This window comes from Cucumis melo, chromosome 3, assembly GCF_025177605.1.
Source record: "Cucumis melo cultivar AY chromosome 3, USDA_Cmelo_AY_1.0, whole genome shotgun sequence".
In the NCBI taxonomy this organism is placed as follows: domain Eukaryota; kingdom Viridiplantae; phylum Streptophyta; class Magnoliopsida; order Cucurbitales; family Cucurbitaceae; genus Cucumis; species Cucumis melo.
In genome coordinates, this window is record NC_066859.1 from 4,257,002 (window position 1) to 4,329,090 (window position 72,089).

A 72,089-nucleotide genomic window follows, 5' to 3' on the forward strand; every position below is an offset into this window, starting at 1 on the left:
ATGCAGTAATATTTGATGAACACCCTTAAAAACTGGAGGGTTCTTCGCCAAAATTTGATATGGCTAATATGTGTTGATTGGACAACAAACATCTCTCTCAATTCTCAATTTAATTGCTCCACACATAAAACTTTTACATACCCTGGAAATGAATACCAGCTGTGCGTCAAAGGAAGAAGAAATACTTCCTAATAATAATAAAATGAATGAATGACGACACTGACACTGATAATGTAAAAGAAAACACCTTCCTATAATCTACTCCTAGGATCGGAGATCATCTTAGTTAAAGGATTGACAATATGAATTAGTTCATATGTTGGATTATTGCAGATTCATTTTTACATATGGGCAATTCAAATTCAAATTTACACAACTTCCAACCTAAAAACTTTATGCATATACATAAACAAAAGAGTTATTCCAACTTTTGTAGACATATTTTTTTATATGAACTTTTTGTAGCCATTGATAAAATTCAATACAGAGGAGAGTAAACGAAAATAGTATTTGGTTTATAACAAAAAAAAAAAAAATTATCTCAGCTCTTTTTTTAAAAAGAAACCATTTTTGTAAATATTTTAAAAACATTTTTTTTTAAATATTTTATTTTATTTTTGCTATATTTGAAAATTGCGCTAATAAAAATGAAAAAAAATAAAAAAACCCAATAAAATAAGGGGTTTTTTTCAAAAATATAAAAAAAAGCGGCAAAATATTTACACTCTATAAAAACGAAAAAAGCCCAGAGGCCCAACGTGTAAAATATCAAAATTGCACTGTTAACCACGCCGTCAATAATGCACGATCGTTTATATATGACTACAATTTATACGCGATCGTTATATAATCATTTAGATTTGAGGACCCAAATCTAAATGATTTTTTTTTTTCAAAATTTGGTACTATTTTTTAATTCTTTTGGTACACGATCCTTTATTTACTTTTGACTACTCCAATCTAAATGACTTTTTTTAAAGATTGTATATACACATCTTTTATTTTTTTTTACACGATTGTTTAATTTTTTATTATATTTGGTTAATCCTGATTTTTTTAAGATTCTTTATATACAATCTTTTAGATTTTGCTATTTCTTTTGTACATAACAAAAGGAAAAGAAGAAAAATATGGAAAGAAAACGCAGCGAAAAAAAAGAAAAGGAAAAGTAGAAAGACATGAAAAGCAAAAAAAAAAAAAAAAAAAAGAGGAAAAGAAGAAAAAATGATGAAAAATCGAACGACGTAAACAAAAAATTGAAAAATAAGAAATACGATGGAAAGAAATTGTAGAAAAAAAATAGAAAAGAAGAAAGACGAAATCGGAGAAAAAAAATATGAAAGAAATGGAAGGAAGACGAATAGAGAAAAGAAAGATGGAAAGGAAACTTCAAATATTTAAAAAATATATGACTAACTTTATAAGTTTGTTATACGTGTCGTAAATAGTTTGGTGTTTCGTTAAATTTACTTAAAATAAAATATAACATATAATCGACAAAAATAGCAACTTGAACATCAAATATTTAGATTTCAGGAAGAAAAAAAAAATTATCGTAAAATGTAAATAATGTGTGTTTTTTTTAATATTCTTAAAAAACTCCAATGACTTTCCACTTTTATATTGTGTTGAATTTTAATTTATATATTTTCAATAAATCTTGTATTTAGTTATTATTATTATAAAATTTAAAAACATATTTACATAGGACCTTTTTCTTGTTAATTTTTCATGAAAATTAGTTTTGGATTAAATATAGGATTTATTTACTAAAAATGAGAGAGGTTTAAAATGTAAATTAAAATGGAATCCCAAAAACATAAGAAATAAAATGATATATAATTTAAACCAATAAACTTTATAATCATGATGAATATTCATAACAAAATAATAACATAACATCATAAACAAAGAACAACATTAAAAGCTTAAGGGCTTCATTATTGTTTCTTGCAAGGTTGATATTCCATTATATATAAACAAGTTTCATTTATTTTTGTATACTAAATACACACAATTATTGGCTTGTGATCCCATCTCAAGTTTCAATAATGTGGACAAAATTTAGCCCTTCAAAAATCATAAATAGTACCAAACTTTCTCAATCAATCTTAGCTTGTTCAACTTTTGCAGATCAAGAACATGAAATTATTAGAAAGAAACACAAAAGAAGCTTCAATGTTAATGAGGAATACCTTTGCACATTGAGGACCGAATCCTTCGCTGAATTCTTCCTAAAACCTGAATCCAATGTCCATGAATCGCCGCCGTCCACAACCTCCTCCTCCTCCGCCGCTGATTGCTGCTGGAGATTCTCGGAAACAATCTTGTTGCAGCCTGGTCAGTTAGAAGCCGTTCCTTCAATTCTCGAATCGTCGTTTCTTCTGATGTTACCGGAGCTTAAAGGTCTGTTCGTCGATTATTTCAATCTCAGTGCCCAAGCTTCAGATCTCTGCACTCGTCTTCTCGCGAACTTCAAATTAACTCGATCTACATCCCGCTGCATTCAAGAATCGCTCGATTCGATCGAGAAATGTTTTTCGTCCGAGACAGTTGAATCAATCGCCTCTAACCTTCTCGCATTGAGATCGCCATTTTCCGATCTGGAAAAACGTGATTTCGCGTTAATCCACGACGATTACACGACGATTTCTCATCGACTAAACTGCACGAGGAAGAAGGTAGCGAGAAAAATCAGATCGATGAAAATCATGGATGGAATTACCTGTGGATTGAACGCTATTACAACTCGCACTCTGACTGACTTAGTAAAGGCAGCAGATCGAGGTCCAGGAGTTTTCGGGAGAAAGCTTCTCCGACATGAGATGCTTAGAAATGGCGGTCTTGAGAAAGTAGGAGAAAAACTGGAGGCGGCGGCGAAGGGGAGTTATATACTGAAGAGAGAGTTGGAGACGACGAGTCGACTAGTGGTCAGGCTGGGCGACGCGGTGGATAATGGGAAGGCGATGGTGCGGTTGTTTGGGGGAAGGAAGAAGGAGGATAAATTTGGAGTGGCGGTGGCGATGGATGAGGTGAAGAAGAACAATGCGAACATTAGAAAGCGAGTTGAAGATGTTGAAGAGCATTTGTGTTTGTGCATTGTCGCCATTAATAGAAGCAAAGCTTCTGTGATTAACTAATTGTTAGAAGACTACAAAATTAGGGATTTGTTTGGGATTGGGACATAATTCTGGCGGGAAAAATTTAATCACTTTTTATACAAATTATGTAAATATTTATAAAATGTTGATCTCCATCGATTTCATAATATTTTATATTTTTTATTTTTTATTTTTTTTGTGTTTTATGAATATAAAATTCTAAACTCATTCTTTCCTATGTAGATTTTAAATTTATAAAAATGTAAAATTGTTGGTCAAAAATTTGGTTATGTCTTTTTGTTCATCATCAAAATTAGTGTAATAGATTCTTTTATCAATAATTTAATAACCCACATTCTCTGTCATCTTTTATTACAATATTCAGAATTTAAATAAATCATAAAGGACCGATCAGTAATATTTTAGGCAAAATAATTAGATAAATATTTTGAAAGTGATTCCGAATCAATAGCTAAACAATAGTCGATTTGAAATGATTTTATATTTTTCTAAAATCAATTTCAGTTTAGATCAAACATCATCCTTTGCAAAAATGATTGTGATCATCTCAAAAACATTATCAAACACACTCTTTCGTAAGTTTCTATTTATCTGCTGATCATTATAGATCTCGATAGCAAATACAATTTAGGTTATCTTTTTTTATCATGTTTGTTTAGATAGTAGTTTGCAAGCATAATTTGATTACCCTTTGAGGTTGTTTACTTTGTATTGTCTTGTATCTGTCTTGTTACCTTTAGTGCTATGATTAACGTTTTAGGGTTAATGAATAACAACAACAATAATTGTGACAATTTCTTAATTGGAAATTTACTAAAAAGTATAGCCAGTCTCATGTAATTATCAAATACAATCGTATCGATCACATTTTGCTCCTTGGACCAATAACATTTGTTACTTATAGACATAATGTTGGTTCCATTAGGATTATAAGACACAAATAGTACAACAAAAAATTTAATCAAATTACCATTCATTTAGTACATTTCATGTGGAATTAACACGAAGACGAGTTATAAAACCAATTTTAAATTTAGCAAAGAAAAGAAAAGTTTTTGTTGATACCAAAAAAAATGGATCAACCATAAAATTTGTTTTTGTGGAAGATTCGTCCAAGTGCCTTGCAAAACAAAAGAAGGTACGTGTTGGAGCTTAACTACACACTCAAACGCTCAAGTTAGTCTTATGCTTCTGAGTGACTAGACACTAGAAAAAGTAATGGAAAATTAATGAATGATTTTTAGGCATATGCAGCGAAAATCGAATCAAAATTTTACCCTAATTGCTCTTGATTAATAAGAAACCCTAAATTAAATTGAATTATAGCGCTAAGTGAAATTTTACCTTTGAAGCTCTGTTTAACCAAAATTCTTCACATGAACTCAACCAGACCACAACTAGGATTGACCTGCTATTCTCCAGACTCAGAACCAGGTTGTGGACCCAATGAATGAAGAAAACGGAGAGAGAGAAAGAGATGGAAAACAAGGAGGAAGGATTTTTCTTGTGAAATTGGGCTTTTAGGACTTGAGAGAGGTTTTTTATAAGAATAATTTTAGCAGCCCGAAATTTCTAATGGCAAAAAAAAATGATTCTTGCAACCTTTTACGTACAATTAAGTTCTGGGGCATTTTGGTCTTTTCTTAAAATTAGTCAAAGTCGAACTTTAACAAAAAAAAGTTAAAAAAATTTATGTCTTGACTAATTTTGACCTCCCATATTCGTATTCATTTTCTCAAAAATTCAAATTACAATTGAATATATTGACAGTCAAAGTTTGACTTTTCAAAGTCAGAAGTAAACCCTTTGATCTTTTACAACTTTGACTATTTCCATCAATTTCGACCTTTCGAATATGAACCAACATTCATTGATTCAATATTTAAATCACATTTAAACTTAAAACTCTTTCTCTAAACTGATAACCAATGGCTATATCACATATACTTGTCAGTTTCTCTCTTCTTTCCTAATTTGAACAATTCAAATCATTCCATCATATCGTTCTAAGTTTATTTCATACAAGCTAGTAGGGGAACATAATGGAACTATAGATCATGGGCTCTAAATGATTCGAGATTAATTCACCAAACTCTTTTAGACCAAACTAATAAACATTCGTTAACTAATGGGTCATTTCACTAAAGTCTCGTAGTTGCACTCCTCTTAGTATAAATATATTTGTGTTTATATGGTATAACAATGATTAATAAGTTATTTCTTCACATATTATTCGTAATCTTCGGCTGGGTCAAAACACCATTTTATCCTCGAGATTACATCTTGTTCCTTAAGTCCCGTTGATGCTCTAATGAATAATTGGTTTAAAGTTCAACCTATAAACTAAATCTCTCTCAAGCCAATGAGAGGATGGAGCCCCTTGTTCAAGATCTGAATTCGATGCTTAAGGGATCAACCTATCCACTAACCCTATAACGGATAGAAGTGAATTATGTCTTGTACCCTATGCCCCCAACTATCCACCTAGTCTTACCCCTGAAATGGGAGGCATATTGGGTTAACGCTAATTAGCTACCCTCACCTATGTAGATTTAAGGATAATCTCGTGTGAACATGAGTTCATAGTTAGCTTAGAAATAAGATTAAGTTACCTAAGTCATCAATAAACGAAATAATCAGTTTTATACATTAAATAGTGTTATAGTGTAAAAGTGACTACTTCATGGTTCATTCTTATGTAAATTCACATGAACGATTCAAAATCACATCGTTTGTACTAACTACAAAGTGGGCCGCATCCGTAGTGTCCCCAGAATAAGGTGCCCCAACCTTATTTATTTATATACTATAAACTATTTAGGCTATATACTCGAACTTGATTAACTTTTATGTCTCTACATAAAGTTTAAGTTTACTCAAGATAACCTAAAGGCCTTAGTTTATTGGATTCAATATCATAGTATTCAGTTTCACTAATAATTCCTTAAGAATTATTTTAATGAATAGAAGATAATTGAAATTACAAACTACGAGTTTTAAGACATAAATTTCAACAATTCAGTCGTATATTTGGATGTACCTTTGACCAATGACCTAAGTCGTTTATATAATATAGTGATTGGTAACTAATACCTGAGTCATAATTGTGCCTCTTAAACGTCTTGAACCGTTGAGCTGATAATCAATGGGTAGTTACACACCATTATGATAGACCCTATGAATGCTCTTAACGGCTCTCTTTACGACACTTATCCATTTTGTAATCCAAATGGTTTCACATTCAATGGCTCAAAGGTCTTCCTATGCAGGTCCTCTTAACTCTATTTTGTACTATCCTAAGGGTGCTTTTGTTGGATTTTATGTCCTAAAACTCGTAGATAGTAAATGTAATCTATTGATCGTTATTAATAAAGTGTTTTTATTATAAAATTCAAAAGCATTATTGATTAGGTCTTAATTACCTAAATCCAATAGACTAACATCTTAAGATGTTAGATGAGTCTTGAATATTATGTAAAGACATACATGGATCAATGTTCGAGATACAACTTAAAGGGTCTGTAGTAGGGATAATGTTGAATATCTTATCTTGGCAACACTATGGATACATCTCACTTTGTATTTGATACAAACACAATGATCCAATGCATTCGTGTAGGTGACATGTGAGTGAGGGTATCCTATGCAATGAGTTCGCATAAGATCGGACCACGAAATAGTAGCCACTAGATGTAACTCCATTAACTAGTTAAGTTTCTATTTCATTAGGATACCTAGGTAATTTAGTCTTAATTCTGGGTGTATTATGAACTTTTATTCGCGAGGAATTGTCCTAGATTTGTACGAGTGAAAGTGGCTAGATTATTGACTAAATATGCTTATCATTTTAGGGATAAGACCGAGTGGGGAGCTGGGAACATAATCACACAAGATAGAATTCACTCATTCTCGACTTTAGGGTAAGTAGATTAGTGTTTCCTTAAATGGTATCTCTGAGACTTGAACAAAAGGTTCTACCCTCTCTATGGCACAAAAAGGGTTTTTGTTTAGTGGTTAGACCATAAACATGTTGTTCATTAAAGGAGCATTGATATTTAAGGATTAGAAGTAACTCGAGGAAAAATGATAATTTGATCCAGTTGATGTTAACAACACTTGTGAAGGACTAACTTACTGTATGTCTATATCTGTGGACATAAAAATATATTTGCAGTGAGAAGAGTTTAGACACGAGTCTTTAATGGAGTTTACACATAGTTAACGAATATTGATTAATGTGGTTAATGAGTTTTGTCAATTAATCTCATATCGTTGTAGCTTCTGATTTGTAGGTCCATTAGTCCCCTTCTTATCTTGTAAAGGGTAATGAGGTTTATATATATTTGTTATAATTTGAAATGTTCAAATTTACTTTGGGAATTAATATAATGTATGGTGATACATTATAATATAAAATTGATTTTTTAAATTAAACTTTATTATATAAATTTAATTTTGGATTTGATTTAAAATTAATTTATGAGAATTTAATGTGAATTATATTCATATTAAAATCATAGGTTAGAATTTTGATATAGTCATATTAAAACCATAGGTTAAAATGTGAATTAGATTCATATAAAATTGAAACACATTAAAACTATAGGTTATGAGAGAAATTTATATTTGAATATGATTCAAATTTGGATTAAATTAAATTTAAGATATTTAATTTAGCAATTAATTAATTGAAAAATTAATTAATAGTTTTGCTTAGTTTGATTTAATTAAATTAATTAAATTAAAACTGTAGGTTATGTGAAAGATATTCATTTAAATATGATTTAAATGAAATATTAATTAAATATGATTTAATTAATTATTAATGTAATTTTAATTAATTAATTTTTTAAATATATTAATATAATTTATTTTATTATTTTAAATTAAAGAAATGGGACCGTGGGTGGTTCTCTCCCACGTAACCCAAAAATCTCTCTAACTCCCTTTTCATAACAATGAAGAAGAGGGAGATAAGAGTACGACAAACACAAAGGGCTTCTGGTATTCTGGTACTCTGCTACTGCGTATTCTCTTTTTCTCTCTTTAAAAAAAACTCCTTTCCAACTTTGGTTCCCAATCAACCAAAATCTCAACTCAAAGAATAGAGAGGTCTTCAAGTGGTGGAGCCCCAATACTAGCGATTGACAGATAGAAAGTCTTCAACAAGAGTGAGTGTTCTTCTTAGTAATTTATGTGTTCTTTTATATATATATAGAAAGCATGCTTAGCCTTTTAGCCTTATAAAGAATTAGTTTATGATTCTGTTTAATTTATTCCGTTGCATAGAGCTCTCATTCCTTCAAATTTTTCTTATGCGTCCTCCTTTTAGGAGGTTAGGCTCCCCCGAGTGGACCTTCCTTTTATAAGCTCCTCCTAAGAGGTTAAGTTCTCCCTTGTTGGTCCTCCTCCTATGACTCTTCTAAGGAGGGTGTCTCTAAGGTTTTCTTGAGCTTTCTCCTAGCTATTATGAACTTACTTCTTTTGAGCTTCCTTCATGGGTCCCATGGAGTTGTCTACACTCTCTTCCATAGGTGCTTCTCTAGAGCTCTTATGAGTTTACTTCTCTTGAACTTACCTCTTAGGTCTCATGGAGCTCTTTAAACTCTCTCCATGGGCACTGACGAATTTACTTAAGGGCCAACAGAAGACACGTGCCTCCCTCTCATTATCGATTTTATATTTTAATATTAATTTTGAAGTGTTAGATTACAATATATATTTAACAATGTTTTATTTTAAACAAAGTATATGGTGCTTTTCTTAAGTTCTCTTCTAGGCTCATTTGAGCTTTTAGTCATGTGTTTTGAAAATTTCAATATTTGAATTTCAGGTTTTGCATTTATTATATGGTGCTCTTCTTAAGTTATCTTCTAGGCTCCTTTAAGCTTCTCTTAAGCCTACACTTATGGGTCCCATTGAGCTGCCTAAGCTCTCCCTCGTGGGTGCTCCCATTAAGTTCTCTCCTAGGCTTATTGGAGCTTCTCCTACCTTATGGGTCCCACTGAGTTGTGTAAGCTCTACCCCATGGATGCTCTTAAGCTCTTTTCTAAGCTCGCTTAGGCTCACTTCATGGGTCCATTAAGTTCTCACTAGGCTCGCTTAACCTCACTTCTTATGACCACCGAGCTCTCACTAAAGTCGCTTGGGATCTCTCCTAGGCTTTTCTTGAGCTTACCTTATAGGTTCTATGAAGTTGTTTGAGCTCTTCCCTATAGGTGCCCCTCTTGAACTCTCTCTTAGGCTCATTTGAGCTTTTCTTGTGTAGACTAAAATTCACCCACAATAGTAAAAGTAATAATTCTAGTTTTTTATCTACCTAATTTATTATTTCTAGGTTTAAATATTATTTTGGTGCCTTTACTTTTAATTTCATTTTATTTTGGTCATCTTCTTTCAATTGTCTCAATTTTTTCTCATTACTGGTGTATTTTCCAGAAACAGTGTCTTTCTATATCCAGTGATCTTTTTTCTTGCTTGAATTATTATTTAACCAAATTCTCTATTGGAAACTTACTTTTCGAGTGGTACCAAATAAACGTTACATTTTTTTACAACGAATCGTAAAAAGTAATGGAAGAAAAAAGAAAGTTAAATTTCTCAAATAAAAATAGCTATCAAGTTTTTGAATGGATGTACGTACAGTACAATCCTTTGTAACTTTCTAACTAACAACACAAAAAAGTGAAATAATAAGAGGATACCAACATTAATAGTGAGATACGTATTATTATGATTGAGGACGAAGTTCATCTCTATTTTGGTCAGTTTGGTGGGACAATTTATATTTGATTTTTTCTCATAAGGCATTTAGATTGATGGCTCATCAATGTGTGATGAACAAATCAACCTAATTGTAATAAAGGAAAAACTTTTAAGATATTCTCCTTTCACTTAACAATTGACACGTTGTTAGATTTGTTTTTATTTAGTAGGCCAACCGTTGAATTCTTAAATACGACATAATATACACGTGTAATGTTTTTTTTATTTACTTAATTGTTTCTTTTTTAATAAAGCACCAATGCTTTAAATGATTGTATTGTAATTATTATTATTATTATTATTATTATTATTATTATTATTATTTCTTTCAATAAAATACCAATGCTATCAAAATTAATGATTCTCAACCGTCACAGTTTGCTACCCCATCTTTATGGCTTTATATATCCAAACAAGATAGAATTTATTACCTTAATTGAAAATTCTTTGGTTTCATTTGCTTAAACAAAGTGTTAGATACGTGGTCCATTCATCATTTAAAATGATATTAAAGAAGGTTGTTCTAATTTCACTGTAATAAAATTCACTTTTGATGTATGAAGCCAAAAATATCAATAAAGTAGAGGTTTGTCACTGTAACATTAGTATTTCTGTAATCGAAAGTTTTAGGGTTGAGAAGTATCATTTAGCGACACATGTACGTTTCTAAAAAAGACCAATATTATCACTGTAAAACTTACTATATTTTCAATTGTTAAATGTTGTCATACTTTTTAATTCAATATATTTTCAAAATTTCAAGTTAAAAAAATAACACTTATTTAAGTCCATGAATAAATTTGACGAAGTTAAAAGACTCTCATCTTAAAATAACATGATTAGACAAAATAACAATTTTATATTGATTTTTTTTTTTTTTGTTTATATCAATCTACTTCTAAACTTTAGGGGTTATATTAATTAAAAGAGTTTTTATTTTAAAAAAATAGATAGAAGAAAAAAACTATTTATACTTTATAAAAAAAATTACTAAAAAGCAAAATTAGTTGTACTTGAATATTTTTTAAAAAATATTCTGTCAATTTTTCTATTTTTGAAAATTACCCTTAATTAAAAGCCTAAACTAATAACTGTATTGATCTAAACAATAAATTTTTGTAGGTGTATCAATAAATTTCCACAATATTCAAAAATACAAAAATGGATAGAAAATTACCCTTAGGTCAAAAATTTAAAAGCCTAAACTTTATATACCCTTCTGCCCTTAGTTATATAAAAAATTTCCACAATACTTTTTATTGATGGGTTGTGACTTCTCAAATGTAGGTGTTCGTTTGAAAGAAGTTGGATGTGATTTTTTCAATTTTTAATTTACAAAATAAATTTAAATATTTAATAAATAAAATTTTAGGTCAAATAAGTCCAATAATTGATATAAGTGAGACGCGACTTTTCAAAATATGATACAATAGATACCACTTGAATGTATCTGTTCGTAGTGAAGTAGTTACACAACACACATCAAATGAGTGTGTCAATTCTTTCAATGTATATGCAACATGCACATATAAAAGAACAAAATAAATACTTGTATTTGTATTCTAAGAAAGTAGTTTCTGAAATCTAAATATTAGAAAAAAGAAGAAGAGTAGATTTAGTTGAATAAAAATAATAATTAATAGATTATTTCACGTGATTTTATTATAGACCTAGAATAATTTATGATATTCTAAAAACTTACTGCTTACAAATTTAGAAGTACGAGATTTTAAAGAAAATTTGGTGTAGGGTTCTATAAAAAGTTTAGGGTTAAAAAGAGATATTATGTTAAAAATCTATAAAGGTTAAATCTTAAAATAAAAAGAATATGGATAATGCGAAAAAGAAAAAGAAAAAACAAAAAACAAAAAGAAACAAAAAACAAAAAAGGAACTTTCTATGAAGAAAAAGTCTAACTTAAAAATTACGAGTCCATAGGTTCAAGAGCAAACGATAAAAAAATGAATCTCAATTTTCCATTCCGATTCACTTTCGCCGACATTTGAGTTTTATTTTTTCTCCTTCCAAGTACAGCGCCAACGTTCAACAGTAAACCGATATTATGATTCACGTGATCCATTTCAAAGCTTAATTAGTTGCGTCTCTCAAGTTTATTGGAGCCATAATTTCAGTACCACAGACGACCCACCCGGAACGCCAGATTATCCCCCCATCGGTGCCTTCAATTTCTGTTTCTGTTATCTGTTTAATCCCTTTACCGATTCTGAATGCTGAGTTTTTACGTTCAACTGGGTTACTGTGCTTAATCCCTGTTTTTGTGCTGCTTCTCGCAGTTTGTTTTCTGGGTATCTCTCTAATTCGCTGCTCTTGGGAGTTTTGATTGGCAGTGTATTGGGTTAGTTTTCTTTTCCCTTCTTATTGGTTGTCAATGTTGAAGGGACTCTTTAAATGTATTTGAGCTTTGGTGTACGCTTTAGACGAAGATTGTTTGCTTATGTGCGAATAACCCATGTTATTCTCTTATGGCTCAAACTTTACTCAATTTAATGATTTGGGACTTAGGAATGTCGCTTGAGACTTTTTGGATTGTGGGGTTCTTCTATTTGGGTCGTTCTTAAACCGTATGCTGATATTGAAATTTGAAATTTGAGAATTGACACAATTGGGTGTCATAGAAGTGAAGAAGGGTGTGTTTGTGGCCAATGGTGTACAGGGATTTTTAGTTAGATTTTTACTTTGAGTCTATATGGTAGCAGATGAAACATATCCGATTCAGTTATTATTAACTTTTGTGATCTTTGAGTTCAAGAATGTTGGTTCCTTTACTTGAAGAGGTTAGTGTACAGTAATCTCAAGGTCTACTGTTCTTTATGGTTACATGTATTTTGAGCATTGAAACTAATCACATTGGGTATTGGAACTACTGGTTTTGGAATTTCTTTTGTGTTTATATCTTATTGTTGCTTGCTTTTAGTTGATAACATTTTGATAAGTTTTCTCTTGTAAGTATAACTATAAGAAATAATTTACGTGAATTACTTGATCACTCTTCGATGAAATTAGTTTGTTATTTATACGTTTAAGTCTTAGTGTATAGTAGAAATCCTAGGTCATTAATAGTTTTTCCATTTTTGTTTTCATTTATTATATTTATTATTATTTTTTAATGTACCTATAACTTGTTTCATTTATTTTCACTGTGCTTTGTTAAATTATAATATTCATGTTAGTTTAAATATATCACCATCATATTTATTCATGAAAATAATGATTATTCGGGATTACTTGAAAATTTTTTTTTTGGCATCCAATATTTCAAACATTTTGTATAACATTTTTCTACGGTTGATCTTTTCTCGAGTATCTGTTAACATCTTCAGAAAAATGAGATCATTGACATTTTTATATTTTCGTAGCTACTGTTATTTACATCTTAGGGCACCTGATAGCAGTAGCTGAAATTTTAATTGAACTGGTTTAAATCTCAATGTTGTGCCAAGAATTGGTACTAAATAATTTAGGTTTGTTGTACCTCCAAGAACTTGCTCTGTTTTTTGTCCTATGGCAACATGTTTTAGGGTTATCTCCTTTCCTCTATCTCAATAAAAGCTTGATTTCTTTTTTGAAAAAATGGTTATCTTGATATCGTACTTTGATCATCTGAGATCTTTACTTGCAAATGAGTTCGAAAAATGTTGCATTATTGTTATTTCTATAACTCTTGCAGTTTAGACTACTAATTGCAATAGGTTGAGATGGAACATAAAATGGTCATGTTTTGCAGAGTACTGCAGCACATGGAGAACACGGGCAGTAGAGTAATTTACTATCACATCAGTGATAAAGAGATGCACGATAGGTCATTTACTTGATTCTCCAGAAAAAAGAAATGAATTTTCTCCACATGCAAGGAACTAACTACTTCATTGCTCTTCAATCATATTCAAATGACTGTGTAATGATCAACCACGATGTGAATAACATGTGTTCGGAAATTGGAGGTTAGATTGCTTGGAAAACCATTTCATCATAATTTGAGGGTGCAAGATATCCCGTTCATGGAATTGTGTTCTGGAAATTGTAGGTTAGGAGGAGTGTGCTAGTGATTCTATCAGCAGTGGAAGAAATCTACTACTGGAGGAGGAAAACTCCACTTTTTTCAGATCCATGACAGAGTGGATAGATACACAGAGGCCTGACCTAAAATTTGATGAATTGTCAGGGGACAAACAGGTACTTATTGGAATATCTCGTTATCCTAAAAAACAATTTGGCCCATACATCTACTACTTAATATGTTTGGTTCAACATGCATAATGAAAAATGTTCCCGGATGTTTCTTTGTAACTCATTCCATATGCTTCTTGATTCCTTTTGTAATCATTCTAATTATCTAGGTGGAAGATTCCTTTACCCTAGGATCTAACTTCTTGATTTAGTGTTTCTGAGGCAAAATATTGATAGTCTTGCTCTTTTATTATTCTTTCTTTTTTGTTCCATGTTCCTTACTCTATATATGCTTTGACTCAATGCTTATTATTTTTGGCTGGCAGAAACAATTAGTTGCAGATCTAGTGAAGATACAACGTGATGGGACTGTAAAAGTTGATATAGAGAAGAATGCCCCTGCTGTTTCAGAACTGTTAAAGCTTCATCCTACCTTGGAAGGGTCATCACCCATAGTTGATGACGTCGTTTCTGAGTCCAAAAAATTGATTCCAAGGTTGAAGATTGCAATACTTGTGGTTGGAACAAGAGGAGACGTGCAGCCTTTCTTGGCCATTGCAAGGAGGCTTCAGGCATGTTTGAAATATTTCATTAGTTTTTACTATTGACACTTTATTTTATTGTCTCTCTGTTTCACTTCAGCATTTATTTTTTGAATTCTTGATTTGGCCATCACCCAACTGTGGTTGTACATTGATCTTGGAGATGGGAGCGAGTGAGTGTGCAGATAATTTGTTTCCCTGGATTTTGTTAAAGAATATTTTCCCATTATGAAATTATTACAATAGTGAGTCATCCTGATTGAAAAAATATGTTGTACTGAATTTGACTTCTCTAACATTGCTTCTAGAGTCTATCTCATCCATGTTCAATTTTTCAGGTATTAAATAGATTTGTTTTTAATCCACTTGCCATTACTAAAAGATCAAAATTATTAATAAAAACTCAATGTGGTTGATGTTCTATAGTGATTTTGGTAGATCCCGAACTAATCGAAAGTAATTTCTGAATTTTTTTGATGAAATGAATTCAATTACAATGTAGATTGAATTGAGTAATACTTAGGGTAACAAGCCAACTAAATTCCCAAATTTCATATGAGAAGCTTTTCCTGCCCAAACACTTTATTTATACTAACACACACCGACTTCCCACTAACATAACAGACTTCTAACAAACTTACTATAAACTGTCTTTTATTACAATATTGCCACTCCTACTAAACTTTCTTCTTATTTCTTCCGCTGTACTGAAATATTATTAGAGGTCTATCATTACTCCTCCCTTCCAAATTTACCTTGTTACTCCTCCCTTCCAAATTTACCTTGTTACTCCTCCCTTCCAAATTTACCTTGTCCTCAAGGTGAAGATTTGGATATTTACGCTGCACTTCCTCATACATTTCCCAAGTGGTCTCATGATTCGGCAACCTACTTGAAAAGGCATCATGCCTAAAGCCCTCTGGAAAGTGGTATTATACCAGTATTCGGCCCATGACAACCACTTAATCCAATCTCTTGGCTTTTCACTGCAAAAGCATCGCAAATATACCTCAACCCCTCTATTCACCACTTCAGTTTGACCGTCGGATTGAGGGTGATATCAGAGCTTCTATTCGATCTTGTTCCAGCTAACCGAAACATTTCCCTCCAAAAGTTACTAAGAAACACCTTATCTCTATCTGATGCAATGGATGTGGGAAATCTATGAAGTCGAACTACCTCCTTGACAAACAATTCAGCTACTGACTTTGCAGAATATGGATGTTTCAATGGCAGAAAATGGCCATATTTACTCAGACGGTCTACTACTACAAATATAACTTCAAAACCAGCCGCCTTAGGAAGACCATCCACAAAATCCATGGATATGTTACTCCAAACCTGTGTACGGATCTCCAATGGCAATAATAAGCCTACTGGAGACAAGCACAAGGTCTTATTCCGTTGACATACCAAGCATTCAACACAATATTTTTTAATGACAGATTTCATCCCTTACCAATATAATTCCCCACCTATCCTCTTATAGGTTCGTAGAAAACCTAAGTGACCCCACGGCTGAATCATGATAGCCCTGCAGAATGGCTGGCATTAACTTGGATGATTTGGACACAACCAGCCTATCTTTGTATCTCAACATGCCATTGTGGATTTTAAACTTGCCATCCATTTGCTCTTGTTCCCCTCTCAATTCAGTTAAAATCTTTTGTAGTCTCTCATCTTTTTCCACTTCTTCTTTAACTGTTTTCAAATCAAGAAAGATCGGAGCTGTCATACTACATAATTATAATTGTGCAGTTGGAGGAATCCTTGAGAGAGCGTTGGCTACTTTATTCTCAACTCCGGGTTTATACACCACCTCAAACATATACCCCAAGAGTTTGGCGATCCATCTTTGATATTGTGGTTGTATTACACGCTGCTCTAACAGGAACTTTAATGATTTCTGATCAGGCCTCACAATAAATCTGGTTCCCAACAAGTATGGTCTCCATCTCTGCACTGCCAAGACCACAACCATTAATTCTCTTTCGTATACTGGTCTGCCCCTGTCTCTTATTGCTAATGTGTGGCTGTAAAAAGCAATAGGGCGTTTATCTTGGATTAATACAGCTCCCACTCCATAACCAGAAGCATCTGTTTTGATCTCAAAAGGTTGGCCAAACTTAGGTAATGCTAAAACAGGTAAAGACATCATTGCTTCCTTCAGTCTGTTAAAGGCCTCATTCGCTTCTTTATTCCATTTGAACCCTCCTTTCTTGAGTAACTGAGTAAGAGGAGCAGCAAAGGATCCATACTGGTGGATAAATCTACGATAGTACCTAGTTAATCCAAGAAATCCTCTTGTTTCCCGCACATTTTTCGGTTTAAGCCAATCAGCTATGGATCTAATTTTTTATGGGTCTACTTCAATTCCATTTTCAGATATTATATGCCCCAAGTACTCTACTCTTGCTTTGCCAAAACTACATTTTTTTCGATTAGCAAACAGCTCATGTTTTCTCAGCACCACGAGTACTACCTCTATATGCTTTAAATGATCATCAATGCTCTTACTATAGATCAATATATCATCGAAAAAGACTAAGACAAACCTTCTCAAATAGGGCTTGAATATCGTGTTCATCAATGATTGGAAGGTAGCGGGAGCATTAGTTAGCCCAAAGGACATTACTAAAAACTCATAATGGTCTTTGTGTGTCCGAAAAGCAGTTTTTTCCACATCGTCATCTGCCATTCTAATCTGATGATAGCCAACCTTCAGATCAATCTTAGTAAATAGTGATGCTCCACTCAATTCGTCAAACAATTCTTCCACTACAGGAATTGGAAACATATCCGGAACTATGACATCATTCGAGGATCGGTAGTCTATACAAAACCGCCAACTACCGTCTTTCTTTTTAACCAGTAATACCGGACTTGAGAATGGACTCACACTCGGCCTTATGACTCCCGAAGCTAAGATCTCCCCAACCAACTTTTTCATTCCTTCCTTTTGATGGTATGCATAGTGGTATGACCTTACATTTACAGGGTTAGTATCCCTTTTTAAATGTATATGATGTTCGATGCTCCTTCTAGGTGGAAGTCCCTCCGGCCACTTAAAGACATCACTGTACTGATTCAACACAGGAGCAATTATTCCTTCTGTTTCATCATTTTCTGCTGTCTCTTAAAAAACTATACCATTCAATTCAATCAGCCCAAGCGATCTACATTCAATCAGATAACCGTGATCTTGATCCTCCCAAGTCTTCAACAAATTTTTCAAACTCACTCTTGCTTTAGTGAGGCTCGGATCACCTTTGATACAGATTTGCTTATCATTATTATCATGGAAGGTTAATGTTAAATTCTTCCAGTCTACCACCGTCACCCCTAGCAAATAAAGCCATTGCATTCCAAGGATAATGTCTACTCCTCCCAATTCTAGAGGTAGAAAGTCTTCCTTTACCTTCCATTCATTCATTTTCACCTCCAAAGACTCACAAACTCCTTTTCCTTGAATAGCTGTGCTCGAACCGAGTATTACACCATAATGAGCAGTCTCCTTGATTGGTAATCGTAAAGACTTTACCAATTTTTCAGACACAAAATTATGTGTAGCCCCATAGTCAATCAAAATTACTACCTCCCTGTCCTGCAACAATCCTCTGACTTTCATTGTTTCCGGATCATTCAGGCCAACCACAGAATTTATCGATAACTCCACACAGGCTGCAATGTTATCTTTCACCTCTGCCATCCTCAGTTCTTTACTCTCGGCTTCGACTTCTTCAACAATTTCAAGTTCTTCATTATTACTATTGACCACAAACATTCTAAGTTCCCGATGCTCTTTCATTTTGCACTTATTATTAGCCAAATATTTCTCATTACACTTGAAATAGAGTCCCTTTTCTCTTCTTAATTGAAATTCTGCATCAGGTAATCTTCTAGTATTTCCTTCCTTGTGCACTTCTCCGGTGTTTGGACTCCTCAGTCTAATCATTCTTATTGGAAACGAAGTGTTTCCTTTGTTATTGCTGGTGAATTGATTTGCTGTGGGCTTCGCATTCGCTACGGCTTGCAGAGGATATTTCCCGCTGGCGAATCCATTCAAATTTGCTTTGCCTCTAATAATCTCTCTGTTTTCCACCAATTGAGCTATCAACATCATTTCCGCTAAACTTTTCGGTCTACAAAATGCCACTTCTGCTCGTAGCCATGGAAATAATCCATTCATAAACGTTTCTTCTACAACTCTTTCTTGTAAATTGGACAGAGGAGCTACCAACTTATCAAACAGATTTCTATATTCCTCTACCATAGTTTTCTGCCGAATTCTTAGGAATTGATCACAAATGGATCCCTTTAGTAGATCCAAATCTTACTAGTAGCCTTTCTTTCAAATTGGACCAGCTCACAAACTTCTCCCTCTCCTCTTGTGAACGGTACCAATTTAATGCAGGACCATAAAAACTAATCGTAGAAACTAACATTTTCTTAGATTCGGATAGCTTATGTATTTGAAAATACCTCTCAGCGCAGAAGAGCCAGGAATTGGGATCGTCGCCGGTGAAGACCGGCATTTCCACCTTCTTGAATTTACTTTGATCCACCGATATTTTGTACGTATTGGCGTTTCTTTCGGCATTGGTTTCTCTGATTTCTTGACTTGAAGTCGCTTCATTCCCTTTCGACTTCGCTGCCGATGACTCCTATAGAGCCGACTCTGTCATCCGTTCACTAATCATCGATCGCTCCTTCGCGTTTGCTTCCATATATGACAATATGGCCTGCTGTTGCTTCTCGGACTGTAGACGCATTAGTTTCATATTCTTTGTAAGTTCGATCAGCGTTGCTTCAATTATTGGCATCTTACTCAACTCCTTTTTAATTCCGGCGATTTCTTGATCGAATGATTCCATCCTCTCTTCGATTCTTGTTGCACCATCGTTAACTTTTCTTTTTCGATGAATTCAATTACAATGTAGATTGAATTGAGTGAAACTCAATTCAATACTTAGGGTACTCTTGTCTTCCCCTCTCAAGAAGAACAAGCCAACTAAATTCCCAAATTTCACATGAGGAGCTTTTCCCGCCCAAACACTCTATTTATACTAACTAACACTGACTTCCCACTAACATAACAGACTCCAAACAAACTTACTATAAACTGTCTTTTATTACAATATTGCCACTCCTACTAAACTTTCTTCTTATTTTTTCTGCTATACTGAAATATTATTGGAGGTCTATCAGATTTCTTCTTCTTCTTGCCTTTTCTTTCCAATTTTTTTTTCTGTTAACTCTGTATAATTCTCTGAGCCTGCTTGCAGGAATTTGGCCATCACGTTAGGCTTGCCACTCATACTAATTTCAGAAACTTTGTAAGGTCTGCTGGTGTTAACTTTTATCCTCTGGCTGGCGACTCTCGTGAATTGGCTGAATGTAAGTAGCCCTGACTCTTGAAGACTTTGAGGACACTAACTTTATGGCACAATTTAAACGATTTACACACTTCTTTACCTGTTATTTAGTTGAAGACTCATAGAACAAGGGATAGTTGCATAATTATTATAGAATTATCAGATAAGCGGCTTGCAAAATTTTGGTAAATGTAAAACAAAATTTTGGTCATGTTTATTAATTGAGGGCCTTAATATAAAGTACTTTTATCGACAAATTTATGTCTCCATCTTCTGAAAGCCTGTTGGTTAGCGACACTTTTGAGGTGACCAATTATGTCAGAAGGCAATCATTTAGACATTATTCAGTTTATATAATGAAGTGCAGAATAAGATGGATTTTCGTTCTTTTTATCTGACAGAATAGTTATGATGAAATTCACGAACATCTTAAACTACATCATGGATCACGAGAATCTATTCGTTTAATATTTCACCAACTCTTATTGACCAGAAGTATCTTCCCCATTAAGAAATCTTCTGATCTAGCAATGTGTCAAGACTGATATTGTGGCTACTGCTCGCCAGAAGATCTTTAATTGTTTTAATAATCCATGATCTTCCATTCTTGCTTAATTATGCTTGGATCTTTTTACATTTGAGTTTCATATCGTTGCCTTTGCCTTCTATAGGAAACTGACTTTAATTTCATTGACATGATGAAATTTTCATAGACAAAAGCCAAATGACAGGAACCCTCTGCAGAACTGGTGCAAATAGTAGCAAAACCAAACGACCAACTCATATGAAGAGTCTCCAAGAGGAGAAAATAACATTATTGTTCTAAACTTCCCCATTGATGAACCCAACCTTGAAATAAATATCCGCCCATTTTTCTCTAGTCAACTTCCCAACGGTAACTCTAATTGCATTGAGCCACCAAATTTAGCTATCCACATTAGAGGAAACCCACTTGCAAATGGAAGTGAACAGAAACTTTCTTCTAAATGAATAAGTGAGCAATTGATTTATCTTGTACACTAGGTTGTCTTGGTTGAATCTTGTCTCAAGCATTCAATCTCCCCAGTCCAGACAATTCTTTTCCTAATTTTCTTAGGACAAGGATGTTCCCAAGGCCTCTCTTAATCTATTAGGTAGCTGATCTATCGCCATAATTGGTATAGTCATTCCTATTAACTTTGATATTCTTATGGGGGTTCTTGTTGAAGGAAAAAACTGGTTATACTATTATATTTCTCTAATTATACCCGATATGATTTGGTACACTCATTTGAGCTTTCTCTCTTCTTATCCAAAAAAATTACTGCTTACGCTCTAATTATTTATCTTTTTATTCTTTCTCAGTTGCTTGTCTTGCATTAATGATTCTGTAAAATTCATTTTAGATATGACCAGAAACAGAGGTTTCATTCCATCTGGACCGGGAGAAATATCTGTCCAAAGGAAGCATCTTAAGGTGATTATAGAGTCCACACTTCCTGCTTGCACTGAACCAGATCTAGAAACTGGAATGCCTTTTAGGGCTCAGGCAATTATTGCAAATGCTCCTGCTTATGGTGAGTTATTGTAGGCAAAGTTAAGCATCTCACTTCAATGTCATTCTTCAGGTGTGTTTTCCAACAGCTGCTTATCAACCATTTCAAAATTTTCTTAACGTCTAAAATTTTTTGGTGGAAATTAGGTCCAGGTCATTAGTATCGTTTTGTTAGTTGTTAGTCAACTACACTTTTATTTACTTATTTTTTAAAAAAAACTCTGGCATGCAGATTTAATATGAGACACGCTATGAAAGTTTAGATAAAGTAACTATAAATTATGAGCAAAGCATCTCTCAGTAATATTAAGATTTTAGTGGCTTTAAATGATTAACCTCTTAACTATAATGTCAGTGATATATAATTAAATTTACCTTCAACCATCACCCTAAGCTTTTGGGCGAATTGGTGGTTTAATATAATAATCGTTTATTAATCAATAAAACAAGATAGATAGAAATAAAAAAAGTCAATAAGATAAGCAGACAATTTTCCACAATAAAATTTATTATTGAATATTCTATTCATACAATTGTCTACTAAATTATTAGTTGATAGGAAGGATAAAATTTCTATTTAAGGGTTAGTTTCCAAATTTCACTTTGTGATTGTTTGATTTGGGTTGCAGGACATACACATGTTGCTGAAGCTCTTCATGTACCATTACATATCTTCTTTACGATGCCTTGGACGTAAGTTGATTATAATTGTCATGTCATATTGTGCTGATGTTGCTAGATTCTATTATATATTTGGGGAAAAAGATATCAGTTCTAATTTCTTTTTTAAAAGAGACCACTGACCTTCCATTTAAGATTTCTTTCATAAGGTGTTTGGTTTGAACCATGTTCACTTTTTTTTCTTAAAATAAGAACTCAACACATTTACAAAAACTCCCAATAAAAAACAGGCAAATAAGAATTCTTCCAAGCAGCCATGTAGCTTCAAAATGGCACTGCACTTGACCAGACTGCAAATTAGAACATTGTTATAAATAAATTTGTTTGCAATGCACCAACTAGAGTCTGAGTGTCTAAAAGATCTCAAATCTCAGGGGAGGTCCAAAGATTTTATTTGAAAACTTCTCTAATTTACAATTGGAGATCGTTTCTGTATTCTTCCGTTGGTGGTCTTCATTCAACAATGAAATTCTTGTTTAGTTTTCCCAAAAGATTTATCTGTTCCTCTCATACATGTCTTCCAAAGTATAGCATAATAGCATTTGAGGAAAGGACTTTTGAGTTTGGCTTCTATTCAGCGTTCTGGATTGCATTCTTATGAAGAACAATTGCTGTTTTACACACGTGAATTCTTATTTTTAAAATCTCTCTTTAAGATGCCTCATTATGATAAAAAAAACAAGGCGTTTGTTTTGGCTGCTGATTGTGAGTAATATTTTCTAGCCTGCCACAACCTGCATAATGTAATTGACTAAGTAGTTAATATACGTCGGTCTTAGTTGCATAGATTGGGCATCAATTCAATCTGGGAATGGGCCAAAAGTTTAAAGAAGGAAGACGACCTATAACTTTTTAAGCTTAAGTTTTCGTCTTCTACTTTTCTCAATTAACTTAATATGGATAAAAATTTTTAGATCACACCTTACATTTTTTTGATAGGCAGGCCAACGAACGAGTTTCCTCATCCACTGGCACGTGTACCCCAAAATACAGGCTATTGGGTATGTACTTTTGTTTGGAGTCCAAAGTTTCTTTCTCAAAGTTTCTTTCTCATACTTGCAAAATTTTCTTTTCATGTGTCCGCTGTTTAGCTGATTTCACTAGTAACAATGTTCCGTCACCATTATTGCATTGTTCAGCTTTCTTATATCATTGTGGAACTATTGATATGGTGGGGAATAAGGGGATCCATTAACGAGTTCAGGAGGAAGAAGTTGAATCTTCCACCAATTGCATATTTTAGTACATATCGTGGATCAATTTCTCATTTGCCTACTGCCTATATGTGGAGTCCCTCTGTTGTGCCAAAGCCAAAGGGTACGACGCAATATCTGATTTAGTTAAATATTTTGGAGAATTATTTTCTTATTGATCTTTGCTTTTATATGATTTACTGGATTAGCTAACACTGATATGGTGGTATCGCCAATTGAATATGCATTAATGGTTGTTTAGTTAGTAATTAGATGCAGGGGTGTTCACAGTTCGATTCGATTTGGAATTATACCCAACTGAACCATTTGCTTGGTCCAAACCGAGACACGAATATTTGATTCAGTTTTTGGTTTTATATGTATATGGTTCGTTTTGGTTTGGGGTTATATATATATATATTATATATAAACGGTTTAGTTCAATTTTGGCTTCGGGATTTAAATCCAAAACAAAAATCAACCAAACTGAAGCTTCAGTAAAAAAAAACTGAAATTTCTGTTTGGTTTGGTCATTTTAGTGCGCACCCTAAATTGGATGGATGATCATGTCTCACGGGAAAAGCTATTAGAAGAGAGGTCAATTGTGATTTTGGCAAAGTGGTCATACGTTCTTCTCTAATTGCTGGCTGATGTTTTTTGAACAATTAACTCTCTGGAGTGAGCTATGGATGAAAACCTTGGACTCTGTCGTAGGTGCTTCTACCGGGGTTGATTTCTCTCATTCATTGCACAATGCTGTGGGTTTTACTATTATGATTTGGTATTATTTATGGCAATTAGATGATCAAAGAGATGACCAGCCAGTAAAATTTTCATCCTTTGCTTGCTCTATCCCCATATCATTAGATGGGGACTGATATCGAGATCTTTGTTACTGGGCACTCTGATCCATTTTGAATTGAGATCTAGCTTAATAGAAATTGGAAACTATATTCCACTGATATGCTACTAATCATATTTACATTTGTATTCTGAAGAGAACAGATTGTACTCATATTGATTAGAGCCCAACAGGCAGTATTGAGGAACAGTAAGATTATTAAGAAAGAGACAATTAGAGCTTGGCTAGGAAGGATTATCTGGTCGAGGTGTTCAAAATTAATATTTGCTTTAACTTCTAAACTAGGTTTTTTCTTTTTCTTTGTTTTTCTTTTTTGTATTTTATTTTATGTATTCTACTCTCAATAGTTTAGTAACCATTATTCATGAATTTTTTATTGGTTTTGGAAATTGAACTTCTTCTTTTGCTCACCTTTTATTTTAATAGTTTATGATACCTTTCGTCACTGCCATCTCTGATTTTCTTCCTATATTCTTAATTCGCCTTGCTTGGAGTTTGTGAATTCTTGTAATTCATACATATGGTTTATTGGTGTAACTTATTTGCAGATTGGGGGCCTCTAGTAGATGTTGTTGGCTATTGTTTCCTGGACCGTGGATTCAAGTATCAACCTGAAGAGTTGGTCCTCAAGTGGATTCAAAAAGGAACAAAACCCATATATGTAGGATTCGGGAGTATGGTATGGTGACCTCAGCATAATATGTATTTTGTTACATTTTTGGTCGAATATCAAATGTCATAGATTCCATTTTATCTTCAATCATTGAATAGGATCCTTGGTTGTAATTTTTAATATTCTCTGATAAAAATTTTAGGAGATCCTTAAAAATTAGGAGTTGTTGCAAATATAACAATCCTACCCAAAGTATTAGCAGATAGTACACAAAACAAAAGAATTTGCAAATATAACAACATTTAGATTTAGCTCTTAGAGTCTATCAGTGATAGACTATATTGCTATAGGAGTCTATTAGCCATGGAATATCACTAATAGGAATCTATTTGTCAACAGTAGAGTCTATCACCGATAGATTTTACTATATTTACATTTTTAATGTTGTTAGACCTAATTATTATCCCTAATAAGACTTCCCATTGCAATTACCCTATAAATTATAGTTATCCTAATCCACTAGGTGTTAGCTTAAACTTTTGAGTCTAATAGTGACATGACTTTCTTAATTACTATTCAATGGGCCCATTGACTTTTCTTTTAAATATTTCTAAGTGTGTGAACCTTTGGTATAAAAGCTATTGGACTTTTGTTTTTGCTTGATCAGCCTCTTGCCGAGCCTCAGAGGACAACTCATATCATATTGGAGGCCTTAAAGGATACAGGGCAAAGAGGAATAATTGACCGGGGTTTGGGAGGCCTAGGCAATTGTACGTATACTCTTTCCTTTTGCTTTTTATAAATGTTCCAATCAGTGGTTATATTCTACTATCTTTTCACTGCTTTTAGTTAATACAGACACTCTAGCTATCTTTTTCTTCGACACCACAGGCTATTGATTTCATAATAGTTGTCAGTGGTGTTGTTGGTTTAGACTACTGCTCAAGCGAGAATACATTACCTTACTTGCTGCATCTCTTTCTTTCAAACCCAAACAATTATCCTTGGGACACAGGAGAGACCCATTATTCTTAGTATTGTGATAGACAATAGCATTTATAGCATTGTTGGCTCTTGAAGGAGGAACTGGAAAAGAAGGGGGAGCATGCAGTAGGTCATGAGTACCACTCATGGAGACAAGATAGCTCACTCCCTGGTTCCACTCTCTTGAAGAAATTGAAAATGGCTATTCTAGGCGAATATGCTTGAAGCATGGCAATCTGGTCTTTACAAGGCATGTCATTCACCTTCATTAAAATTTGGGGAGTGGAATGGATAAAAATGCATATCAAATATAGATTGAAACACAAAACTCAGGCAAATGTACTACTCAAGCATACTGTTCGAATAAAATTCTGCTACTATGTTACATGTTGGGTGACCTTTTCTTCTTCACACAAGTGAAAAAAGTTGTAAATTATGTAATACTCTTTTGTTTCTTTTTTCATTTAGTATGAATGAGAAACTTGGATTAAGAGATATTTTGCTGATTGGAAAAGCTGGCATCTTGGTGAATCGGGACTGGAAGTACGGAGGAACAGGATCATCATTTAGACTTGAATTGTAACATAAATGTTAGAAATTAAACAAGTAAATAAACAAGGAAGAATAATTACACAGCTCGCCAACATACTGTAGAATCATGTCAAGTTATTTGAGAAGTGGTGGCATAATATTTAGACAATTTCATGATGAGAAATCTGAAATATTCAAGGTCGTTGATGTTGGTATGCTCAACTAGAAAAATGTTGATTTTGTTCGTCTTGTTTATGTTATACTAAATTTATTTCCTGTACTTATTAATAGCGAGAATATCAACATGCTGTGATGCCCCTACAAAGTTACAATGTGATAATTATCGTTGATGAGTGATGATGCCCTTCCAGATTTGACTGCTGATATTATTCTGATCCTATTAACTTTGTTGAGTTTGGGGGTTGTAGCTATGCAGTTTAGAGAGAGAAGTTCCTGAATAGCACTGTGTTGTACAGGTACAGAACTTCCTGAAGATGTACTCCTTATACAAGACTGCCCTCATGATTGGTTATTTCGTCATTGTTCAGCTGTGGTGAGTACTGCCTTACTTTCTAAAACGCTATCCATGAAGCAGACTCCAAAGGCCTAACCTTTTCACCATTCTGTCATGCTCTGTTCACTTCCCTGAATTTTCACTGTTCACAAACCACCCTCAATTTACATTATTTTTGGAGGATAGGTATCGCTAAATGCTTTAAAATACTGATATCTTAAGGAATTTTGTACTAATGCATTGAGTCATCTGTTTTATGTTATATCTGGGCTGCAGGTTCATCATGGTGGTGCTGGAACTACAAGCACAGGACTTAGAGCTGGGGTAAGAAGTGTCTTGATGATTTAGTTGACTTCTGATGTTTCCACTTTCCTTACTGTCAAAGAATATGGTTGTTTCCACTTTCCTTAATGTCAAAGCATATGGTTTACTAGGTTTATTATTATTTCCTTAACACAAAAATGTTGTAGGATCAGACAGATTGTCTGTCTAGTGAAATTAATCTAAGTGTGCTTAAACTGACCTTGACATCGATGGTTATCCAAAAAAAACTAGGTTTAGTATTAAGAAGGCAGTTGATAGATGTGGAAATTGTTTTATAATTTATATTTTCTTCTGTTCTGGTTTTGAAATTTGAAATTCAGTGCCCAACGACCATAGTACCATTCTTTGGAGATCAATTTTTCTGGGGTGAGACAACTCATCAGAAAGGCCTTGGACCTGCACCGATTCCTATATCTCAACTAAACCCCACGCATCTGTCGAATGCGATTAATTTTATGCTCCAGCCTGAGGTGGGATCATCGATAATGATTATTATTACAATTAAAAGTTGAATGTTGTTGACTTGTTTTCTTTTTGTTAGTGTTGGAATAGAATGTTCAATTTTGTGAAACATATTGAATCTTAATGATAGTCTAATGACTCAGGTTAAATATCGAGCAATTGAAATAGCAAAACTTATTGATAGCGAGGATGGTGTTGTGGCAGCTGTTAATGCATTTCATCATCATTTACCTTCAGAGCTGCCTCTTCCACCTGCATCTGAAGAGGATGAAGACTTTGCAAACCCTCTGCAATGGTTTCTTCTAAAAGTGGAAAAGTGGTGCTGCGTTCCTTGTGGTCTTAGGCTTTGATCTCCACTGCCATTTGAGGTTTAGGTACAACAATGTATTCTTTTCATTCTTAGCCTTTTTTGTATTTCATTCATTCAAATATCTAATTAATAAAACCTGTTTGATGAAAAATAAAACATTATATTCTTGTAGTATTGTCTTCTCAGTGGTAGTTCAGAATAAGCAAAAGGTAGAAAGTTTAGTATTTAGTGAAATAGTATTCTTTGACAAGCACTTGAATTCTCAAAATATAGATGAACATAAACTGATTAGCTAGAAGGCTTATAGTTCTATTGCCAAGATCTCTTTACTTCTCAAGGAGCATGAACTTCAGGCTGAATGGATGGTGGAAGTGAAGTTGATGGTGGTGTTGGATGATTGTTACCAGTAGTATCACAATAGACTGCTAGAACGTTGGCTTCGTCTGCTGTATATCCCAACGAGCCGAGTAATGTCGGCCAACACTTATGCTGGATGATTTTGACCGATTGACAACATTTAGGACTTAAGTTAATCTTTCCGTTGAGAAAGAATGTGATAATTTCACTGCTACATGCTTCGAGTTGAAACAATGAACCCCAACAATCTGATGCATTGCTTTCTAAATTCAACCGTGTCGCTAGGCTTACTTTAGGGTTTGGCCTAGACTCAACCATGTATGATAAGGCAAAAATTAGAAGGCATGTGAGAATTAAGAGCTTTGAAAGGTAAGCCATTTTGTCTTTTCTTTTGAAGAAGCTAAGTAATGGATGACAAGAAGACTAAATTTCTGTGTGTTGCCATGGATTGTATGAAGCTTTTATATAGGGGGATGGGGATTTTGTTTATTTTGTGTAACATATAAATGGAAAAATGAACAGATTTTATTTAATTATGAAGTGAAGTTGATGAGTTTATGTAACTCACCATTAATTGGTGCCCTTAATTAATTAACTTCTAATCAACTCCACCAGTCACAATCATTTTCTTTGCTGTTTTTTTTTTCCTTCCCTTTGAGCTTCCCAACCTTTCAAGTTTCAATTTCTCAACCCAAAGATTTTTTAAAATTTTAAATTAGGACAATTTTTTTCGCTTGTCTATTGGTACATTTTGCATTGAATTGTACCTTTGAATAAAAATTGCATATGGCATTAGAAATGAATAGAAAAAATTCATTATTATTGATATTAGGTGAAAGATCATATTAATTATCGTTAAGTCTATTTTGATAGTATTTTACCATTGGCAAAGAATTAGAACATTTTGAAGAACATGTGATATAATCATATATGCAGAATCAAATTTAGAGGAAGGATTTGTAAGTTTCGGTCTTTAAAAAAAAGTTATGTGAGCATGTTGAACTAAATTTACTTTAATTATATTAAATAATTATGAATTAATTGCATTGCAAAGAAGATACATAACTGCCCTTTGGGATTTAATTTAATCACGATTATTGCTTCACGGTTACCAATATGTTGATTAATTAGATTATTATATGATTGAGATAATTGGGTTGTTTAATTTAAGGCTAATGGAGCTCATATGGCATCACCTTTAATAAATTAAAAACCAAAATCTATGCTAAAGCAACTTTGGATATTTGAAATCTCCATTAAAGTCCTTACAATTTAGAATTGCATTATCGGAAAAATATTTAATTACTTATTTTCTTTAATGTAATTAAACACTAATCATACCAATAATGAAGATTATTCTCTCTAAACCCTAACAGACCACTATCTATTTTAAATTAATCTGATTATGGGAATTTGATATTAGAGAATCTAAACTTTAATTTTTGTGAGATTGGTTGGCTCCTTGGCCAAAATGATTTTATAATGATGCTTATTATTATTTGTTTAGCTAATCAGTGGGTTTTTTTTTAATTTTTTTTTAATATCTGATACCAATAAAAAAATTAGATAAAACACTACTTGGGTGCACTTTAGAATGCATTTATCGTCATACATATATCACTTTTATCGTAAAATATTTAGAGATAAATCTGCGGCATGATAAATTAGGAATGAATTGCAAAAAAATTGATTATAGTCTAGAATTCACCGAGTATTTTTTCAAAATAGGCACATATTAAAAAGAGGAATCAATAGTTTTAATAATAAAAAGAAAAGCATAGAAATTGTTATTACAAAATTAATGTCTAAGATTTGTTTCTATTTGGTTTGTAGGCTTTCAGCCAATTTTGCAAAATTTTAAAAATCTGAATTGGACTAAATTTGAAATTGACACAAAATAATTAATATTAAAAGTTAAGCTAAATATCATCATCGCATTAATAAAATCAGAATCAACCACTTTCACTAATGTATATATATTGTCAACAACTGAATGTGATGGTAATGATATGAATGGAAACTTTTTTTTTCTTTCTTTTTTCTGGGTTCAAAATAATTAATTAATTAATCCAAGCTTTTATTAAATTATTTGTATAAATAAAGATGGCCAAATGATGCAACAAACTCAATATTTGGTGTATAAATTCATTTAGCTTTTAACTATTTTTTGTGGTTCATTATTCATATGGTGGAAGAAACTACAATATTGAAAGAGAAGAGGGAGAATTCACGATGAAAGTTAAAGAGCAAAAAAGAAGAAGAAGTAGAAGAAGAAGCTTTTTGAGGTTTGTTAATGGCAGAAAAATAATTGAATGACGATTTGAATTATGGTGGATATGTATATGTATATGTATATGTATATCATATATGGTGCTCACCTCTCATAAGTCTGTCACACTACTACTACTACTACTCTTGTATTCATATGCATGCTTTCAAACATCATTTTTGTATTTGTATTCATATATATATATATGTATGTATCTTATTATATATTTTTATTTGTACCTTAGAATTCTTTTTAACAATATTGTGGGGTGTGCGAATCGAATATCTAATACTTTGAAATAGATAGTACAAGTTTTGTGTAAATTGAACTATATATATTCATTTTGATATATATTATATATATAAAGTTTTCTATTGTATCTATAAAATTATGTATTGATTTCTTTTTTTAAAACGGTCAATATTAAGAATAAAGGTACGTATTGTGCATGCTAATTATTGTCTAAACTAAGTTTATTTTAACTACTTGAAAATTGATCAATGAGATATAGTTACACTTAAGAATATCATTTCAATTCAAACACACAGATACAAGTTTGAACCATAAGTAATTAATATGTAATTGTAATAAATCTTTTAGAACTATGACAACATGTTTTGAACTTTCTTTGGCTGTGTTTATTTAATCTTTGAAAATTTAAATCTATTTGGTATATATTTTTAAAAATTCACATATGTAATAAACACATAATTAAACGTTTAGAGTTCTAATTCGTATTTTTAATTTCTTTAAAAATATGTTTAGAATAGCTAGCTGAGGAATCTATTTTACATTTCTAGAGTGCAAACACCTATTAGATACGGTATTAATTTTTTTGGTACTAAAATTCTACTCTTAAGAAGGATCTAATGGGGTCATGGCGATTTGAAAGAGAGACCTCACCTTTAATTTGTTTGCTACATAGTAATAACAAAATTAATTACCAATATAGTGTTATTAATAATTACCTCTATTTTATAATATTTAATCTTCTTTATGAGTTGATACGTTAAAATAAACATATAAGTTAGATTGACATAATGTTTATATGATTTATCTTGAATTTAGAAGTTTGATTATCTCATTAATCATATCGTCGAAAAAACAAAACTCAATTATGGACTCCAGTTGTTTTTTTAACTCTAATTATTTGATTATTGATTTTCATACTAACTAGTTTATTTTAATTACTCAAAATATTAAAGATGACATTTTATTAAAATATTTATAAAATTCGAGTAATTGAGAACGATGGACATAACGTATAAGTATCAGAAGTAATATTGTATAATCATTCTTCTCGAAAATCCATAATTTATAACTTATTAAGTGGGGGGTAAGGAAATAGTTGCCATTGGTAAACCATTTTTATTAGAATTCCTTAATTTGAGGTTTGAAAACGATCAACATAAGAGTAGTGATGCACAAGAAAATTATATGGTGAAGGTATTATTTTTTTTCTCAAATTAACTTGAACATACTAATTTTTGGCTTCACTTTCCACCAGACAATTATTACCCATCTAAACACTGAAAATCCAACAATGAGGTCTAAGTCCTATCATTTTTCTTTTTGAGTAGTTACTGTCAACATTTTCAATACAAAATGGATTGGGAATAATACAATTTCTATCAAAATTATCAAGATTCTACCCTTCATGTTCTGGGCTCATCCTTTTAGTACTTCACATTGACATCTTACAAAAATGAAAAAAAAAAAAAAACAATTTATAAATATTTAATATATGTATATTTTTACTTCTTAATTTTGTAATTTTTCTTTACCAATACTTGATATTATTTTATAACATTCTTTCATTTCTTTTTTAAATTTCCACTCTTGTATCAATATTTGTATCTAACAAAAGCACATCCAAAATTTTATTAACTAATGATAACGTGAATTTTTTAAAATTTTCATCGACATCGATATTTTCAAAGTTAAAACTAAAACAATCTATCTATCCATGCACTCTTTTCCTTTAAACATTGGAAATGACAATCAGATAGGGACAAAATGCATTAGAAGAGTTAAAAAAAAAATAATGAAATAAAATTTGAAAGATTAAGAAAAGAGAGAGGGAGAGAGAGAGGAGGTGACCTCTATGAGTGATGAGAGAGAGGTTCAAAGAAATGGTTCTAATTCTTTGGAGTGAGTGAGAGTTTCTAATTTAATACAAACTGCATTCAAACATCACCCTATAAAAAAAAAAAACCACCAAGGAAAACCCCACTAATTCCCAACTCAAATTCTTTTCTTCATTTCTTACCATTATCTCAATTCTTCATTTTCATTTTTCATGTTTCTTCTTTTTTCTTCCTTGTCTATTCACATGCCAATTTCGTGTCAAAGCTGCTTAGACATATAGCAAAAGCCTGGAATGCAGACAACGGGTATCGATAATCCATCGTAAACATGTCCTTACCAACCTTTCCAAACTGAAGAATGATCTTGTCGTGGTCAGAATGGGTAGGTTGGGTGGGCTGGGGAGGCGGCTGCGACGGTACGGGTGCTTCTGCAGCAGGTGAGGTTGCAGCAATCAGCTGAAAGTTCTTTACAGATGCAACCGTCACCCTCCCACGAAAATTGAGACACCAACACTGTAACTGCTCGTGCCATCTAGGTGCCTTGTTCCGGAGAATCAAGGGTCGATCCTTCCCCTCGCCATCTTCATCAACCAGCATTCCCGCAACATCGGAGAAACGGGAACTGCTGAACTCAGTGGAATGGTCGATCGACTTGGAGAATGAGATACTACGAAATGAGTCTTCGAGAGGTCGAGGATTGAGCTCAGGCTGGCCTGGAACTGAGCAACCTGGCTCAAGAGATGAAGTGGGGATTGAGTACATGGTGCAGTTCATTCTCCGGGGTCCCCTCGTACCTAATACATTTAACTCATATGCAATTTGTGCAATGCTGTAGCTTCCAGCTGGGACCTTTGGTGAGACCTTTTTGGAGTAGAATCTTCGGCTTCGCCCGAGGGTTGGAATTTGGTTGCTGTTGTAAGGAGGCTGTGTATCATATATAATGAACTTGGTTCCCAGAAAATTTGATCTGAAAACAGAACCAAGCACAGTTCATTTACATTTTCCAGAATGGAAATTTATCTGTTTCTTTTGTTGCAACAAACTTGTGTGGAGTGATAATGAACATAGTTCAGCAGACGCATACCTTAGCTTTCCAATATATCCGTTGCTCGATCTTGATATATCGTCTGCAGCCAATGATATAACATACTCTGTAGAAGTAGTTCTCCTGGTTCTTTTTGCAGAAAGAAGAAATTTCCCATTTTCAACAAGTAAAGCTGCATGGTTATTGCAATGGTTTAGTGTTCAATTCACTATATTAAGGGCTAGTTCAAGTAATAAAATATATATTTTTTTTCTTTTTGTAAATAAGAAAAGCAGCTAAAGAAAATTGTAACTGAAAGCAAAATTAATGGCAACTTGTGTTAGATACGTTGGTTTTTGTTAAGCCCATGAAACTCACAAAACCGAAGTTCAAATGTTAAAATCTGTCCACTTATTTCTCAAATTAGAGTTTCTCGGTTCGATTTTGATTGTACGTGCAGTCAAAATTTGTCTAAGCATTCAACTTCTCATTGAAAGACAGAAATGCCGCTTCTCACAACTGTGCTACCATCCTTTAAGAAACGCTGGTTTCTTTTCAAAATTACAAGCAAAATTCGTTTTAAATCTTGTCAGAGACTGTCAAGCATTGTTTCAATATTACTATGACCACGTGTTAAGCCAAGGAATAGAGTGTGGAAGGCTGCCCATATTACAATGCTGACTCCCTAATAATATAGAAAATCACGGTTCTGGGATTCAAAAGAAATTGTGAATCGACATATAGTTGAGAAAAGCCCATTACAGGTTTGCAGCAAAGCAACAAGGAACGTTCGTAATTGTAAAAGTTCAAACTTAAAAGAAATATTTGCTTTTATCGTGCTACATTACGTATAAATTTGGCAACATTAAGAACATGAACTTACCAGGACTAAGGCAAAGATAAAGATGATAAGTTAAATTAGATTTGTTCCTCTTGATAAAGCATTGAATAGTGCCATCGCGAGGCCCAGGCTGCAAAAGAAAAGGAGTGCATATCAGCACAGTTAAGCTATATAAAAGTGTACGTCACCACATAGTCAATGAGCAGTTAAGCAGATACGAATAGACCGAACACGACCAAGACAAAGTAAATCCACAATCATGACAAACATTTCCTTGTCCTAGCGTGAAGGCCAAATGGTTTAATAGCTTTAAAAAATTACCCTTCATTTGTACATATAGGTACATCCACACACAAAAGCCAGCTAAAGTGTGCAGTACACAAACAGAAAAGCTATTCTCAACGAAAAATGCATCACAGCCATTAAAGATAAAAGCATGTACCCACCTGCTTCAAGGCGATTGGGAAGGTAATCTTCCCAGATAATTCAGGGCATTTGACCATTTCTTTGCACATGTCCCTCCATGACCTACATACAGCAGCACAAGCAACGACATTTCTCCGAGAAGGCCAAGTATTCTCACTTGCCTCCAGTCTTCGAACCACATCACATAATAATTCGGGTGGAAGGCTAGCCCAACGGCTAGTCTGAATTAGCAGAGGCTCATCATTAAACTCATAAACTGGTCCATGAGATTTACCCCTGGAATTTCCAGACAGCCTCACCTCAAAACTACGTCTTGATAAGCTTCCAAATCCATCCCTCACATCACGAAGTATGCTACGGAATGACATTTAACCAGTTTTACAAAAGCCCTCTCCGTGTTAATGTATCTTTGAGGAGAGAGTACAAACAAAAAGGCGTTTGAAGAATGACCAGAAATCCATCTGCAAAGCCATTAAACATTTACTAGTTTCCATCCACTATACTTAATAAACAAGAAATAAAAGAAAGGAGACATATAGAGTAAAGCAAAAAGCAAGGAAAGAAGATTCTTCAAAAGAACAAAAAAGCAAACCTCACATGGACCTAAAGCACCATAAAATACCACTCTTTTGTTAGAAACATCTTTTCGTTGGCTCTCTATTTTGTTAGAAACTACTTCATATCAAACTTTCTCCACAATAGCATTATATTCAAATAGGGAATCTTATTATAAGTAAGAACCATGCTAATGGTCAAGAATCAACCAAAAAATTCACAAGAGAAAAGTGGATCCAGCACAATATCGCTAAATTTCCCGACCCCATTTGAACTGTCAACATTTCTTCCGGATAAGAACTTTCCCAGAGGTTGAAGACTAAGAAAACTTCAACATCGAGTATTATGTCTTTTACTTTGATTCATTTATTCAATAATTAGACTAAGAAAATAACAAAAAGATAAAGATGAAATTGCAAAAAAAGAAAAAAAAAACTGACAATTAGTGAAGCCGCCGTATATTCTCATGGTCTAAGAATTCATATGATCATTCAAAAGAGAAAATGCAAAACCTGATTCTAATAACTAATCAGAGAAACCATGAAGAAAAGCACAAACCACAGTCCAAAAAGACTAAAGAAACAAGCTTCAATAATGCTCAAAAACATGTAATTTTACCACTAAATCTCCCACGGATCGACAAGCAACACTCGAGAAAAGGGAAAAGATCAAAGCCTCCAAATGAAACCCTGCAACAATGCTAGCTTCTAAACACAAACTAAATCTCTAACAGAGAGAAAACATTGCAGGACACTAAATTGAAAGAAAATGGCCTCAGATTTCAGAAAGCATTTGATGAACTTGGAAAGCCACAAAAAAGCAAAAGCACTAAGGAAATTTTTGGAATCATTGCAACACCAAGAGGATTGAAGCAGGACCCAGTTGAAGATAACCCACTAAGAAGCTCCACAAACCAGAATCACAAAAAAAAAATTGACAGTAAAATCAATTGATAACAACAAACACAAGGACTTGAAATGAAAAATTCAGTGATTAGAACAAAAACAAGAGATGGGGTAAGAGGGTGTGAAGATGTTATGGCAGAGAAAACACAGAATCAAGAAGGGAACAAGAGAAAAATTAAGAACTCCAGTTGAAAAAAACGATGAATTTGCAGAAAAAAATTGGCACCCAGTAGAGGGAGGCCATTGCTTAAAGGGTTAGAAGCGAAAAGGAAGCTACTACTCACCATTTTTTCTATTTTCTTTAGCTTGGAAGGGAACCCAAAGCAGAGCAAAGCCCCAACTTTTTGCGCTTTCTCTCTCTCCAAGACCGAAATTCACCAATTCCTTTCTCTTAAATCGAACCCATGAACTGTGTGTGTCTATAATTAAATAATAAAGTTGCTTCTTTTAATTACTTTATTGTCTTCTTGTTAATTAAACCAACTTTCATTAAGATATCTATAATTTTCTTTCCTTTTCTTTTCTTTTAGTATTGGGTATAGTCATTATTTTTTGTTTTTTCTAAATTTCATTTTTGAAATTTAGGTTTTTTTTAACGGCCGTTCGTAAAAATAGCAAAAAAAATGTATGATAACTTAGTCTATGCCACTATCACTATATTTTTTAAATTACGAAAGTAACAAATTTAAAAGCGAATAGTTTTTTGATATATCTAATAACTTGTCATATTTGCAATATGTAAAAAAAGAGGTGCTATAGATTGCTTTTTTCTAAATTTTTTATCATACAATTTTTCCTTTTTAATACACATTACAATTTTTAGATCCAAAACAACTTATTTTTTCTTTTTCAAAAAATATCAATTTCTACCTTTTAATTTTAGATTGTATTAACTCAACTCTACTATTTTATAAATATATCAATTTTCATCATCCATTTTTTTTAGAAATATTATGTGAAACTTAAAATGATATCAATTAAAGACCTAAACTTTCATAAATCAATAAATTTAGACTTTTAATTATAGTTTTCTTTGAAATTGTTTGTGTATTTACTTAGTTGTTCATTACGTAAATTCAACGTTTGAAAGCCTTACGCACATTTGAGAATCAATGTATGAATTGTTTTCACAAGTAATTGTAATGATGAATGACCTAATTAATGGATTGACTTATGAAAGTTTAGAAGTTTAATCGACTTAAATCATAATTTTCACACAATGTTGTTGGTCTAATGAAATACGGAGAATTGTGTAAATCGATACATTTTCATGTTTAAATCGATATAATTTTTAATTTTTAGTTTATGGTTTTAATTGGTACACCCATCAAAGATTTGAGTATAAATTAATATTTATCTTAGCGATAATTGACTTAATCTCTCCAAAGTTGGAGGATCTCCACCTTGCAATTACATATACATATATTACACACATATACATATACATATATCTATAAATACATATACTCTATGCATACATGTATACATACATATAGATACATGCATATATACATACATATATGTACATTTTCTAAATATGGGGATTTTAACTTTTCTTTTTTAAGAAATGTTTAAATTCTTGATCAAATTTGAAAGATAAAACAATTTTTTTTTAAAATCACTCGTTGCAACTTTCACTTTACTTTATAAATTATTTTTATAGAGTAGATAACAAACTTTATAAAGGAATTCTTATAAATTTATTTGTTAAAAATAAATCTAAAAGTAAATAAATTTACGTTCTGTTTGGTATTCAATTTGTTTTTGTTTTTTCGCTTTTGAAAATTAAAGTTACAAATCATATTCCTCATACTTATAATTTTCGTACCCTTGATTAACTTTCTTCTGTTACTTATTTTAAGGTGAGTTTTTTAAATAGAAAAATGGCATATTTATTTATAAGTTATAATAAAAAAATTCACAATTTTTACAATTAAGTAAACAATGATAGAATTTATCAATGTCTATTAGTAATAGAAACTTATGCAAATTTGTTAGTGGTAGATGATAGATAGAAGTTTATCAGCATCCATCGATAATAGAAATTGATAAAAGTCTCATTGATACTATCATTGATAGAAGTCTCATTGATACTATCACGGATAGAAATTGATATAAGTCTCTTTTGATAAGGTCATGATATCGTTTCTCAAAACTCTTGATGGAAGGGCTTGGAGAGCTGTTGTAGTTGGATGAGAACCACCAATGATCATCGTAGATGGTCATTCTGTTCCTAAATCTGAAGTTGACTGGACTGATTCTAAAGAACAAGCCTCTGTGAAAAATTCTAGAGCCACTAATGTTATCTTTAATGGTGTTGACTTGAATGTGTTTAAATTGATTAACTCTTGTAGCTCTGCCAAAGAAGCTTGAAATATATTGGAGGTTGCATATATATGAAGGCACTACAAAAGTTAAAATATCCAGATTGCAATTGGTAACCTCAAAATTTGAAGCTTTAAAAATGTCCGAGGATGAGACTGTAGTTGAATATAACGAGAGAGTTCTAGAAATAGCCAATGAATCATTTAACCTTGGAGAAAAGATTCCTGAATCTAAGATAGTGCGAAAAGTGTTGCGTTCTCTACCTGGGAAATTTGACATGAAGGTTACAACTATAGAGGAAGCACATGATATAACTAAGCTAAAACTGGATGAATTGTTTGGGTCTCTTCTCACGTTCAAGATGGACATATCAAACAGAGAAAATAAAAAAGGTAAAGATGTTGTTTTTAAATCGGTATATGAAGAAGAGTCAACTGACAATAAATCACCAAGTGAAGTAAATGTAAATTAGTCTATATCTCTTCTGACGAAACAGTTTTCTAAAGTGGTAAAGAAGTTCAGAAATATGAATACAACTGGATCCAACTCTAGGAACTCAATTAACTTCAAAAGAAGAGATGGTGAAAGTTATAATAGAAGGGATAACAAAAATTTTAATGAAAATATGGTGACAACTTTCGAAGAAGAGATGGTGAAGCCAGAATTTTCAAATGTAGGGCGTGTGGAGGAGTTGGCCATTATCAGGCTGAATGTTCTACGTTTCTAAGAAAGCAAAAGAAGAATTTTTGTGCTACATTATCTGATGAAGGCACTGATGATAGTGAATAAGATGATGGTGGTACAAATACATTCATTGTGAATATAACCAAGACTGATTCTATAGTTAAAGATGAAAATGAAGATATTGAAGGAGAAAGTGAAAATGACTTTTCTTCGAACAATTGAAGATTAAATGGAAAGAAGATTTAGAAGCCAGAGCTATGCAAAAAGAAAAAAAATACAAAGTTTCATAGAAGAAAATGAACGTTTATTATCAGTAATATCCTTCTTAAAACATAAATTAAGGGAGGTTTAGACAGAATATGATTAGACTATGAAATCTGTTAAAATGTTAAACTCAAGGTTTGAAAATCTATATCAAATACTGAGTTCAGGACAATCAAATTCCAACTGATGTGGTATTGGGTTCAACTCTTCAGTAAAGAACACTAGTAAAGTAAATTGGATAAAATTTATTGCTGCTACTATGGATATCAAGTCAGACCAACTGGTTGAAACAAAAGTTGTTAGCTTTGTCGCAAAAGAAAATAACTGGATGTGTCATTACTGTGGTAAAAAGGGTCATATTCGACCGTTTCGTTATGCTTTACAAAGATATAAACTTCAATATCAGAAAGCTACTTATCATTCACAGAAGCACAAACCAAACATTTATATCTCAAAAGGCAGGAGAAGTTATAAGGAATGGAGAGTCAAGAGTTTAGAAAAGTGTAGTATTGCCTTTTCAACAGTTCAATCTTCAACTTATGCTTGGTATTTCAATAATGGTTGTTCTAAGCATATGATTGGCAATAGATCTTTCTTTTCCGAATTAAAAGAGTGTACATCGGGACATGTTTCTTTTGGTGAAGGTGCAAAAGGAAGAATCCTTGGAAACGAAAATATTGAGAAATATAATCTACCATATTTAAATGATATAATATATGTTGAATGGCTTAAGACAAACCTAATTAGTGTTAGTCAACTTTGTGATCAAGGTTATATTGTAAACTTCAATAAAGAAAATTGTACAATGACTGGTGCTGATAAAAGAGTTCTTATGAGTGTCTGTAGATAGACTGACAACTGTTATTATTGGGTATCAAACAATACTAATGTATGTCACTCAATCAAAGAAAATTAAACTCAACTATGGCACAGGAAACTTGGGCATGCCAGCCTAAGTAGTATTAATAAAGCTATAAAGAATGAGGCAGTCATAGGAACCAAATATTGACTCAAACAACAAGTTCTTTTGTGATGACTGTTAATTGGGAAAGCAAACCAAGGCCTCTCACAAAAGTATGAAAGAGTGTTATAAAAATAGAGTTCTAGAAACTGTTACACATGGATCTAATGGGTCCCTATGCAAACTGAGAGCCTTGGAGGGAAGAAGTATGTGTTTGTAGTTGTGGATGATTTCTCTCGCTTTACTTGGATAAGATTCTTCAAAGGAAAATCAGATACTGCCAAAGTATGTATCAATTTATGCTTGAGTCTTCAGTGTGAACAAGGGAAGAATATTGTTTGAATCAGGAGTGATCATAGAAAGGAATTAAAAAATAAAGAACTAAATAATTTCTGTGAAGCAGAAGGGATTCATCATGAATACTTAACACTGTTTACACTACAGCAGAATGGAGTAGTAGAGAGGAAAAATAGAACCTTACAAGAGATGGCTCGAGTCATGATTCATGTCAAATCTCTGTCTCTACAGTTTTGGGCTGAAGCCATGAATACTGCTTGTCACATTCACAATAGAATTACTACTCGTTCGGTACTTCAATAACCTTATATGAGTTATGCAAGGGTAGAAAACCTAATGTTAAGTATTTTCATGTCTTTGGAAGTAATTGTTATATTCTTGCCGATAGAGAGTATTAAAGAAAATGGGATGCTAAATCAGAAAAAAGAATTTTTCTAGGATATTCTCATTATAGTCATGCTTACAGAGTATTCAATAATAGAACCAGAGTAGTTGAAACTATCAATGTGGTTATGAATGAATGAGCAGAAATACAAATGATCAGATGATGATGATGAGCTTCCACCTAAACCTGCTATTGTACCTGAATTAGCTATTACCGATACTCTTACAGTTGATACAAGTGTAAATAACTTTGATGATAGCTCCAAATTAACTCAGAAAGACGCAATGGTTGATGTAATTAAGTGAAATTATTCAATCTTCACATGTTTAAAAGAATCATTCCTCGAGTTCCATAATTGAAGATCCTTTTATTGGGATTACCATTAGGAAAAAGGACAAGATTGATTATGCAAAGATGATTGCTAATATTTGCTATACTTCATCTATTAAACCTACATCAGTAAATGAAGCCCTTAAGGATGAGTTCTGGATAAATGCAATGCAGGAAGAATTATTGCAATTCAAAAATAACAATGTGTGGACTTTGGTTCCTAAACCTGAGAAAGTAAACATCGTAGGAACCAGATGGATATTTAAGAATAAAACAGATGAGAGAGGACATGTAACAAGAAACAAGACACGATTGGTTGCTCAAGGTTACTTTCAGGTGTAAGGAATAGATTTCGATGAAACCTTTACACCTGTAGCTAGACTTGAGGCTATACACCTTTTACTCAACATATCGTGTATTCGAAAGTTCAAATTGTATCAGATGGGTGTTAAAAGTGCCTTTCTAAATTGGTACTTGAATATAAAAGTTTATGTAGCTCAACCTAAGGGTTTTATTGATCCAGTGTGGTTATGGTGAGACTGGCGAACGTATAAAGTATTTTGGTGCTACCAGTCGAAAGCATTGTTACAGTTACTGTAAGCAGAAAAAGGTAGTATGATTAGTTACCTATGGTCTCAACGTGTTGATTTTTGATGAACGTAATGATGAGTAATATGAAAGAAGAAGCAATGATCAATAGATCATCTTAAACTCAAGGGGAGTATCAAAACATCTTCAATATATTCAAGAAGATTCACTCATATATTCAGAGGGAGCCTGAACACTTAAGTTATTAAGTACTTTAATATAGTCATGTATTTGAGATTAAATATCACTTACTGAATTGATGTATATTGGCTATTGTGAATCTTAATAATATTACTCATCTAAGTTGTGCACAGCTCCCCAGACGTAGGTGCTATTTGTCGAACTGGGTTACCAAAGTTTTCTGTGTTATTTACTTCTGCAATATACTTAGCTATTCCTCTTGACATTTACTTTGGAATTAACTAATTAAAGAACTTTATCGATTATCTCATAACTTTTTCAAGCTTCATAACCTTTTTGTTTTTGTTACATACGCCGTAAATATTTTGGTATTTTGTTATATTTACGAAAATTAACCTATATAAAAATTCAAGTAAGGCAATTTGGATTAAAATTCAAAATTCAAAATCTAAAATATATATAATTTACCTATAAAAAATTTGAAAACTAAAATTTAAATTGATATATAAAAAGATTTTTTAAATTTAAAATTAAACTAATATAAAAAAATTAGTTGCAAGGAAAATTGGATTCACAATTAAACTTTTTGAATCAATATGCCAAAAGGCTCGACAGGAACACAAACAAATTAAAAAGAAACATAAGAAACTACTTTTTGTAGTTCCTTTGAATCTGTTCTTTTTCTTTTTGAAAACTTTTCTTAAATTTAAGAAACGAAAAACAAGAACAGTTATCAAACAAGTCTGTTTCTTGAAAAATGAGAAATATGAACAAGAAAAGAGAAACAAAAATGTTATCAAACGGGCTCTAAAGGTTCAAGTGTCAAGTGCACCTTATATCTTCCAAATGGAAGAATAAAAATGTAACGACCCAACTCTTTATACTAAGTTGAAATCATTACTCAAACGACTAATAACAAAAGACACTTTCTTGAAAAGAAGAAAACTAAATTTTCATTAAAAACAGAATACTGAAACACTGATACATAGACGCGCGGAAGCAGAACTATGTCCCCATATGGCATGTCACGGATCATTCTTTGTCACTCACCAACTTTCCTCTACCTCTACCTTTTCTTGAAATATTAAACATAGAGAAGGATTTATGAGTGACCCTATTGGACCACCCATAAACATATCATGACAGACTGGTGGTCTCGTCGAACCACGCAGTCATAAAAATGTGGTAATCCTGAGGAACACCATATGGGTACGACCCTAGTAGACGAAGTTAAGAGAACACTCATCCATAGCATGTAACATATCATAAGCATCATAAACATGACATGAATATTAATCATAACATCCTTAATCATGTGATTAATATACCATGCATCATCATCAACATAATATCAGTCATAAACATCGATCATAAACATAAGTCATCAAGATCAATACATTATGCATCTTAGCTACATCAATGCATAATGGAAAAATTACATGCAAGCTCTTAACTTCAATTCGAAGGTTTAGTAGGAGATCTCTTACCTGAGAGATTGACCAAACAAAATACTCCCTAGCTCACAGTAAAAATTCACCAATTAATTGGATCCAAAAAAAAAAAGAAAAAATTTCCTTGGATTTACCATTTAATATTCTTTAGAACTCATTAGTTTTTATTTTTCTTGTTTTTCCTTGATCAAGTCCAAACTCATGTCCAACTATTGGCTTTCTTTAATGACAAAACTTAGCTAGTTATTCTAAAGGGGTTTGTTATTTCATCACTTATACTTTAAATCAGTTACTTATTCTTCATGGTAAACTCAAAATAGTTTCTTGAAGTCTCATTAAGACAACTACTATGCACTAAAGTTTGATTTGTTTCTTCTCTAGTATCTTAATTCTAAGCACAATTCAATGTGCTTGATATACTTGAACTTAACCATGTATTTAGTTCCCTTTAAAACCACCAGCATCACTTATTTTTTAGATTTTCAATCACAAAGCAATTCATCAGGCTAATCACATCCTACTCTTTTGCCTAATCGACCACTGAGCACCTAATTTACATGGCAATATTTTTCCTAAATTTCACCACCAAATCCTTCATCATTAAATCATAACATTCATGTAATTCTAGTTTAATACAGGTAAGGTCATGTGCATATTCATAATCATGTATCATAAAACACATACCTGGCGAGTGACGAAGGATCGTAATAGCCATAGGGACAAAATCAAAGACTCAAATCATAAGTCAGTCTATAGAACCTAAAAGCTGACGCTCGTATACCAACTTTACTCAAACCTCATAACAAACAATTTAATCAAAATCTCAACAAACACCACAATCCAAAACCTCTAGTTAATTAAATATTCATCCAACAAATATTTGATTAATTTCAATTTCCACAAAAATCAAATAATTCTCATTAAATGAATTCAAAATATAACACCCAATAAATTAAATCTAATTAAACAAAACTAAGATAATTAACTCCAAAACTATCTTAATTTTGGGGTGTTACAAAAAAAGAAAAAACAAAAAAAACAAACAAACATAATTTGTACAACCTTCTAGCATATCGGGTTGTACAGTGAAAGCAATCATACTACATACTTGAAGACAAAAATGAAAAGAAGACATGACCTAGTTACTCGTCAAATCCCTAAATTTGACGATGGTGTCTTTCTACCTCTATAAAATCTTTTTAGCAGTTGTTTTGTAAGTTTACTAACTATATTTCTCATAAGAAACAAAAAGGAAAAAATGAGGAAATAAACAAAAAGGATGAAAGGAAAGTTGAGCAATTGAGATTGTTTTAGCCTCGAGCAACTTTATGGATTACTCGTTACAAACTATGTTGTAACCTACTCTTTTCAAAGATCTTGAAGAGTTAATCATCAATGCTCGATTTTTAAAATTTAGTTTGATTTTTGAAAATATTGATGAAAGGTGAACAACAACACAAATAAGTTTATAGTTGGAAATGATATTTATATGTTTACTTTTCAAAAACAAAAAAATATAAAACAAAATAGTTACAAAACACTAATAAATTTAGTATTGGTCTAAGGGCTCGAATCCCTTGAACTTTATATTCTTTTTATATATAAATAAAATATTATCAAAACTAGTAGTTGGTCCAGTGGTAAATTTGTTAACAAGTTCATCTTTGAAATCAAGTTTATGCTCCACTCCTTTTTTTTTTTTTTTTTTAGATTATAAAGTTTTGATTAACAAAATTCTTGGAGTTGCCACCGTTACCGAACAAAACATAAATAATGATAAAATGAAGTCAAATCATTAGGGACAAGGTGTGTTATATTTATATATTGAAAACTATGTTGCCCCTTTTTCTTTTTGTTGGGTTTGCCTCTATATACAAAGAAACAATTTGTTACATTTCTTAGAAATAGACAAGAAGAAGAAAAGGGTAATGGAAATTACGATAGTGACACCATATTAAGATAAGATATATAACATGTTTTATTTTATAAAATTAATTTTATTTGTGAGTGAGATAATATACATACATATATAAAAAGAGATTAAAGTTATGGAGAAATAAAAAATATTGGTAGTTGAAGAAATGATTCTCTTAAATAAAAAAAAGACTTTTTAGAAATGAATTTACAAGATTAGCCTTGGACAGTTGACAGTTAAACCGTGGCACTTCCTCCGTTAGCTGACAAAACAGAAGTCTTTTTGTCCCATTTTCTTTTTCTTTTTTTAAAAGAAATAACCTAACGGCTAACTGCACGTTAAATCGTAAACGACGTTAGAGCAGGTGGGGGGAGAAAAGGGAGCAGTTATCATGTACGTTGCAGGCCATTGTTTTTTTCTGTGTGGAAGCATCTACTTGTCATTCATTTGAGGAATTATGACGTCAATCTTATTCAATCATACGGTTATTTTTCTACGTAAAGTGCATTCATTATGTTTTGTACCATTCTCAAACTTTATCTCCCGATAGCCTTCAGATTTTCTCATGGATCTACTCGAAAATTTTATTGACACCGAGCTTTATTTTTTGGGTAGAAATCGTAATCTGGGGCTCACATGAAAAATAACACTAAGCTACGTACAAGTATTGATAATTTAAATAGTTTTTTTTTATATATATATATTATATAAAAATGATAAAGTAGAGAGGGAGCTCGATCCATAAGATCTGTACTAAATCTGTCGATGCATGTATCTATAATTTTTTTAATAGAAAATATCTATTTATATTTACAACAAATTTAATAATTATATAAATTTAAATATTTTATACCATCATCTTCTGAATACAAAAGCAACCAATAAAACTTAGTACCAACTTTTCTCCATCTGTGTTACTACAAACTTTTATATGTATGTATGTATATATACATACATACATATGCGTGCACACATATATATAGAGTCAAGTTTTTAATAAAAATCCGAAGGTATTTAGGTTTATTATTTTAAATGATGAAACTGTTAGAAATATTTTTAAATAAAACAAAATATCACCGTTATAGATATTGATAAACATCAATAAGTGTCTATCAATAATAAATAATAGTATTCACAAGAAAAATGATAAATGGTAGTAGTTTGTCCGTGTTTATCGTGAATACACAAGGATATTTTGCTATATTTTGTATTTTTAAGGTTGTTTTCAAATATATCAAAATGAACTAAAATATTTGTAAAATATAGCAAATTTTTATAATAAACTTCCATCGGTATTTATCAATGTCACTAATAGATTCTGAAAATAAAAATATAATATAACTAAAATGGATGGGAATGAAAATTCAAAACCTAGAATCATATGTGATCTTAACGACTAAAATATTGAATATTTAAGAATCCAAATAGTTACTTATGAAAGTATAGAACATCGAAATGATGAACACGTTGAAAGGTCGGAGACGAAAATAGAATAGACATATAGTTGAACTTTTATTATTTTTTTCTTTTGAAATGAAGTTGACCTTTTATATTTTTTAGTATTGATATATTTTCATATTATATATTATCCTACGCTATAATTCCAAACGTGCTACATTACATCACTTGTGGAGTGAATCTTCAAACCTAATTCTCTTGATTGATTTTTAATAAGTTTAAGTCACTATGATATATATCATGTTGAATTTTACAAAATTAATTGCTATGTTTATGTTACCTCAACTATAAGGTTAAACATTATTCATATAACATCATGTTTGTTTGTTTTTTTTTTAAATGCCAATTGATTTTACATATGATAAATAAATATTATTATAACGAATGAATTAACCATAATAATAATAATAATAATAATAATAATAATATTATTATTATTATTATTATTATTATTATTATTATTATTATTATTATTGTTGGTATTTTTTTTTCTTTTTCTTAATTGTCTGTAAGAAAAAAAAAATGTTTTTCATTCAATTGTAAATTTGAAGATTACAAATATATTATAGTTAACAATGCTTTATTTTTGTTTTTAATTATTCCTTGACTAAGGGAAACAAAGGTAATTCATATTGAAATAATAAAAAAGAAAACAAAACTCAATTAAATTCTTACAAGATAAAGTTGGATGCGGCCTTCCGCTGCTCGGGCAGAGGAGGACTTCTTTATATTCCCTTCCTTTGGGGTCTTGAGTTTGTCCCTTTGTATTCAAGTGACGATCTTTTTCTTTATTTTGATGAAGCATTATAACTCGGTTTAAGCTCGCCTGATATGTCTTGTTGGGGGTATCTCACCAAAGAAGGGTAGAACTTTAAGCATAATTGCTCCACTATTGAGGGAAAGGGCATTGCTCCTTTAGGCGTCTCCATCCATGCGAGGATGACTATCTTGATTATTTCGCTCAAGTTGAACGTCTTTTGCGTCATAATGCATTACAAAATCATTGCCTAGTCTGATGAAAATGTACTGTCATGATGTGTGGGAAGGATCTTTTTCTTGATGAAGAATAACCACACATTTGCCTCAGTGGTCAGTTGATGTGGATACAATTGAAATTTTTCTGTGGGCGTCACTTCTCATTCTATGTTTGGCCACATTATAATCTTCAATGCTTCCCTGACCAAACCTCTTGTAGGTTTTATTATGATATCTTGTCCTGGATATTCCACATCGTTGGGCAAGTCGTATAATTCATTAATGGCCTCAAAGTTGAAATAAACTTTTTTCCCTTCTGTTGTGATGAACAAATCAGATTGGTCAAACTTTGCGTCGTAGAATCGATGAACTACGTCCATTCTGATCTTCGTGGCTCTAGTAAATTAGAATCTTATTCAGCCGAACGACTGAACTGGTGCGACAAGAAATTCTGGGAGGGTTCCATAGAAAGGGAATAGTCCTTTTTCTATTTTCACTTCCTTCTCTATTCATTTTTTATCGCCAACTTGGGGCTCCTCCGATTTGGATGATCCCACTTTAGGTTTCTTCATTTTGTTGGTGCTAGTGGCTTTTGGTCCCTCACGTTCAAATGACAGCCTTTCTTCCGTTGGGCTTAAAGCATTGAATTCTTCTTCCAAATTTTTTTTCGCACTTTTTAGGCATTCCTCCTTTTTCTCCTCAATGGCCTTGCTTTTGGCCCCTACTTTGTTTCTTGCTCACTTATTGTTGCGAGCTCGTCCTCCTTTCCTTCAAGGCTCTCTTCGCCTCGTTTTCTCGCCTTGTCCTCCTATTCCCCTTTTCTTCTTGCCTCTTCTTTTATTCTTCTCTCTCTCTATGCATCTCTCTTCAAACCTTCCTTCTCTCTTCCTTCCTTTCTTTCATTCAATAATTCCATTACAAGTACATCTCGATCTTCCTCATCTACTTCGATTTCCTTAATAGGTTTGTGCATTACCAACCCTTTCCCTACCAATACTTTTTCTTTCCTATGCTTCAATTGCTTATAGCCTCGGAGAGGTTGGTTTACAATTTTTCCTCATCCTTCAGTTCCTCTAACTTGCTCCAAGTCACCCAGACCCACAAATATGTCTTCTTCCTCCTTACTTCTCAAATCGCCAGATGCGATTGGGCATTGAGCTCATTCTGAAATAGGTTTATCTAAATGCACAATCGAGGGGTTATCAAAAGTCTTGGGCTTGGTGAGATCCTTCCTTGTAGAGCCCTCAGGTCTAGTACTGTATGAGGAGGATGCGACTGTTCTTCGGTAAGAAGGTATGAAGGGTCTTCCCTAGGTTAGGGTATATGATGATTCCTCCCTCGTTTAAAGCAATTTGAAATATTTGGCAGATTCTTGAGTAGATTTTTGGTGATCGACCATTTGAAGTGAAAGAAAAAGAGAAAGGTTTGAAGTTTTCAATAAGTTTTTTGATGAAGCTTGAGAATAGAGAGATGAGTTTGAGAGGCTTGAGGGCTTAGAGTGCAAAATGAGGCTTAATTGAAGAGTTTTTTTCACTATTTATTAGCAAAAAATGCCGGCAAGGGTCATCTTTAGCATGAATAGCATTAATGAGCCTTGACATTTTGGGTGGTGGCGTCTCTTATGATTAGGGTATGTAGAACATTAAACGCATCACTTCGAATTCCACCCCGTGAGGCACAACTTCTTAGGCATTACCCCAAATTTTGAGTGTGAACTAATTGGTCTTCTCGCCTAGGTGTATTTTACGTACCTCTTATCAGGTCGCACTTCAGTACTTAGCCTAATATCCATTTTTTCCATTCTCCTTTAAAGACACAAAATTTTCTTATCTAAAAAGCAATAAAAGAAAGTGGTAAAGAAAACAATAGAACAAGAAATATACAAACCAAAAGAAATAAAAGAAAAAAAAATAAAGTGAAAAGAAGAAAGGAAACCAAAGCGATATAAATTTAATGCTAAAAAATGATACGTTTGTATTCAATGTGCTCTTCATAAATGTACAAACACATCCACATGTTAAGGACAAATAAATGCAAGCATTTTACTTTAAATTCACTAAGACTTTGCTGCAATGTTCATCTTCATAATACGTTCAGAGTCTTTGCTTGTTAACCTTAAACGACATTATCTCTATTCAACGAGGCAATCTCCACGACACCATGTGAGAAGATTTCTTTGATTACAAATGGTCCAAATCATCGGGAACGAAGCTTTCCTAGAAATAGACGTAAACGTGAGTTAAAAATCTTACAATGGAGTGAATACCACTAAGTTAGATTAATTTTAATTTTTAAGTTTTTAGATGATTTGAGGTGGATAGAGTAATTTTTATAAAAAAAAAAGAAGAAGAAGAAGAAGAAGAAAAACAATGAAACCAATATGACCTAAACAACCGCACTAAGTTTGGAAAATGACATGGGGGATGGTGTGAAATGAAGTAGAGTACCCCGCATGGGATAGGCAGGTGGGGTGTTGATAGTGAGGGAAGGAAGAATAGCGCATGAGGGATTGTGTTGGAAATTGGAAAATAATTTAATATTTAAGTGTCAGCTTAAAACAAGGATTCAAACCCATAATTTCAGTGCTTCTATTCCATCCATCTACTTAATTAATCATTTTTATTTCCATTTCATTTCATTTTTTATTTAAAATTTCAAACCCTTTAAATTATCTAATTAATTAATTAATTAATATATCAAAATTTAGTGCTTTACCCAACAATTCATAGGATAGGCTTTTTGATAGTAACAAATGGAGCTAGAGGGAAAGAAAATTAAAAAAAAAAAAAAAAAAAAAAAAGTAAAAGTGAAAAACACTTTTGTATACATTTCAACCTTGGTTTCTGTTTCATCTTTTCATATTTTTTAAAATCATTATTTTTGGACCTTTTAGGTTTGAATTTAAGATAAAGAATTGGTTCAAGATCCTTAATAGTTAAGGGAATAAGTTGAGTTCGTTTATATAGCATCGTAATTTGATTTCTCGTTTACATATTGCTATGATTACTGTAATGCTCTTCAAATATGATAAAAAAAAATTGCTAAAACTTTAGGAATTTCATCGTAGTTCCATATATACTTTCTAATATTTGACTCTTTTGAAATTCAAGTGCCTTTCTATTGTGATTCGTTGCTCAAACATATTTGATATTTTGTAAGTTTAGGTTACATCATTTTGTCTTCCTATATTATGAGTTAGAGTTTTGATGCCTAACTCATCCAATCTCAATCCTTGAAACAAACTCTTTCTTAATGTAATATTGCATTCTCGATTAGTTGTTGTGCCAAGTAGTGTCGCTTTGATACATTTGATTTCGTGTATGTAATATTGGTAATTAATTAATATCAACATTGATATCGATTTGTTGGAGTTTAAATTAGTATCAACATCAATATTAGTATTTAGTCATTGGTGTCGATAAAAATATTTAACTATTTTTGTATAGATACAACATCAATTCTAAACCATATGGACGGTAATTGACTGAAATGAATGATGCACGATGACAAAATTTAAAAAAATTTCAACTGTTCATACAAAAAGATTAGTGACTCTCACATAACTATCAATGTATAGTAATCAAATCGACCACCTTCTTATCTGTAATCAAATTATGATATGAGATTATAGTTTTTGCCTTGGAGTCCAAATGTTGATTACTATTATAGATGGTTGGTATATCAACATAATTAATTAGGCTCTGTATTTCATTGCCTATTTACGTTTAATGTAGTAGGAAAATTCAAACTACAAAACCTTGTATTTTTTTTTTTTTTGTTTATGCATACTTCACCATTAACAACATTTTCGCAAGCTAATTAAGCTATTTTCTCATTAGTTTATTTGTTTGGTTTTGACAGAACACGATGTAAATCATGTTTTTTGTTTTTAAAATTTCAATTCATAAAAGGAATTTGAAGTGTTCACACATCGATCAATTAAAAATGATGATATACTACATGTCTATTTCAATTGTGATGTCTTTTCCCTTAAAAATAAGAAAGGACATATATTCTGCTATATTTAAGTCTCAAACACGATTTATTAGGATTACGATAAAAAAAAGGTTTATTTAATATTGCAAGCTTCTCAATTTTAAATGAATTCTATTTATTTTATTTTCGTGGGAGGTTATATCAATTCTTATACGTGTAAAGAACTAAGAATCAAAATTTGTCTCGTTTTGAAAGTTTAGGAGTTTTAGTTAACATATTTTTATGATGATATATAACCAAAATGTTGGTATATATCTTGTAATTTTGTGGATCACTTTCTTCAAGTGTTATAGAGCTTGTAAATTCTGGTTGGTACCTCTCGTCTTTGATTTTTGTATGTCCTACGTTTTTGGTCGTCTTGTTTTGGAGAGATGCTTTTGGACATTTGGTGATTTTCCTATTTGAGTGTCTTCCGACGTAATATAGTATAATATAATATAATTGAATAATAATAAATAATGATATATAATTGTATTGAATATTAATGTTTTTAAGATAAGATGAATAACTTTATGTATAATTTTGGTAAATAAATAGTGTTACGTAATATTGAGTATGAAATAGAATGCTTTTTTGAAAGAAAGAAGCATGAATCAAGGCTGCCACATTTGCCTTTTGTCTACTTTGACTTTTCAATTATTATTAAGGTATAAAGTGAGCAACAAGCTAAGTACAAAAATCACATACTTCATTTTTAATTATTATTATTGTTATTATTATTATTATTATTATTATTATTTTATTTAAAAAGAAAAGAGATTCATTACTTTATTTAAAAGAAGTTCATTTCTAAAATTTAGGTTTAAATATGTTTTTTTTCCTTAAAACTTCAAATCTTATTCTATTTTGTTTTTTAAACTTTTTAAAAAAATCTATTTTTGTCATTAAATTTTGAAAAAGAGTTTACCTTGGTCTCTAAGGTTAAGTTTCTGTTAATTCTTTAATAAAATGGTAATGGTGAGATGATTGTATTTTCATGGCTATACCTTAATGAAAAATTAAAATCTCCTTCCAAATCAATGGAAATTGAATAGAATCAAATAAATAGAGTTGTAAATGGGTTGAGTTGGGGAAATTTTTAGGACCAACCCTATTTTTCGGGTTGGTCAACCCAAATAACTCAAATAAGATCTTCAACCCAACCCGACCCTCAAAATTCGGCTTGGGTTGGATTGAGTTGTCAGATTATTTATTTATTTTTCTTTTCTGTTCTAAAGTATATTATTCATTAACTTAAAATATTTAAATTTGTCTACAACACATTTTAATAACAAAAAATTCATAAAACTCAAATGAAGCTCAAATGTTAAATATCCAAATTTAACATATCTATTACAAACTTAAAAAAAAAACTTCATAATAATATGTATGAATTATAGTATTTATAAGTTTTAACATATATTTTAATAATATTAGACATTTGGGTTGGGTTGGGTCAATCCGAATTTTTTAAAATGTAACCCAAACCCAATCCAACCCGAAAAAAACGAAAAAAAATTCAACTCAAACCAACCCAAAATAAAAACTAACCCAATCCATTGATTGGGTAGGCCAGGTTGTGGATTATCGAGTTAATTGAATCACCCTGCAAATAAATGCACCTCATATACAAAATCCACTAAAAAAAAAGAAAATAAAATATAACCTCAATGAATCACATAATTGAGGTCATTAAAAAGAAAAAGGAAAGGAAAGAGAAAAAAGAAAAAAGCTCTCTCATGAATCACCAAAATATTGTAGGAAGGTAAAAGGACACGAAATTAGTGAAATAGAATACCGAAAACCAAAGAGTCAGAATAGTAACCAACCAAAATTTTGAATGTAAAATGACTTTTGAGTCATTTTATACAAATGTGATTTATTCTCTAATTAAAAACTAACATTTTTAAATTTTGAGGGTGATTAACTTTTTAACAAACTAGTCTCCAAAAATACAATTCGGCTCACTATTCTTTGTATAAGTCCGAATCTTAACAATAATAATAAAAAAAAGATACTCGTTTTAAAGTTTAAGGATTAAAACATACGTTTTTCTAAAAGTGTAGGGACTAAAATAGATCCAAAATCAAAGTTTAGGAAACAAAATCGAATTTAAACCAAAAGTTTACTTCGAGTGTTAGAGTCTCGTAGATATAGTCGCTTCTAATTTCTTTTAACTTTTTTTTTGATCTTTTAGTTAAAATATCATTTTCGATTTATGCACTTTAGTAATTGTTTAATTTTAATTATTGTATTTTTACAAATCGAACTTTGAATATTATACATTATTAAATTTTAATTTTAGTCCTTCATTAGTTAAATATAAGACCAATACAATACTTTTCATGTAACACTACAAGTAAGGGAAATATCCCAACGCACAAAAACGTAGGGAGTTATATGAGAAAGCGTCGTCAAAGGATCTCCCGATGCATAAATGACCATTGGGACCAAGGTCAGGAGAAAATTATCAGGAGAGGACCTCCCGATGCACAACATGTGGCATTGGGAGGTCCTATACATCTCTCGACGCCGTATATACGACGTCGACAATTGTACACTCCCAACATTGTTCATACGATGTCAGGAGATCCTCTATTTTTTTTCATAAAAAAAAAAACCTTCCATTAACACAGTCCAAGCTAGATTGATCTAAGCAACCAAAAATATATCCTATTTTCTCCATTTCAGAATGAAAAATAATAGATATAAATCTAATACAACCACAAACTAACTCTAAATTATCAAAGCAACACTTTTCAAGGAAACCTTAACTAAAATGTACACAACAACAACATTCACCAACAACATTCATCCATATATTGAATCATAAAATTACTAAACATAAAAAACAAAGATATTATTCAGGGCAACATCTACGGTCTACAATTAATAAAAAAACATACAAGAATTCAAACAAATCTCAAAAACATTCTAAGCATTTCATCAAACAAAATTTTCAAAACAAAGCAACTTTTGGGAAACTTCAAAGAACGAGTAAAATTAAAAAAAAAAACCTAAATAAGTTTAAAGAAAAAAGAGATAGGGTAGGCGATGGTGGCGGACAGGGGTGGTTATACGACAGGGCAAGTGGCGGCGGCGACAAGTGAAAAAAAAATGGTAGCGGCGGCAAGTAGAATAACACAATGAGAGGCCCTTGACAGTAAAAAAGACAAAAAAAAAAAAAAACAAATTACAAATTTAATAATATTTCTAATCCCTAAAGAAAAATAAAGGAAAAAAAAAGAATAATAGGTTACTAGCGGTGAGGGGCGGTGGACGGCGATGGGATTCCAAAATCTCTTCCTCTCTTTTGTTTTTCGACTGGGGTGTCTCACTCTCTCTCGTTTTCGGCTGGTTTCAGATTTGTTTACAGATATGAAAAATAAGTTTTAAAGGGAAACTCCCGACGTCGGTCGGAGTGTGTCGGGAGTTCTCGCACCAACCCCGACACCATGCATAACAACGTCAGGAGAAGTTTGTAATTTTTTTTATTAAATTACCTTATACCAACGTCGCCTTATGTCGAGTCGGGATTGCCAACATTTCTCGACGAGGCTTCTACTGGCATTGGGAGAAACTTTTTCTCCCGACGTCACTTATCCCAACGTTCATGTTGTGCGTCGGAAAATACTTATTTTCTTGTAGTATAAGAAAATGCGATATGTAAATACATGTACAAAATTTAAAGTAGAAATGCCACTAGATAATCTTTTTTTCTTTTTTAAAATAGCGACAATAAACTAATAATAGAGACTAAACTTAAAATGTATAGTTTGATATCGAGAAAGTTACAGATAACATTAACCAAATTCGTGTTTAAAAATTTTCTACTTAACCAAGAACGTTATGTCTTCCTACACAAGAATGTTATATAAATTATGAAGAGACAAACCGAAAAGATTTTAATTTATGACTTTTACAAAAGAACTTTGAACCCACAATCTCTGAAAAGGTTTTTAGGAGGATGAAAGATTCAATTAGAAGAGATGATAATAAATATTATTTAGTTAATTTTGATTTAGATTAGTTATTTTTTCTTTTTTTCTAATTAAATTTAGGGAAAAGAAGAAAGTAAGGAATGAGAATATCCATTAGCATAGTAGGTGTTTTGATAAGTGACAGATGAGAAAGCATATGAGTTATTAAATAGGGGCATTTTGGGAAATATCTATCTCTTTAAAAATGAAAGGTCCACTAGTTTTTTTATAACATGTCTTCAGTGAGAAGTTATTAATTGTCATAAATAGTATATTATTTTCAAAATAATTTCATTTGTTTCAGAATTTCATTATAATCATAGTGTATATACAATGGACAAATTCCACTGCCCAAGGAATATGTCTACAAATGTGAATATGCCATATGCTTTTACTTTAAGAATAAGCCAAACTACCAACCTTACAAAACAACAACAATGCCTAAAAATAGCATTATATTTTTGGTAATTTCAACTCCAATCATCTTCCTTTTTATGTATATAACTTTATATTGTTAGGTTTCTTTTTTGAAATACGATGAGTGGAGATAAAATCTCTAATTTTATGGTTGATATTACATATTTCATATTAGTTGAGTTATACTCGTTTCAATCTAGTTTTATAAACTTTTAACTGTTTCTTTTTATACAAAAGTTTAGTATCATAGATCTGGGTAATTACTTCATCAAGAGATTAACTGTGTCAAATTTCTAACTTTTGTATACATTCTTATTTTTTTTTTTTTTTGTCGTTCTTTAATTATAGTTTCATCCTTTTTTGTACATTTGATATTTAAAAATTAATTTTACAACTATTACTTATATGTATTAGTTTCAACAATCGTTATCCACATTTTACCAATTTTTACAAAACCAAAATCAAAATTTAAAAACTAAAAGAACTACTTCCTTTCTGGAATTCAAAGGCTTAAATACAAAATGAAAATTATGAATAAAAAATGGTTGAGAAAGACTTAGAAATCAAAGGCTTAAGTAAAAAAAAAAAAAGAATATTATGAGTAAAAAAACGTTGAGAAAAGAAAGACAATTAAAGAAATAAATAAAAAATTATCAACTACAAAACAAATGGTTATAATGAAATAGTTTAAATAAAACTGGATGATTTTCCTATGTGTTTTGTATTTGTTTTCAATAAATTGAAGTTGCATAAAAATTAGACTTGCTGTGATATTTTGTTGTACATATTTACAAAACCCAAAGGCAGAGCCAACTCATTTGGGTCATAAGCACTTTATGCACAAATGGAATCTTTTACGGCCCATATTACACACTCACATATATACATATATGTATATATATATATATGATCCACACACTCAAATGCATGGAATATATTCTTTATCTATAAACTCACTTTCAATTCAAACATACATTTAACTTAGCTTTTGAATTTTGTTACATCTTAATTTTTTTCCCACAACTATTTTGGAAAGCCTTACTTCCCAACCAAAAACCTCATATTTTAGTCAAAAAAAAAAAAAGTTATGCCTACTATATTATACATCATCTTATTCTCATGCGTACATTCGATAATTTGACAACGACTAATCAAATAAAATTTGAAAAACTATATCATGTCACTATCTTATTTACAAGAATGTTTTTTTAGACCGTTTTTCTTCTAGGAATATATATATTTTTTTTTTTTAATTTTCATTTCATCATTTACAATAGTAGACCCAAGTCACCTCCAAGGATATACAAAAGAGAGAAACCAAGCTATAACTTAAAGCAATGACTTAAGTCATCCATTAAGAATAAAAAGAGACAAGAAAAGACATACATTCATTAGTGAGCTATGAAATACGAGACTAATGATGAAATATATGTTTACCATATATTAATGATGATGGGAATTTAGGGGAAAATGGAGAGTGAATCGGACTATATATAAAATTTCAATGATGTGTTGTAATGCACTCCAAAATGGTTTCGGCCTCCTTAGTGTCATGTCGTTGTTGTTGATCATTTATCTTGGTTTTAGCTGCTACTTCTTCTTCTCTCTTCTTTCCCCATAGAACAAAATAAAGTCCCATCACAAGCAAAATGCCTCCACCAACACTGCCACATAAAATAAAAAACAAATCTTTTCAGTACACTCACATTTGAAAAAAAGAAAAATAGGTAGAGTTTGGAAAAGAGTTAAAAGGAATTGATCTCACCTTCCCCAATGAAGGGATTCTTTCCATAGCAATGCTGAAAAGATTGCTGTTATGATGAGTGCTAATGGAGTAAACATAGCTGTGAAAACTGGCCCTTTCTTCTCCACACACCATATTTGTAGCCAATACGTCATTCCCGTCACAATTACACCCTATCATTTCAAACATTATTTTTTGTCAAATCACTGCCTGATTCAAAATGATAAAAATTATTTTAATGTTAATTAAGTCGGAGAGGTAACAACATCACTGTAGAGTTTTCGAAAACAAATTCTTACCCTTCTTCAACTTACTATTATAATGAATGAAACTATCGTTTACGCTAATATAAGTTGTAATTAGAGGCCGTTGTGACATTATAAGAGTTTTTTTTAACCAAACTTAGAAAAAGTCTTTTTTTCAATTCACCTATATAAGTTTAATAATATACTAATTACTGCCAAAGATTGAAGAAACCAAACTAAAGTTTTGAAAGTTAAACTAAAAAAGAGCACGGTTTAAAATATGTTTTTCATACTTTTGGAATTTTGACTAAAGATCAAATTCAACTCTTTCATAGAATCATAAGTGAAGAAACAAACGTAAATTAATTTGAAAGAAAAGTCGTTATCAAACGGAATCCTAATTTAATTACTTTAGGGAGAGAAAAGAGAGAGATGTTTACGCAATAGGCAACAGAGAAGAGTTGAAGATTCCATCCAAGCTTCCAAGCTTGTGGGTTTCTTTCCATTACCAAAGCCCACAAAGCTGATTGTATTAAGCTAAAGAAGCATTGCAAAGTTGTAACTCTCAATTTTGCTGGATATTCCTTCACAATCGAGGCCTTGAGGCGAAAATAAAAAATAAAAATTATTACACCATGCATTATTATTATATAAATGAAAATAGTAAAGAATTAATAATTACCTGCAGAACAAGCCAAAAAGACCAAGCAAGGTTGGCTGAAAGCATAGTGAATGAACCCTTAATCCATTCCAATGTGGAATAAGGTCGAAATGAATTAGTAATGTTATTTGTTTGTGGATACCAATTCATGAATTTCATTGGTGGACCTTTCACAAATGCAAACACTAAAGCCCCCGAAAAACCTATTATTGCTCCCATCAATTTTGCCATCCCTTCAACTTTTCTTATGCAAATGCTTTCATATCTGCTTCAAATTCAAAACAATTAAATCATCTCACTTAAATTAACCAAACTTTGATAACCATTTCAAAGTAGATTTAGAGCCTTAATTTTAAAAGACCAAAAAGCAGAAAACCAAACCGGGGGCGAACGAGTTAAATACCTGAAAAGGAGAGCCAACAGGAGGGTAATGGCCGGGATGGTATTGGTAGTGGCAGCTGCAAATGTTGCCGATGTATGGTTGATTGCTACGTAATAAAGGTTTAAACTCAAAGTGACCCTGAAAAAAAATCATTTTATTAATATACAAATTGAGACTTAGTGTAAGAATATAATATATATCAAAAATTCACACTGCATACCCAATAAGAGAAACCAAGAACACTTTGGAATGGAACTTGAAAGATAAAGGAACTTCCTTTTTTCTGCATTAACAATATGTAAATCTCAATTTAGGAAAAAAAAAGTTCAAATATAGACAAATAATCTGGGTATGAAAACAACGAACCGTTCGAGTAAGAAGGCGAGAGGAGCCATGGCAACGGTAGCAAAAGCTTGACGATAGAAGACGAAGATGGCTGGGTTCATGGCTTTTTGAGAAATGGCTGCTTTAGAGAACAAAGCCATTCCTGAATAAACACATTGAACAAATAACATTGCAATATAGGGCTTGTGGACCCTCATGGCCTCTACATAACCTAAAAAGCTCTTCATGTTTTATAGTTTTTTTTTTTTTTTCCTTTCCTTTTCTTCAAAGTTTTTATATTTTTTTCTCTAAACACTTTGGTAGTTGGAAATGTGAGAAGTTGGTTGAGGAATTTATAGAGAAAATAAGATAAGATAAACATAAAATAAAATAGTCCTGTTTGGTTTGTTTTCAACAGCATACTTTTTGGGGCCTTCATTCCACTAATTTGTGCACTACATGATTGTTGGTGAACTATATGTCTTTGCTTTATTGGATGTTTTAGCTTATTATCTTTATATTATTCCAAAAAAAAAAAAAAAGTAGTATCTATATAGACATGTGTTCTCTAGGCTTCTTTTCTTTTAACTTTTAGACTAATACAATGTTTCGAAGTAACTCAAAAAAGGTTTTATTTTTTATAACCAATACTCTTTTAGAGAGATTTCGTTGAGATAGTTTTTTCTCGATCTTTTTGGAGATGATCAATCTCGATATTTAAAATAAAGATCTAACTTCTTTTCTTTACATATCTCGAAAACATTAATGTTTTGTATTTTTTCGGTGGAATCTTGAGTAGGACTAAATATAAGATCGTATGTAGCCTTTTTCAAATGGTAGTTATGATCTTTTTCAAAATCAAACTTATTTTCATGTTTAATTAATTTTAATTTTAAACTAAGATAAATTATGGTGCTTAGTTAAATAAAAATGTAGTTTTTGTTACAAAGACGGAATTTGGACATATTCTTTCAATTATTATTGTTATATAGATATTTAATATTTATTTTAGGTTAAGTCATTTAAAATTTTGTATGATTTAAATAATAAGTTAGTTGCTACAATGAGCTATAATTGATATGACTTTTCTTTTTAAATGTGTGAAATTGGATTTTCCATCGTACAATTATTTTAATTAAATTGAGATTTGTTCCATCCATGAAAATAAATAAATTATCAAATATAAATAAATTTAAGAAAAAGAACTATTACAAGAGTTTGAATCAATCAAAATTGTTTTGGCATAGGAATATAGAATATAAAATACATGAAACGAAAAAGAAAGTCTATAAAATCATAAGATAGGAATTTTAAAATTTAGTCAGATAACATAGTAGTTTTGAAAATATTTTTTTTAAAGCTTGCTTTTAAAAGTTATTGCACGTACACCATTTAACTTTAAACTTAAATATTGTTGTACGAGTTAGAGTGAATTTGATAAGTTGGTGCTATATTTGTAAATTGTTTTACCTTTTTTAAATGCTCCTAATTAAAAAGTGATTTTTAAATAAAATTTTGAACAATTAGTTTTACCAAATGAGTTAAACATGCAAGATCAAAATATTTCGAAAAGATATTAACACTATACAGAACAATTTTGAAAATGGAAGAAGCCTTCTGACCCACAATATAATATGAGAAATATACAAAATGTCTTAGTCAATATGCAATTAATCGGCCACACGTGCACATGTAATTCTTTTTCAAACGATCATGATACGCACTCATGTAGAAAATGATACTTGATCTTGAAGGTAGTATCAACACGATCGTGAGTTCTTTTTCGTGATGGAAAAAATGCTTCAAATCTAAATAATCATGTTGACCACACTAAACGATTGAACGATCAAGTTGACTATGGTAAGTGATCGTTTAGATCATATCCACATGATCGTGTAGTTCTTTTTAAACGATCGAAAAAGGGCTTGAAATCTAAATGATTATGTTGACCATGCTAAACGATAAAAGGATCGTGTTGACTAGGTAAACGATTACTTATATCATATCAAGGTAATAATTAAACGATCTTGATATTCTCGAAGAGAAGCTGGAAGAAAGAAAGAGAGGATGAAGAAAGAAAGAAAAGGAAAAAGAATAAAAATAGAAGAAAGAAAATCTGGATGAGGAGCTGAAAAATCTGGGTGATAAGTTGAATAATCTCAAAGAATTAAAAAAAAAAAGTGACGAATCATCCGCAATATCAAGGAAAAATCTGAAATTTATGAAAATATTTTATCGGCTTCATGAGCTTTTTTATTTTGTTACACAGACCATAAAATATTTTGATGTTTTGTTAAAAAAAAATAACCCTAAAATTTTAAAACTATCAAAATACCCTCAAACTTTTTAAAAAAGTTCAACAATACCCTTACAGTTATTTTTAGATGGAATATGTTAAAGTTTTGTTTAAAAAATACCCTTGAACTTAAAAAAAAAAGTCAAATACTACTCTAACGATTAGTATACTAATATTGTTAATATCTCATAAAAAATCACTATGGATTAAAAATGTCTTTATTGTTAGTATAGTGATAAATTTATTTGAAGTTGTTAGGTTTTATGAGATTGACAATATTTATTCTATGACTTCAGATATCAGAAATGTAATTGCATTACTGTTATTTTGGAAAAGGGATATGGCCTACAGAAAAGTTGATTTTGCAAGATATTTTCCTTATCGGTGGTTATTTTATGTTTTTCCTGCCGACATAAGTGCGCGGTTGTTATGGAAGTTTGAGTTGCTCATTGTGATTTTGTTATTCATATCTAAGGACACTTAATCCTCTAGTTAATGTTGATCATTTAGTTTGTTTTAAGAGCAACATTTGCATTATCTTGTTGTAGTTATTTCTACTTGGTGTTAGAAGAAAGAAAACATTATATGTATCAGATACATACTCCATTCTCCTTACTACTGCATGTAGTGATTCATTGATAAAGGATTCTCTAGGCTTAGAAGGAGCTTAAGTCATTTGAACAACGGAGATTTTGTTCAACAGAAAGATAAAACACAAAGAGAGGGGGAGTCTTACAAAGTTGAAGGGAGCTCAAGTTCTTCAGAGAGGGAGTCTCTGTCTCAAGGGAAGCTTAAGACCCCTTAAGACCCTTCCCTTGAGACCATTTTCATTAAAAATTAAAGTTGATAACAAATTAAGAAATTTGAAAGTGGAAGTAGTGTTTATAGGTTTAGTTAAAAAAAAAAATCGCTACCAAACAAAACCAATGTAATTTATTTTTAAATTGATTCTTTCTATTGAGAACTTCAAATAAATTTATCACTATACTAACGATAGAGATATTTTTAATTGAGTTACTTTTGCAACGATATATATACTATCGGTTTCAAATCATACACTAATTGTGAGAGTAATTTTTCTTATGTTTAAGAGTACTTTTTGAAACAAAACTTTAACGGTTTCCTTCCAAAACTAACAATAACAGTATTTCTTAACATTGTTTTTTAAGTTTAAGGGTATTTTTGAAAGTTTTTAGAAGTTTAGTGGTATTATTGACACAAAATGCTAAGTTGAGGATTGCTAATTAATTGAATTAGCATTTATCAATTTAACTTGGGATTAAATTGCATGCATATTTAGTTAGGCGTAATGAAAACTAAATATTCGACCTAACTAGCTCTAGATCTTAATGCAATTGATATGAGTTTGGATTTTATGCTTCTCATCAATTCAATTGATGTCAATTAGTTACTAAGGACAAATCTATTAGCTTCCAATTGGTTTGGCTAGGTGAAAGAACCTTTTGAAATTTAGTAATGAAAAATGCATGCATGATCGAATACATCGAATAGAGAATTCCACTTAACCCAAGCTAGGTTTTTTAATATTGAATTTACTCAAATTTACTTCTCTTACAATTCACTATTTCTCACAGTTGAAAACAATTACAAATCTCCCCCATCGGTTACCCTCGAGTTGGAAGCTATGTACTAGAATCTATGTACATGCTTCTTGTGTTTGACCTGAACTTATCATTAAACTAATTCTTGGTGAGTGATTCCGTTTAATTATTTGGTGCCCAAATCCACACGATCAATAATATTATGATCAAAGGCAAGAAATATCAAAAGAATTCGGTTTAATTTGTTTGTTCTATTTCTGCCCATATTCTTGTCATAGAAATTGGAGGGTAAAACAATATAGGTCAGAAATATATATATATATATATATATATATATATATATATATATTATAATTACTTTTTTTTGAAAGATTTTAACAATAATATATATTAATTATCTCTGTTATTGAATATTATAATATGTCTTTTATGAGATGTTTTGCTTGTATTGTATCAAGTAATATTCATCATTTTAATAAATATTGACATCACTATAGATGGTCAAAATATCTAAGCATACATATCATGGAATCATTCATGTTGTATATATAAAAAAAAAAAGTTAATGCAACTTGATTGGATAAAAGAAAATTTAACTAATTTTAGAAAAAGAAGAAGGAAAAAGAAAAAGAGAAAAAAGATTGAACCAATTGGGCCACTATGAGTCTTTAGTCAAATCCCACTTCATTTTTTTCCTTTAAATGTATAGGGGACGAATACACAAGAGAGCCTTTATTTTAGGAAAAAAAGAAAAAAGAAACAAGTCTTCTCTTATCTTATACACTTTTATTTTATTTATTTACTTATTTTTCCTTCCTATCCTCTCATATCTTTTCAATGATGAAGAACAAATGCACAAAAAGAAAAAAAAAAAGAACAAAAGAAAAACTATATATTTTTTAACTTTAAATTTATTTTTATTTCTCCTCCTCTCATTTCTTTTCAATGTTTCATCAAAAGCAAAAAATGTGTATAAACATATATTCCATGATGAATGATGCAAATTAAGGTGGATGAAAAAGAGATGGACATTTTTTAGTGTTAAAAAATTTAAACATGTGGCATTTAATTAAATAGTTAATCCCACTTTATATTTCAAACCTTAACTAGTCATTACCTATTACTATATGATAATGGATGATATGATCATAGGGAAGAAATATTTGAAATTATTATAGTGTATAACTTAAGAAAGTACTTTGTTGAATGTAATATATAATACATAGATGAGATTAAGATATATAGTACATGTTAGATCAAAGAGTGTTTACATTGATTTCTTGTGTGCATAAATGAAAATTATATCAAATTAGTTAGAAGTGACAAAATTCTTTTAGATTATACTTTTTGGTAGCTGATATATTATATACTTTTTTTCAAATGGACACAAGTTTAAATTTAGTTTCATTTTCATATAATTGTATAAAAAGAATGACAAAACTATTGAAAATATTTACAAAATCACTACAAGAAAACACCATTTTTTCGATGCATGAAATGTGAGACTCTAATCAAAGTCTTTAGGCTACATTTTAAGACCCCACACAACAGAAACTGTATGTGATAAGACTATGTGGATGAGAGTTGGTAGTTGGAGTTGTTGCGAAGCAAACTGTGTAAAGCGTTCTAATTACGCGATAAGAAAAAGTTGTGCGATGAGATGAGAGAAGATGTGAGCTTTTCCTTTACTATGAAGTAGTTGACGTCATCCTTGTGTAAGAAGGCTGGGTGAGCTGATTTGACCTTACCGCCCAATTGAACTTAGGATAAGAAGTGGTAGTAACACGTGATGTTTCGAGGTTGACTGAGTCTGATCTCACAGTCGGGTAGAAGCCATCATTATGACATGAGGAAATTCACCAGAAAGAGTCTTATAAATAGGGGAGGTCCGACAAGTTTAAAGGGTTATCTTCCTATCTTATGTCTACTTAAGAGAACTGAAAGAGTTTGCAAAGATTTCAGTGAGCTACACTGTGAGCTTACGATTCGACAAGGACTTGCAAAGAAATACAAGGGATTCTCAACTAAGGACTCCACGAAGAGGTTACTTGATTGTGAGTGATTTCTCCTAAAAATGGTTTCAAAATAAATGAATTTCCATTATGTTAAAATCTTTATGAATTTCTCTTGAGAACTCTTGAATTCACTGATTTCTATTAAGTTTCTCAATATCTAAAAAATGGATTTGACTTACAAATGAAATGAATTTGAATGGTTATTGTGAAATGATTTTGGTACCCTCTGCGATGAGATTCCTCACACTTGCTTCGTGCTCTGGTGTAGGATGTCCTATTATTGCTATGTGTTCTAGAATATGATGCTTCATATTTGCTTTGTGTTCTGGTATAAAATGATCTTCGTTTGTTGTGTGTTCTGACATTAGAAGACGTGTTATGTGTAATGAAATTGATGGAAATAATTGTTGTTCTGTTGACTACTCCGTATAGCCGTAACTCGACAAAAGAGTGTGGTAAACCCTTGAGCTAAGGAGGGTACAAAAGATGAAATTTAATATGGAATGATTTGGTATTATGAATTGTCAAGCTGCATTTCTAGGCTATATGATTTATAATGAATGGTTTGCGAATAAATACTTTCTACATGATTTATAAATGTGGGCTAAAGAAATTTGGAACATGTTTTTGAACTTGAACTTTTATTTTTATCGAAATATATGTTTACTTATATTGCATGAGTATTATGAAAAGGACTTACATGTGCGTTTACCAAATGTGTTGATAAAAAACCCCACTTACTAGACTCTTTGGTCTAATCCTTCACATGTTTTATTTTATTTCCCACTTCCTCCACAGGTATCGAAGAACATTCAGTATTTGACTTGCTGTCTTGATCGCCTGCCGCATCATACATAAGTCGTATCATCTTGGTAGTAACCACTGTCAGCTTGCATAGCATGTAGAGTTAGGCAAGCGGAGCAAGTTGTTTTTGAGACTTGTATATTTTACTTGTAAAAACTCTTTTGTACCTATCAAATGTACTCTTTTACTAAATATCAATGAAGTATTTGTTATTCTAAAATGTGTTCTTATCTCGCATTAAGATTGATGTTTGGGTTTAATCTACTTGCTAGGCATTAAATGTGATATCTCGGGGGAAGATTTGCGTTGAGTGACTAGGTTGTCACGTCTCTACATGATTGCATAAAGTGACTTTTGAGATAGGACGTGGCATGAAATCATCGAAAAATGTTCAAAAACATGTCAGGAGTTTGGTTGGGATATCCTTAGTGGAAGACCATCTCCCGAAGCACAAAAATCAACCCTTGGGAATTAAGGATAACCCTGACACTTACATACAGTTTCTGGAGTCAGGGATCTTCCGACAATGCCAAAGGCCGTTGAGAGTTTAGTAGATTTGTTTAAAATACCTTCCATTATTACTTTTATTTCTTTTTTATTTTGGTATTTGTAACCTAAAATTTAGAACACAAATCAATAACAATGCAAATTGTATTCATACATTCAAATAAAACAAAGTTATCGATAATATTTTAACAAAACCTAAATGATAGCACAACATACTTGTATCATGTCAATTAAAAGATCTCAATTTTCATCTCATAATTGAAACTTTGTAATTCATTACATAACACATTTTAATAATTATGTCTAATAGAATGAAAGAAAGTCGCAAAGTAATTTTTCCAGAGTGAGTAAACAAGTCATAAGATTCACTCCGTCTTGAAAATTAAAATAATGAGTATAAAATTCAAAGAATAAGTGAGTTGTCAGTTTCATCCATATGCAAAAACTTCATTCCATCCATCTACAATAATATACCAACAAAAAAAATCAAATACAATTGAGTTCAAGGACAACACAAACTTGAAAATTTAGATCTAAATTAGTTTGTATCTTTGTTTACAAATCATAACTTCAAAGGAAGATGCAAGTAACATAAGCCGATGGTGGCACATATAACAATCTAAGGCTACTACCATACCATTAGTCAGGTTGATTTTGATTCTACTCTTAATTTTTTTTTCTTTTCATCATTGTCAAAATCTAGGACCTTGTTTCCTCGATAATCAAAATCCAACACAATCAAGAAAAGCATTGAAAAATTACAAGTACACCAAATTACCAAGTGACAAAGATAAATTTCATCGCCCAAATTCATGCCAAATAATAAATGGAATCACACATTGAGAACTAGTGTTTAATGGTAGGTCTAAGTCAATCACAGAGAGTACATTGGTTCTCAAACAAACTAATTCTCAACCCGATGTAACCGATGGGGGTTGGGGGCTTGTGTCAAAATTGTGCAAGAAAATAAATTACAAAGAAGGAAAGTAAAGCTTGAGACAATCTCGATGTTAAAAGACTCTAGCTTTGGTTACTTCTCCCTTATCCAAAAAATTTATTCATTGAACTATCTTTACTTAGCAATATGCAATTTTCACCTAACCAATTTAATTGGAACATTCACTTAAATTGTCCTAAGATTCTAATTATTCTAACCCAATATAATTCAACATGCAACTTGAGTTTCCAAAAAAAAGCATTGAGTTCATTTAGATGGAATGTCTAATTTATCAGCTTCTAATTGACATTCAATAGGTTCAATTCTATGTTGGTTAAAACCACTGCGCATCAAAATAGATTTATATGCTAATCTTATCTACTGCTTCTAACCAATTCTTATCTAATTGTCACGCGTCAAAGAATTTAGTGCAAGCATAATTTATACATTCCCCAACGTCCAACATCTAACAAAATATCAATGACATCCAGATTTGAATCAAAGATTACAAAAGAACTAAGTTTAAGTTCTCATAAATTCTAGAGAACAAATGGCGAATCTAAGAAACTCAAACGAGAAACGAGTACCTTAGCCTTTCATCCACATGTCGGATGATGAGGATGTTGGGTTTTATGTCTTAAAACTCGTAGATAAGTAAATGTAGTCCGTTGACCGTTATTAATAAAGTGTTATTATTATCAATAAGCATTATTTATTATATTATTAATCTTGTCTTAATAATCTAAATCCAATAAACTAACATCATAGTGTTATTATTATCAATAAGCATTATTTATTATATTATTAGTTTTGTCTTAATAACCTAAATCCAATAAACTAACATCTTAAGTTGTATGATGCATCTTGAATAGTATGTAGAGACATACATGGATCAATGTTCGAGATTAACTTAAAGGGCCTATAATATAGAGATGAGGTTAGGAAACTTATCTTGGTAATACTATTGGTGCATTTGGATTATCTATGAAAAAAATATTTATCAAGAATACATTTTCTTTTAAACATTTTTTTGAAAATAAGTTTAAAATTTAAACGCTTACATGTTTGGTTAGATCCTTTTATAAGTGTTTATATTCATAATTTAGTTTGGTTTTTCATATAAAAAAATGTTTATACTTAAGTCAAATTATCCTAAGAATTTCTAAACAATATGACTTAATTTCATAAACAAATACATATATTTTGATTTTTTAGAAAGAAATATATTTTAAAAGAATTTTCTATATGTATATATATTAAGAAAGATAAGGAGACATGGTGAGAGAACTTTCTATATGGGTATTTTTGCCAATCCAAAACCAAAGCTGTAGTTTTGATCTTTTTTGTTGAAGAAAATAATTTTGATTGAATTTAACTGTGTAGTAAATTGTAATTTGAATAGTGTAACAAAGTATGGAGTCCACCAAAATTGTGATTCTTGGTCAATTTGATAATTTATTTTCTAAAAAAAAGTTGGTTTTGATTGATTTCTCTAAAATGAATTATTTTGTAAACTAATTTTTAAAAAAGTACATTTTATGAACTTGCCAAGCACTACAGTTTTTTTCTTTGTAAATTTAATCACTTCAAAATGTGAACCAAACACATCCTATGGATACGACTCACTTTGTATTTGATGCAAACGTAATGATCCAACGTATTCGTATAGGTGACATGCAATTAAGGGTATCCTATGCAATAGACCGAACCACAAAATAGTTACCACTAGATGTAACTCCATTAACTACTTAGGTTTCTATTTCATTATGATGACCTAGGTAACTTAGTCTTAATCCTGAGTGTATTATGAACAGGATCGCAAGGGATTATCCTTTGATTTGTACGGGTGTGAGTGACTAGATTGCATGTGCAATATGCTTATCATTTTGGGGACAAGACCAAGTGGGGAGTTGGGAACATAATTACACAATATGAAATTCACTCCTTCCCGACTTTAGGGTAAGTAGATGAGTGTTCTTTTAAATGGTGTCTCTGGAACTTAGACAAATGGCCATACCCTTTCTATGAAACGAGAAGGATTTCTGTTTAGTGGTTAGACCATAAACAGATTATTCATTAGAGGAGCACTTGTAATGAAAAGATGTTCGGGATTGAAATCAACATGAAAAAATATAGAAAACTCGAAGAAAATAAGTGTAATGAGTCTGGAAATTGAGGTCTGATTTGGTTGGCGACAGACATACATGCATATTTATAAAATTGATGAGGCACTATAGCGCAAGTGGACGATGACGCGTGCCTCAACTTTGAAGCACCAGGGCATCCTAGGGTAGCATTGTGGCACTTGGGCCTTTTTCGAAGGCAATAGCTCTTCACCTTATAATGTTGCATGAGGCACTGTAAGGTAGATGCCTTTTGGCTTCTTTTGCACTTCTAAATGCTTCGATTTGCTTTGGTTTGGCTCCGTTGACATCATATGACTCTGTAATGGCTCAAATTCGCTCTGAAATGACATCAACTCCAAATTACACCATGAATTGCTCAAAACTTATAACACAATCAAATAATATCATAAAATCATGGAACGAGCTAGAATTAAGGGAAAATAAATAACATATTTCATACGCTATCGCCAAGCATAACAAAAACATCCTAGAGCTGGCCATTGAAAGACAAAGCTATGAAAACTCAACCTCTCTGCAATACAGAGAAATAATGTAAAACATTCCATAAGGCATCAATCACAAATCTTGTCTTGAGATATTTTCAGTCAAAGAAGTTCCAAGCTAAAAATCAACATATACAACCATAAAAAGGAGTAAAATTGAGTATAACTAGAATATGCAAATCTACACACCCAGTGTAATGCTTCAGGCCCATGATTCGGACCAAGATCTAGATTTGGAAATTGATGGACCCGACATTCCCATGCAGTTTGTTAATATCGTCCTACTCATATGTATCCTAGGAAAATTCCCAAGAGGTCACCCTTACATAGAATTATTCCATACTAAGCAAGCTTAACTTTAAAGTTCCTATAATTGAGCTATCGAAAAGAAAGACGAACTTTGTTGGTATAAGTAGTAACTTTCAATTCTTTTAACCATTTATTAATGATACTTACATGTACTCAGGATCCCACTCATTCAAATGTGATATTCTTCCATTTCATGTCTCTCTCCTAAACTTAGGTCGTTATACCCAGATTCATAAAAAAAAAAATCAAATATAATATGGAAAACAACGGAAAAAGAGGCGAAGAAGTACCTTGAAACGAAGTACGCTGAAGAGAAGGAGAAGAAAGAAATGAGTAGAGATCCTAATCTAATGGGATCTAAATGTCGGTAACATATGAGCACTAAATCGACGTACACAACCAAGAAACCGTAGAGGCAAATGACGAAGAGAAAGAGACGAAATTGCAGTTAAGGATATGCGTGAAGGTTGATTGAGATACATATTGAAGAGAGGAAACGACAGTTGCGGGTGATTTGTAATCAAATTTTCAAATTTGGAATTTAAGTTCAAATTAATTTAGGGTTTTTAAAATGTAATTCTCGACAATTGTGATGCATCGTCGAGAGATACTTGGAAAAATTTTCTTTTATTCACTATCTCCCGACGCCTTAAAATATGGTGTTGGGAGATAACACTATCTCCCAACGTTACACTACGACATCAAAAGTGTTGGTATAAACTCTCGACTGTACATCGTCAAGAGATAGTATTTCTATCAACCACTTAAATCTCAAATGGTTTTTTAGCGTCGGGAGAGTCCATTTTTCTTGTAGTGAATAGAGCAAAATTTTAGATATTCTATCTATGATGGATATGGATATTCTATCTATGATGAATATTGATAGAGATTTATAGACTTCTATTAGTGTTTATCAACGACACTAGTATATAGAGATAGAGATAAAATTTTGCTATATTTACGATTTGAAAATTTTTCTATAAAAAACTAAATTATTATAGAAAATATGAAGTATATTTTTTTCAACCAAAGAACTCATGATTACTTACAAAGGAAATTCCAAG

The 72,089-nt window shown here is 31.7% G+C and overlaps 4 protein-coding genes across 9 annotated transcripts; 2 read left to right on the forward strand and 2 right to left on the reverse strand.

Annotated features, from left to right (window-relative positions):
- The first annotated feature begins 2,051 nt into the window (after nt 1-2,051).
- On the forward strand, nt 2,052-3,176 carry LOC103485615 (UPF0496 protein 3-like). The gene has a single exon (XM_008443288.3). The coding sequence runs from the start codon at nt 2,052-2,054 to the stop codon at nt 3,138-3,140; it is 1,089 nt and encodes a 362-aa protein (XP_008441510.2). The 3' UTR covers nt 3,141-3,176.
- An 8,652-nt stretch (nt 3,177-11,828) lies between these two features.
- On the forward strand, nt 11,829-28,920 carry LOC103485617 (sterol 3-beta-glucosyltransferase UGT80B1). Of its 3 annotated transcripts, XM_051081898.1 has the most exons (17): nt 11,830-12,063; nt 12,182-12,243; nt 13,633-13,849; nt 13,933-14,081; nt 14,402-14,647; nt 19,903-20,014; nt 21,378-21,548; nt 22,156-22,219; nt 23,151-23,208; nt 23,347-23,524; nt 24,811-24,941; nt 25,543-25,645; nt 26,867-26,943; nt 27,181-27,228; nt 27,549-27,698; nt 27,834-28,064; nt 28,354-28,551. In XM_051081898.1, the coding sequence occupies exons 4-16, from the start codon at nt 14,016-14,018 to the stop codon at nt 28,038-28,040; spliced, it is 1,611 nt and encodes a 536-aa protein (XP_050937855.1). In that variant the 5' UTR covers nt 11,830-12,063; nt 12,182-12,243; nt 13,633-13,849; nt 13,933-14,015; the 3' UTR covers nt 28,041-28,064; nt 28,354-28,551. The 3 variants fall into 3 exon arrangements, with proteins under 3 accessions (XP_050937856.1, XP_050937855.1, XP_008441512.1); XM_051081899.1 differs by lacking the exon at nt 28,354-28,551 and having other exon boundaries at nt 11,829-12,063; nt 27,821-27,959; XM_008443290.3 differs by having other exon boundaries at nt 11,831-12,063; nt 27,834-28,920.
- Nucleotides 28,921-32,656: 3,736 nt separating this feature from the next.
- On the reverse strand, nt 32,657-36,949 carry LOC103485618 (tubby-like F-box protein 8). Of its 3 annotated transcripts, XM_008443295.3 has the most exons (6): nt 36,749-36,880; nt 36,178-36,248; nt 35,025-35,465; nt 34,621-34,708; nt 33,798-33,930; nt 32,657-33,680 (listed from the first exon to the last, which is right to left on the reverse strand). In XM_008443295.3, exons 3-6 carry the CDS (start codon nt 35,370-35,372, stop codon nt 32,951-32,953), a joined length of 1,299 nt encoding a protein of 432 aa, XP_008441517.1. In that variant the 5' UTR covers nt 35,373-35,465; nt 36,178-36,248; nt 36,749-36,880; the 3' UTR covers nt 32,657-32,950. The 3 variants fall into 3 exon arrangements, with proteins under 3 accessions (XP_008441517.1, XP_008441515.1, XP_008441516.1); XM_008443293.3 differs by lacking the exon at nt 36,178-36,248 and having other exon boundaries at nt 36,749-36,949; XM_008443294.3 differs by lacking the exon at nt 36,749-36,880 and having other exon boundaries at nt 36,178-36,740.
- A 20,969-nt stretch (nt 36,950-57,918) lies between these two features.
- Nucleotides 57,919-60,295, reverse strand: LOC103485619 (WAT1-related protein At1g43650). Of its 2 annotated transcripts, none has more exons than XM_008443296.2 (7): nt 60,009-60,295; nt 59,863-59,925; nt 59,664-59,780; nt 59,282-59,525; nt 59,040-59,198; nt 58,376-58,527; nt 57,919-58,274 (listed from the first exon to the last, which is right to left on the reverse strand). In XM_008443296.2, the coding sequence occupies exons 1-7, from the start codon at nt 60,212-60,214 to the stop codon at nt 58,112-58,114; spliced, it is 1,104 nt and encodes a 367-aa protein (XP_008441518.2). In that variant the 5' UTR covers nt 60,215-60,295; the 3' UTR covers nt 57,919-58,111. The 2 variants fall into 2 exon arrangements, with proteins under 2 accessions (XP_008441518.2, XP_050937858.1); XM_051081901.1 differs by having other exon boundaries at nt 59,282-59,528.
- Nucleotides 60,296-72,089: the final 11,794 nt, after the last annotated feature.

What these genes read in the sequence shown, in the direction of transcription:
- LOC103485617 (XM_051081898.1), top strand. Translation starts at nt 14,016, where the DNA reads ATGACAGAGTGGATAGATACACAGAGGCCTGACCTAAAATTTGATGAA. An exon ending in CCATTGCAAGGAGGCTTCAG is followed by an intron (nt 14,648 to 19,902) that starts GCATGTTTGAAA and finishes GCCTGCTTGCAG; the next exon opens with GAATTTGGCCATCACGTTAG. An exon ending in GCACAGGACTTAGAGCTGGG is followed by an intron (nt 27,229 to 27,548) that starts GTAAGAAGTGTC and finishes TTTGAAATTCAG; the next exon opens with TGCCCAACGACCATAGTACC.
- LOC103485619 (XM_051081901.1), bottom strand. Translation starts at nt 60,214, where the DNA reads ATGAAGAGCTTTTTAGGTTATGTAGAGGCCATGAGGGTCCACAAGCCC. An exon ending in CTTTTTGGCTTGTTCTGCAG is followed by an intron (nt 59,199 to 59,281) that starts GTAATTATTAAT and finishes TTTCGCCTCAAG; the next exon opens with GCCTCGATTGTGAAGGAATA. An exon ending in GAATCCCTTCATTGGGGAAG is followed by an intron (nt 58,275 to 58,375) that starts GTGAGATCAATT and finishes TTTATGTGGCAG; the next exon opens with TGTTGGTGGAGGCATTTTGC.
- LOC103485618 (XM_008443293.3), bottom strand. Translation starts at nt 35,372, where the DNA reads ATGTCATTCCGTAGCATACTTCGTGATGTGAGGGATGGATTTGGAAGC. An exon ending in TCCCAATCGCCTTGAAGCAG is followed by an intron (nt 34,709 to 35,024) that starts GTGGGTACATGC and finishes TTTCTTTTGCAG; the next exon opens with CCTGGGCCTCGCGATGGCAC. An exon ending in GGATATATTGGAAAGCTAAG is followed by an intron (nt 33,681 to 33,797) that starts GTATGCGTCTGC and finishes TTCTGTTTTCAG; the next exon opens with ATCAAATTTTCTGGGAACCA.
- LOC103485615 (XM_008443288.3), top strand. Translation starts at nt 2,052, where the DNA reads ATGTGGACAAAATTTAGCCCTTCAAAAATCATAAATAGTACCAAACTT.